The sequence below is a fragment of the Calonectris borealis genome, chromosome Z, assembly GCF_964195595.1.
Source record: "Calonectris borealis chromosome Z, bCalBor7.hap1.2, whole genome shotgun sequence".
NCBI lineage: Eukaryota > Metazoa > Chordata > Aves > Procellariiformes > Procellariidae > Calonectris > Calonectris borealis.
Window position 1 is genome coordinate 69,695,388 of NC_134352.1, and position 72,089 is coordinate 69,767,476.

A 72,089-nucleotide genomic window follows, 5' to 3' on the forward strand; every position below is an offset into this window, starting at 1 on the left:
CTTAAAAAATAGTGGTTTTCCTAGCCAATATACCACACCAGCTGTAAGTCCAGGAGACCTGTAACCATCAAGTCCTAGAGATCTACAAACAATCAAATCCTTTGATTGTTTACAGAAGTCCTAGGGGATAATGAACCCATTGCACAACAGCAATTTTTCATGCCACTCGTACTTGGAATCTAATTTCCAATGTAATGCCAATGTGTAAAAGCGCTCAAACATTTGCTTGCATCAAAATCACCATGTTCACACAGCTGTCTGCAGTCTTAGATGCTCACCTTGCAGACTGTCTGTGTGTTAGAGGGGACAACTCAAATTCTTCCCAAGCCAGGTCCAAACATGCCGTCTGTACAAAGGGCATGGTTTGCTCTCTCCTACAAGAAAGAGGAGTAATAAAACAGGTCAGCAGGGAATGCTTCTGACTTTTTCAGTGCACCCTGAGTAGCCTTTTCTTTCTACTCAGCTTTATCCTGGGGAATCAAAAAGAACCTGGCACAGGGCAGAAAAAGCTAGAAAAGAACAGTCAAGTGTAACACTTTTCCTGGGTTATCTCAGGTGAGCCACTTAGTGATTCACCGGAGTTAACATTACCCACAAGGCTGATGTGAGGACAAACACATTAAATGTTGTCAAGCATGAGAATAGGGTCCACATGGAGAGAACACATTTTCCTCTGACAGACTTGTTTCAAACACTGTGAGAAGTCAGTCAGAGGAATATACGCCATCTAAATAGTCAGAATGACCCAACATCCTCACAGTAGACTAATTTACATTTTTCTCTGGAACCTTATTTTCCAGTAAATAATTGTGCAACCCTTAACAATATGCTTTCTAAAGTCTTACTGATATCAGATGTAATTTATTATAGTATTATAGAATCATAGAATCATTAAGGTTGGAAAAGACCTCTAAGATCATCAAGTCCAACCGTCAACCCAACACCACTATACCCACTAAACCATGTCCCTAGGTGCCTCATCTACACGTCTTTTAAATACCTCCAGGGATGGTGACTCAACCACTTCCCTGGGCAGCCTGTTCCAAGGCCTGACCACTCTTTCAGTAAAGAAATTTTTCCTAATGTTCAATCTAAACCTCCCTTGGCGCAACTTCAGGCCATTTTCTCTTGTCCTATCGTTAGTTACTTGGCAGAAGAGACCAACACCCACCTCGCTACAACCTGCTTTCAGGTAGTTGTAGAGCGCAATGAGGTCTCCCCTCAGCCTCCTCTTCTCCAGGCTAAACAACCCCTGTTCCCTCAGCCGCTCCTCATAAGACTTGTGCTCCAGGCCCTTCACCAGCTTCGTTGCCCTCCTCTGGACGCGCTCCAGCACCTCCATGTCCTTCTTGTAGTGAGGGGCCCAAAACTGAACACAGGATTCGAGGTGCGGCCTCACCAGTGCCGAGTACAGGGGCACGATCACCTCCCTGCTCCTGCTGGCCACACTATTTCTGATACAGGCCAGGATGCCGTTGGCCTTCTTGGCCACCTGAGCACACTGCCGGCTCATGTTCAGCCGGCTGTCAACCAGCACCCCCAGGTCCTTTTCCTCCGGGCAGCTTTCCAGCCACTCTTCCCCAAGCCTGTAGCGTTGCCTGGGGTTGTTGTGGCCGAAGTGCAGGACCCGGCACTTGGCCTTGTTGAACCTCATACAGTTGGCCTCGGCCCATCGATCCAGCCTGTCCAGGTCCCTCTGCAGAGCCTTCCCACCCTCCAGCAGATCAACACTCCCGCCCAACTTGGTGTCGTCTGCAAACTCACTGAGGGAGCACTCGATCCCCTCGTCCAGATCATTGATGAAGATATTGAACAGGACCGGCCCCAAAACTGAGCCCTGGGGAACACCGCTCGTGACCGGCCGCCAACTGGATTTAACTCCGTTGACCACAACTCTCTGGGCTCGGCCGTCCAGCCAGTTTTTTACCCAGCGAAGAGTGCACCTGTCTAAGCCGTGAGTCGCCAGCTCCTCTAGGAGAATGCCATGGGAGACAGTGTCAAAGGCTTTACTGAAGTCCAGGCAGACCACATCCACAGCCTTTCCCTCATCCACGAGGCGGGTCACCTGGTCATAGAAGGAGATCAGGTTGGTCAAGCAAGACCTGCCTTCCATGAACCCGTGCTGGCTGGGCCTGATCCCCTGGTTGTCCCGGACATGGCTCGTGAGTGCCCTCAAAACGAACCGCTCCATGATCTTCCCCGGCACCGAGGTCAGGCTGACCAGCCTGTAGTTCCCCGGATCCTCCTTCCGGCCCTTCTTGTAGATGGGCGTCACATTGGCAGCCTCCAGTCGTCCGGGACCTCCCCAGTTAACCAGGACTGCTGGTAAATGATGGAGAGCGGCTCGGCAAGCTCCTCCGCCAGCTCCCTCAGTACCCTCGGGTGGATCCCATCCGGCCCCATAGACTTGTGAATGTTCAGGTGGCGTAGCAGGTCGTTAACTGCTTCCTCTTATGGGGAGTTCATCCTGCTCGCCGTCCCTGTCTTCCAGCTCAGGGGGCTGAGTACCCTGAAGATAACTGCTCTGACTATTGAAGACTGAGGCAAAGAAGGTGTTAAGTACCTCAGCCTTATCCTCGTCCTTGGTGGCAACATTCCCCCCCCCGCATCCAATAACGGATGGAGATTCTCCTTGGCTCTGCTTTTGTCATTAATATACTTGTAAAAGCATTTTTTGTTGTCTCTCATGACAGTGGCCAGGTTGAGTTCTAGCTGGGCTTTTGCCTTTCTAATTTCCCCTCTGCATGACCTAACGAGATCCCTGTACTCTTCTTGAGTTGCCTGCCCCTTCTTCCAAAGGTGGTAAACTCTCCTTTTTTTCCTGAGTCCCAGCCAGAGCTCCCCGTTCAGCCAGGCCGGTCGTCTTCCCCGCCCGTTCTTCTTACTGCACCTGGGGACAGCCCGCTCCGGCGCCTTTAAGACCTCCTTCTTGAAGAACGTCCAGCCTTCCTGGACCCCTTTGCCCTTCAGGACTGTCTCCCAAGGGACCCTCTCGACCAGTGTCCTGAGCAGGCCAAAGTCCACTCTCCGGAAGTCCATGGTAGCGGTTTTGCTGGCTCCCCTCCTTACTTCACCAAGTATTGAGTATTCTATCATTTCATGGTCGCTAAGCCCCAGACGGCCTCCGACCACCACATCTCCCACCAGCCCTTCTCTGTTTGTGAACAGCAGGTCAAGCGAGGCACCTCTCCTAGCAGGCTCGCTTACCAGCTGCGTCAGGAAGTTATCCTCCACACACTCCAGGAACCTCCTCGACTGTTTCCTCTCTGCCATGTGGTATTTCCAGCAGACGTCAGGAAAGTTGAAGTCCCCCACAAGAACAAGGGCTAGCCATTGTGAGACTTCTGCGAGCCTCTTGTAGAATATTTCGTCTGCCTCCTCGTCCTGGTTAGGTGGTCTATAACAGACTCCCAGCAGGATATCTGCCTTGTTGGCCTTCCCCCTCATCCTTACCTACAAGAACTCGACCTCATCATCACTATCATTGAGCTCTAGACAAAGTACTCCCTAACATACAGGGCTTATCTGAGTTATTTAAAAACCAGACAAAATTATTTTTTATTCTAAAAAGCTGTCTTAGCATTACTAATTCTAACTTGTGGCTGAATTAATGAAAATGCTATAATTAAAACAGACTAATTCTTATGCTATAAATTGAAATTCTACAATACAGTTTACTATTGGTTCCAATAACTCTCATAACCAACAGAAGGTGAAACAAGCTGCAGAGGAAGCTAGAACAATGAAGAATGAAAAGATCCTTTTTTTCTGGCATTTCTGAACTTTACAAAACCTGAAATAAATTTTATAGATCAGTTGATACCAATTATTGTTGAAAAAATTTAGGTTGCCTTTGTAGATTTTTCACTACTGATATGTTCTGCACATTCTTCTCTTCATGAGGAAACTTTTTTTTTTTTTTAATTGTTGTACTGAAAGCTAAAACTCAGTTAGGATAAGTTATCTTTGCATAATCCTCCCCCAGCTTACTGAGTGCAGAAATATTTGGAAATGTATTGACAATTGCTAAATCAGACCTAAAAGTAAAAACTACCTATTACCATTCTTTTTCACTTGAAATTCACATTCTACACACTAATATATTTTAGTCTTCTTTCCCTTAAAAATACATACGTATTTTTTCCCTGGAAATATTGATAACATTGTACAAGTTATAATATAACCCTGATGAATCCTTTGTGGAAATGCCTCGCAGAACAAATCTGCTGTTAAAAAGTCGCCTTCAGAAGTTCATCTTTGAACTCTTCTGGTATGACATAAGCTCAGCTGAAAAAGGCATTTTAACTCCGTTATTACCAGTGTCAAACAAAATCTATGTATTAATAGGACTAAAAAGATACATAAGATGACTGTTTTACAGCCCATTAGTTTCTCTCTCACAGATCCCACTGGACACTTCCAATGGGGCAGTTTACAGCTCTGGATGAAAATGCTTCCCATGCAGGAATAAAGTGCGAACCGCTTTAGGCGTCAGAGAAACAATAGGATTACGATGCATAGTCAGACTGTAAAAGTCAATCAGGGAAAATGGTTTTGTACAAATAAATATTCCACAAATTCTAGCCATGCAAAGCCTGACTCTTGATACTCTTTCTTACTGCAGACAATTTCTTTATCAGAGTTCTGGTGGCTTTCCCTCCTTTGTCTGAACTCTGTTTGCTACATGTCATTTCCACTTCTCCAGACAAAATATTTGCAGACTGGGAAACAATCAATTTCTGAAAGAAGCTCTTCCACATGCAAAGAACTAGAAATGTTTGCAGGCTGTTTTGTTTTAGAATGGTGTTTTCCTTCCCACCCAAAATAAAACATCCAAGACCACCTCACTCTGGACCAACATACTTTTTTTTTTGTTAAAGTACTGAGCTATTCAGTTCTGAGTATGCATCATTTCAGAGAGTATTTGAATAGTTCTGTACCTGTTACACAAATGTTAACATTTGTGAGAATTATCACTGTGGTAAACCTTGAAACTGAATTTTCTCTTTAACAGAAATGGTATGGTACAAGAAACATGAGTATATTCCTGTAGCGTGCAGATTCCAGGGTACATTTGCTTGTGCTGTCTTGGATGGCATGGTTCTGCCAACACGTATACGGGTTCTTAAGTTTTAGGAGAGTGAATATTCTCATTCACTCAGAGTCACTACTGTTAGGTATCCCAAAGCGTATGGACTGAGGTCTCTGCCTATGTGCTGATGAGGGCAGGGACATATCTTACCTGCTTTCTGCAAAGTTATGAAGTGATCAAATGACAGCATAGTTCTTCCCACTTCAGCTCTTCAGTTTCAGCTATGATGACTCTGCATTCAGTAGAAGTTCCGAAGATCTTATCACAACTTTTGCAATCCTTTTTCTTCTTTCTTTCTTTTTTCTTCTCCCTTCCATACAGTTCCCACTTCTGGAATTCTGTGATTTCAGTAAAAAACCTTAGCTTTCATTTAAGAGAGAGAAGAATTAAAAAGCAAAAGACTAATAAAAACTGTTTAAAACCTCCAGATTTTGAAATTACAAATAACGGGTTTTGTTACATAGCTTTCTCCACTTTTTTCCTGAAGCCCTCTTTTATCTTTCTAAAATAATACATGAAGACTAAAGGAAAAACAATGTTGAAAGTGAAAGGATGATATTAGAGGTAGAGTTTCTAAAGTTTCCTGAAGTTGACTAATAAATACATGGAGTGGTGTTTAACTTGAATGACTTCCCTCCACCAGGAATACAATGAATAAGGCTTAGGCCACTTTACTTGTTACTTATTTTACACTGTCTTATCTTCAGGTCTTATCTGCAGCATTACAAACATATTTCCAAATAAAAAAATATAAATTCAGAGAAACTCGATTTGTGTCAACTACCTGACAAAAACAAAACAAAACAAAACAAAACACAGCAGAGGAAAACCATAAAACAGGTCAGCTGAATGAGACAAAGTCTACGCTCTGTCACCACCACATCCGCAAAAAAAACGGAAAAGCATTATCTTGTGCATCACACGCATTACTTCTCCCAGAGCAGGAGCCCCACATAGCCCAATTTCAACGATGTAAGCAAGGCCTGTTTCACCGATGACTTAGTGCTCCCACTTACTGCTGCTAATAATTGAGCAAGTACAATAGCACAATGGAGGAGACTTTCCTGTATAGCTGATTGTATGTAAGGCCTCTCATGATTTTTTATCTTGCAACAAAAAAATAAACTATTTTTAAGAGTTTGAAAGGTTGGAAAATGGAGAATTCATGAAAAGAAAGACTTATAGAGGAGATCATCTTCTTCCTGATACTAAAGCGGTAGGTGAGACTGCGTGCCCTCAGCATAATTACAATTACCCAGAGTAATTTTCTCAAATTGTATTCAGATCAGAGGCTGGCTTATTTTTTCCAGGTACATTATTGTAATGAAAGATACTACTTCCCTCAAAATCTGGTCTTGCTTGAGACATTTAAAAACATTTTCTGCACAGTTTGAAGCAACAGCTTGCAAAACAAACCCTGTGATGGGGTGGCACGCATTGGTATCACAGTGAACTTTATTTCTACATTAAACTAACAGACTGTAGAAAATTCTTTAGATGTCTTGTGCATAAGGTTTCAATCTAAATTGTGTTTTAAACAAAATACTGTTTTTTAATTATATTTTCCATTTAAAAATGTCAATTTTGTTCAGGCTTCAGTGGGAGGGCTGCGGGACAGAAAGGCAAAAAGAGCCATTTGCCAAAAATCTTACTTGGCTGACGTTCTGGCTGCCAGTTCCTGATGACAGTATATTTGCAATGTGAACGAAGACTTTTCTGCACAGAGCCATACTGCATAATCTGCAACCTTGCACAAAATCAAACCCCACACAATAACAATTGATATTGTATCTTGTATGATCAGTATTGCCAATCTCAATAATTGGTACTGACAGCAGCCTAAGATTTTTAAGAAATATGTTTCTAAAGCCCTACAGCCCAAATTTTTGTTTCATCTACAGCTCAAATATTAGCAAGCGACATTAAACATTTGATAAAAATGGCAGAATTCTCAGTAGAGATTATATGCTTAATCTTGCAAATTGCCTCCGAGGAGGTAACAGGAGATACGGGGATTTACAGCCACTCAGCAGGATGCAGACATTGCAGAGTAGGCAATTGCAGAGTATGCAGATTGCATAATCTGGCCTGTAATTTTAAATCCAGCCAAGAGGTCAGTTTAGTTAAATCCTTCCAAGAGAGCAAGCAAAAGATAAATGTTTGGGGAAGACAATAAAATTCTGTTTTGTAGTCTTGTACTCGCATTCAATGTATTGCTTTGGCTTTCAGAAACACATGCATTCTGCATTGTTTTTTTATTTTATTACAACCTGACTGTTACTGTAGAATGGGGAATCCATATAGATGTTGCATAGCATCTACTCGGGCACATCTTCTTGATAGCAGTCCACAGATTAGTAACACATTATCTCCTGGCCTTGCAAAATTACCTCCTGGCCATGCTTGCCAAACTTATTTCTGAAGTAAATCTAAATTGTTTCTCCTATTTCCCACTGTTTATTTTCATGCTTTTCCAATTAAAAATTTCACACCCATGAACAAATGTCTCCTCATTAAAGTTCCTTGAACGTTAGAAAAATCTAGAGTCTAGTAAGGTCTTGATCATTCAGCTTCAGGTACTGAAAGCAACTAAGCACCATCCCTGAAATGTATCAGAACTGCCACCTCAAGAGATTTTCAGTTCCTTTTGACTGTTTCTCCCTTCTCCCTGTTCTTCTCAAATATGCTAGTTACCCTTCCACAATTTGAGTGGATTTTGTGAAAGCAAACCTCCAGCCAAGGAAATTGCTGGATCAGGTATGTCCTTTGGTTATTTTACTGTTTTAGTTATTAACAGAAATAAACGAATGCCAAAGACTGGGCTTTGAGAACATACACTTAGTGTTGGAGAAAAGGAGCTGTAAAAGTACAAACTATCGTCCAGATTTTTCTTCAGCCAATAATCAACATGTCACAGCAATTTTCAGAGCTTCATTTACTTTCTTTCTGCCATAAAGACTTTTGGAAAAGATCTTCCAGATGAATAAACCAGTAATTTTCCTGTATCAGAAGTTTTATTCAATGTAAAAGTTTTTCTATAAGCCAGAGTAAGGTTCAAAACATGAATCCTTATTCCAAAATGACCATCACATTTACCAAGTAATTACTATGTGAGAACAAGTCAGAGTTTCTCTCTGGAAGTAAGGGAAAAGGATTAGTTTGAAGGAGAAGAGGAAAATATGCTGGATGTTAATAGATAGAGCAGATTAGTCTTAGTATGTAAAGTTTAAATACAGATACTTTTCTGACATTCCTAATTACTCACCAGTCAGTGTTTCCAAATGCAAGCAAATATGATAGCTGATTTTTTTTAATAACTCCAGTATTCTGTTTTCTCATAGTTTGTGATCATTAATTTCTGAAATTTCTCACTCCTACACCTTCAATGATCTACCAAATCCAGCAGTAGTACGTGGGGAATAATCTAGTACTAGCATATTATTATGTAAGGCAAACTTTGGAGCACTGAAACCCTTAAAGGGCTGTTTGGTTCCTTTGCTCGATTAGTTCCTCTAAATTCTGCTTCCTCTAAATTCTGCTTCCTCTTTGCCTTTCCCCCTTTCATTGCTTTGTGGCTTCTATATCTCCTACCATCAGTCTAGGAAACAACAGCTCCCTCAGGCGTAGTTTAGTAATTGTTTTCTTCCCATTCAACATTAGATAAGTGCGGGGTGTACCATTAGCAGACGACAAGCCCTGAAGAAAAGTTGAGAAGGATTCATCATGTCTTGAGATTGCTTTGATGCTCTACCCAGGATGACTTGGTGGGAAAGACAGAAGCCAGTCCTATACAGGACATAAAGTCACTCAAAACAAATTGTCTCTGTCAGAATTTCCACTGAGCAAGAACTGATAAAGCTACAGCTAGGTCCTAGATCAGGCTGTCCTAGCAGCTCCATTCCTGCCAGCTGGCAGAGTTTAGCCACAGACGTTTACATAGACTTGCCCCACACTAACCCATCCACGTGATTTCCAGGTGGATAAAATCTGACTCACCAAAAGGCGGTGCATACCTAACTGCTAAATCAGATGAACATAAAGTTTTATTTTCACCTGTTCCAGTGAGAGCTAACTGGAACTACAAACCAGCCTCTTCATATCTTAAGGCAGTTGACATACCCTTTTTTTCCCCTCCCCCCCCCCCGCCCCCATCCCCCAAGATAAGTCTCTTCAGGCCTAACTGGTTCAGATAAAACAGCTTTCAAGCTCCAGACAATTTTTTTTCCCATCAAAAGCTGAAGATCTGCCATTCCTAAACAGCCTTATCTCAATTGGATTCTCTCTCTGAATCCCATCGCTCTGTGCAGTTGTAGCAGGCTGACAGATTAACTCCTTAGAGCACACTGGTACTGTCAGTCGATCAAACCACTCCACAGAACTACAGGTTGTAGTTAAATTTCAAAAGCAGTGGATTTACAGCTGTACAGACATCACTGTGTATTGACTACTCATATATATGACTCCCTACCTTTTGTACATGAGCTAAACAACCTTAGAGCTGGAGCACAGAAGGCTCCATCTGATTGCTCCAAGTATATGAAGGGTGTTCATTCTTTCAACAATAGAAAAGGCTCCTATCTATACATGGTCCCATTTAACCAGCAGGAATCCTGAGTCTTCCTGTGACATGCAGCAGGAGCTTAACGAATTAATCCTGTTCCCAGGCTTTTGCCATTATTACATTAATTGGGAGGTTTTATGATGGAAAATTTTAATGTGAAGGACACTGTATTGGTATTGGAGGACATGGATGGCAGCATGAACATGTGCAATGCTGGAAAATCAACACACAGGGCATTTGACTTATTCCTGCTCTCCATAAACTCCTACAGTTCCACCAGCATGGGAGAGCTAAGATGATGTAAAGGCTTAGCTGCAGTGACCTTTTGCATTATTGATACAAACCTTATACACGATTCAACTTTTGCATTAGCTGAAGTAACCATCTCTCGATAGGAAGGAAGAAGCAGCAAGTTCCCCATCCTGGAGACTCTCCTTCAGAGAATGCCACCCTGCCAGATTTTTATACTGCAAAACCCAAATTCAGTTATTTATCAAGTAACAAACAGAAATGCATCTATATTTTTATATATAAGTGGTTTTACTATATATGTACATATATATATGATTAAAACAGTCTAAGCAATTAAATTGTGATTTTAAAGGCACCAAGCAGTAGTCAAAGTCCTGAGATGTGTTTGTTGGAAATGGTGCTCCCCAGGCACTGCTGCCCAAGCCAGGAGATTTAGAAAGAGATGTGAAAAGCTGCAGCTCTCATACAGTATAACCCGGCTGCCCTGGAGCCACTGACCCTCAAAGCTGGGCTCTGCAGAAGATCACCAGCCAAAGGGCAGAGACAGGCTGCGCTCTGCCCTCGGCAGCCTTCTCTAGGCAAACCCTACCCGAGCCAGCTGCCTCAGAGGGTTGCTCCAGCCGAGCTGGTCCTGCAGCAACAGCCGCTTTTGCCCAAAAATAAGAGACGACCCAACCTCCCTACGTGCTCCGTCAGCTTCCAGCTAGCCCCAGCCAGGCTCCCAGCCGGACCAGCTGCGAAGGCCCCTCTCCAATTAGCCACCGGTGCTCACCCACGCCCTTCCTCCCGCCGCATAAAGCCCGGCGGGGCCGCGCAGGCGGCCCCTATGCCGGCAGTGACACGTCCTGGGCGTGAGGAGCATCGGTGGTGCCCGCAGCGGCTCACAGGCTGCCTTCTGCCGGCCGTTGCCCGACGTTTGCTCTCTTCGTGGATCTGGGGCTGCTTTGTTTTGGCTTTGATCCCTGTCGCAGCTGCAGCAGCCGCCTCTCTCCCACAGCCGCTCCGGCCCGCTTGAGGCTTCCTCAGCTGCCGCTGCCCGCGGGCGGTGCGGGGCCGAGGCAAGCCGAGCCAGCTGCCTGCGCGCCGCCGGGGGAAGCGGCAGTGGGAGTGCGGCGGCGGCTGGGGCACCATGCCTGCCGCCTTCTCCGGGAAGCGCCCGGGGCGGCGGCTGCTGCTGCTCTGCCTCAGCCTCAGCCTCTCGGTCGGCAGCCCCGCAGGTAAACGCTCCCGTCTCTCGCGGGCCGGGCCGGGCCGCGCGGCTGTCACGCCGCAGCCGCCCCGTCCGCCCTCAGCGTCGGGGTGGGCTGGGGCGAGGGGGGCCGGGGGCACCGCCTGGGAGCTGCGGCTGAGCAAAGGTCCTCCCTGCCCCGAAGCATCCCCTGGCTCTCCGGGGGGACGAAGCGGGGGCCCGGCAAGGCGGCTGTCTCTCGGCCTTGCCTGTTTGAACGACTGAGGCGTTCGTTTTGCTCCCCGGGGTCGGAACTCCCCAGCGCTGCTTTTTCCCCGGCACCCGGTACGGGGGCAGCTGCCGCCCCCGGCGCTCTTTCGTCTTTAGCTTCAAAAAAGTGTTTGGGTTTCTCGAGGCCTGCTGGAAAGTAGGGACCCCTCCTCTGCTGCCCTCTGATGAACGGTAACGTGGTCCTTAGCGCTGCCTCCCCGCGTGTGCGTGCCGGGGGGCAGCTGCCGTGTGCGGAACCGCATCCGGTGAAGTCCCGTCCTGCGGTCTGATGCCATCTCCCGCTTTCTGCCTCGCAAGCAGGAGGATCTGTTAGGTGCAGGTGCAGGACTTGGAGGTTGAGGCATAGTGTTTTATTGCTGCCCTATCCTTACCAAGTAAAGCAGCATTTTAGTCCTGAAAAAAACCAAATTGGCAAGTCGAATTACTAAAATATCAGTATGCCTAGCAGGTTGTGAGGAATGTTCCTTGGAGGATTTTATATTGTGTTTTTAAATGTAGCATTTAAAATCCATGAAGGAAGAGGGATTTGAGCCCTACTCTTCCTCTAGTAGTCTTCAGCAGTTCAGGAGCAGGCCAGCCACTTCTAAGGAAATACGAGATTATTTCTAAAACTAGTGGATTTCTGTTATTAATCCCTATTTTTGAAGCATCAGAGTAATACAGAATGAAATATCAGATTGCTGATGTTTGCTGTGCAAGACGTAATTGTTGGAGCATGTCTTGCCAAGGCTGAAAGTTCTGCCAATACATGTATGTGAACATTATTGCTGTGGATTTAATTAATCAAAGGTTTAGCTGCACTTCCAGTGTGTGATATGAAGGTAGTTACATGTTTGTTAGTGCCTCTCTTGGTCTTCCTAATACTGGGAGGAGCAGTACTGCTCCTTGTGTGATGATAACTTCTGTAAAATTCGTAGTAGTTTCTCGTAATGTGAAAGGACAGAAAATGTGTTTTGCAGTTCTTAAGGCTTGATTAAAATATATATATTTATGTACGCACACAGAGGAAAATCTGCTTTGTAGTTCTTAAAGCTTCTTTAAAAAATGTATGTGTATTAATGTACACACACATAAAACTTGAAGTATTTTCTAAAAATTTATTTCGTTGATCAAAAAGCTTTGTGACTGTAAATGTCTTGATATTTGTAGGAACATGTGACTCGCATTATGGCAAGTTAGCCACATGGTATTTATTTTTGGTGACTATTACTGCTAAAAAATGTACCTAATGGTGGTTGAAGCAATTCCAAGTTTATGTAAAGCCATCAGTGAAATTATATCCTCTTCTGAAAAAAAAACCCCAAACACCTAAAAAAAACCCCAACAAAACCCTGTTTGTGTTTCCAAAATTTCCACAAATCTACCATCTTCCTAAAGTGGTAGATATCATGTCTGGTTTTGAGCAGACATCAGAAATGAGTCACTTGCTTTAGTACCCTTTATCTGTATAAAGTGAGGCTGTTGTTTTTCAGACTCATATTAAAAGCTTTCGTATTTGTTTGAACTAGGTAGGAAGGCATCATACTGTGATTTCCATGCTCATTTATATCTGAGGAAGAGTATTTTGCTCTTCCATTGGTTATTAACCAAAAGTGCAAAAACCTAGTCAAGCACAGGGACTATCTGCACAGGTGCAGCAAAGGGAAGTTCATGCTCCCTTGGAGGGAGGAGAACTAAAACTGTCTTCTAGTGAAGTCCAGAAACGGTGTGCATTCTGCAGATGCGGGGGTTCAGCGGTCTTCTGTGGTCAAAATAAATGGTTGCAGTAAAAGCAAGAGTCCGTAATTGTTTAGTTAATTGTTTTGAAAAACTTAAACCATAACTTTTATTCTGTATTGAGTTGAGGGTAATTTCTCACTAAGAGTCATGACATTGTTCTTCAGAGTTTGCTGCTTCATTTGGTTGCCATTGTGGTTGCCTAATTTAGTTGCAGTATGTGCTGCCAGATTCCTGCAGGAAAAGCAAATGCACTACATCTCATCTCCCGGCTACTGCCCCTAAAGATACCAAGGAGTTATACAAGTAGAGGATACACCTCATTTCTTACAGACTTTGCTTCCAGGTTGGATTTTTCTGGTTTGCTCTGAGGAAAGAGCTTCCATCAGGGCATGTGAAAGTCCTTCATGTGGATCCTCTGGTGCGTCAGGAGAGCTCAGCCTTCAGCTTTTCCCTTTTCTAGGAGCACTGGGAGGTGCTGGTGGCAGTTTTTGGATGCTACTGAATGCTTGTGTGCTTGCACAGAGTATAAAATTAATATTAAATTAATTGACATTAAACATTAAAACAATGATGTTAAATTAAACCAAATTGTATCTCAACCTTTTCTTATTCAGCCACTTTTCTGGCTGAAAAAGAGAGCGAATAGATTTTAAAGCCTGAAATTGCTCTGGTGATGACAAGTATGGTACATCCACGCTTTATCCCCCAAATATTGGCTGCAGTAGGGAGCAGAGGTAAGGTAGAAAAATAAATTCGTGACCTTATACTCTCACCTACTCCTTTCTGCGTAAAGATCAAGGCAACAAGCACTCAGCAAGCTACCACACTATTGATTGAATCTAATGCAAATCAATTATAGGCTAAGGCATGCAGCCGTGACTCAATAGTTTGAGAAGTTATTCCATTTGACTTGCTTAAATCACTGCCTGGTTTGGTGACACTAGTCATGTGGTGCTGGGTCACCTTGATCTCTGACGCTATTCAGTGGGTGTATATGAGAGGATAAGAGCGGTGCAATGTTATCTGTGTGCTATGTAGTTTGACATATGGACAGATAAGAGCCAAGATGTGGAAGCAGTGGTGACTTGAAGTAACACTACTTGTCTGCTTTCACTTGGTATGTGAATCAAGGAAGAAAGCCAAGATGAGAACCATATTAGTATGCAAACCATGTTGCAGGTTATCTGGCTTCCTTGCAGAGAGATAACAGAGCTGCTGTACAGCTTGGCACTGACACCTTCTAAATTTATCATCTTTGGGGATTTTAATTATTGTGCAGGTGATGCATCTACTAAGTTGACGCAGTCAGGTGACCCATGACATGCTTAGAATGCCTCAAGATGCTGCAGATGTAAAAATTTATGGACCTTTCTTCAACCTTACCATGAATATCAGAAGCATAATAGCTCTCCCTTCTCTCAGCACCTCTGTCAAGCAGAGAGTAAGACTCAGTTGTCTTACTGGCTGGGTCATGAGCCAGCAAATACTCAGACAGAGGAGATTTCTTAAGTTATTTGCTTGGGTGAAGGGCTGGGAGAGAACACTTAGCTGTGGGACCAGTGAATTGGTATGAAAAAGTATGAAAAATTAAGAGCCTGTTGTCAAGACCCCCTAATGCTTAATTCTTTAATCATATCCTTTGACTACCTTGTTTTACTTTTGATCCAAACTGGTTGAAGTGTGATGGGCAGATTGAGAAGGCAGATGGTACATGCCGGGCATGACTGACGTAGTCTGGAGTAACTGTGTGCTGGAGGTGCCAGTGGGAGAGTTTGTAGGTTGTCTATGCCTGTAGTGCTGAAATGGGGTAGGAGTGTTAGTAGTGTTGTTCACTTGTAGGAACTGGCAGGGTGCTGACTTTATCTTCTGCTGAAGGCACATGGTTCTCAACAAGTTTGAACACACTTAGAGAATGATTTAGCTTTTCATTTTTCACCTATGCTTGCTGCTGTCTTGGATGTCTAGCAGAGCTTATTACTGTCCCAAATTTAATTACAACTGCAAAACATGTGTCCTTTTTTCCCTATGTAACTACTGGCCAAATCACTTAAAAGCTGCTAATGTGAGATCAGTCTTCCTCAGACTCAGAGCACATCCTGCTGCTATGGCAGTAGAAATGTCCTGGAATACCTAAGAATGTGAAGATATAGTGTTTATTTTATGCTAACTAGTTCTGTCACCCAAATGTGGGAACAGAAAGGAAGGAGCAAACATCTCCATTTTTATAAAACACCTAGGGTCCTTGAATTCTTAATAGAAGAGTGACACAGCAATATACTCAAACTAAGCAAGTCTTCTGCCTCTTCCCCTGCTCTTCCTTCTCCAGCCAAGAATATAAAGCAAAACCCTAGAGTCTTGCCTGGCTCATTAAAACTGTATTATAGGAGCAGAATCAGATTTGCAGTCATGTAAAGGAAAATGGGAATAGTCATTAGCATTACTTGGTGAAGTCCATGTTTGACACAGATGCGTTTTGTTTTGCTCACCAAGGTGATAATAGAAGGAAAGGAGGTTATTCACTGCATCTCTAAACAGGGTAGACATGTGAGGTAATGAGGTCCTTATTCTATTAGTGAATCGGCTAGTCTATGTTTAAAAATAATCAACTAGTGTCAGTGTTGTAAGCTATGGTGATCTAAGCCCAGAAACAAGACAGGATTTGAGTACAGGTTATAAAGTTTATTGGTCTGCTGGAATATTCTGAAGAATGGCTTTGCCCGACTATAGGCTAACTACAGAAAAAGATCTGTATGTAGAAATTAGAGGTCCAGTAAATACTGCCTCTGTTCTTTAATCTTTTCTTGCCTAAAGTAAGTTAAAGAACTAATGAAAAGTAATTCTTGCACATTTTGGCTGATATATGCCCAGAATTTGGGGAAAAAATGGAGGTAGTAGTCTGAGGTGAGGAGGTTCTGTTTGAATGCTTTTCATGAACTAGATATTTCTAACTCAGCTCAGCTGAGAGAGAATAAAGTTTCTTTAAACCCTTTTTTCTTTGTAGATCCAACTATGACACCACAAGATGCCAGTCAGTCTCAGGTGAACTCTTTGACTAAGATGCAAGGTGGACTTAATGAATCAACACCTGGTAATTCTTTTATTTCAATACACCTAAAGCTATAATACTTTTTCCTAGTGATCCTAAATTACCATGTAGAGTTTACATTTTCATACTAAATAAGTCTTTTGAAATAAGATTGTGACTCTTCAGAAGAAACAGAAGTAAATATATCATCTAGGCCTTTTAAAGCTGCTGCAAGAGCATAGGTGGTGTGGGCATCTCAAGGACTGTGGAAAAAGCTATCAAACTGCCAGCTGCGTGACCTGTTGCCCTTATGCATATATGCCATAAAAGAAGGCAATGATCCTGGAGGTGGGACAATTCCCAAACTAGAACCATTGTGGCAGGTTCTGTTCTGTGTACTTATACCTGATAATCTTTCACGTGAGGACTCCTCCTTATGCTCTTGTATTAGTGAGAGGGACAATAATGCCCTTGCATCACTGTGCCTGCTAGCTTCATCTGTCTTTTTTTTTTAATTATGGATGTGTCAAAACCTTCTTTTGTCCCCACACTGTATTCACCATATTCTGGACCTTAATTGTGGTTTTGATAGGGAGCAGAGTATAAGCTTCAGGCAGGAGAAGAAACCAATGGTTGTTGATTCCCACCCCTCCTTTCTCCATAAAGATCAGAGCAGCAGGAATTCAGCAGTGTACCAAAGCTCATGTTGATTAATGCAAATCAAACATGGGCTAAGTTATATTTATACATGAACTCAAGCAAGTTCTGACAAGTTATTCCATCTACAGTTTTGTCATGGAGATGATAATGCTATTTACCTGGTGTTCATCTTCAGAGCTTTTTAGCACAATGTGTGTTGAGAACTAGGAGTGCAATAGCTAATAAATTCAATAACTCTTTCCATACATAAACACACATATACATATGAGCTAAAATACACAAAGTATTTTGTATAATATGACCTCACCTGGCTATTTTCATTTGATATGTGGATTGAGGAATAAAGTCAGTATGAGGATCCTATTAGTGTGCAAGACATCTTAAACGTCGTCTAGTTTTTTGTGGATAGATAACTACCATATGAACTGGCACTGGTGCCTTCTGAATCTGTCATCATGAGGGATTTCAGAAACAAACCAGGTGATGCATGTACTAGACTGACATAAACTCAGGTGATCCATGACAACCTTGGCATGCCGTCAAGGTGTTTGCCCAGACAGACAGAGGAAGATTCCCCAGAACACTTCCAGCCTTCATGTGTTATTTCAGGGGTAAACGCTTGGACTAATTTGTCTCTCCAGGCAGAGATCAAGGCTTGCTTGTGCTCTTGTCCAGAGGAACAGGACTTAGTGTCTAGAGCTAGGGGACAGCTTCGTAATTTTTTTGCTTAAAAAGCCATTTTGGACTATTAGTTGAGACTGACAACAGTCTACTGTCAACAACCACCAAATGAACTAGCCTGAAGCTCTGTTCTTCCGCATCGTCCACCTTAATATACAGGTTTATTGTTACTTAACTGGTTGAAGCATATTAAACTGGTTGAAGCATGAGGGAAAGTATGAAGGTGCAGATGGAACAAGCCAGGCAAAAGGCTGAATGCCTGTGGCATAGCATTCCTTGTGTTGTGAGCTGACATGTTGATAAAGAAAAACACTGCTTTATGGAACGGGCCAGCAACTTGGAAGGCATGTGGTACCTCTGCTTATGCTTGCTCAGAGACCTTCAGATGCAATCCACTAGCAGGGACCTCCTTCACCACAGCCAGATTCTCTCAACGGTAGCTGAGAGGCATTTGTTTAAGAACCTTACCTCAAAGTTCAGTATTTTATGCAGGAAAAGAGGAGCAGTAATTCTGAGAAGATGTAGGCTTTCAGAGACACTATTTCTACTGCACAGTGATCAACTCTGCCACCCAGTGCTTCTCTCAGTGAGAAGACTGAAGCTGTAGCCCAGTTTTCTTATTTTCCCAACTGTGAATGGGAACCTTTTCAATCCATGGACAGGAGAGATAATGAAGCCCCTTTCCTTCTACAAAAACTAGAATAATTTTCTCGTATAATGCTGTATGATTAGGCAGATTCAATCAGTAACTACTGTTTATATATTCCTGAAATGCATTATAAAATAACTGACAATAAAGTTACTTTGCAAGCATGTAAAACATGTGGCTTAAAACATTTAGTCTATTTTATCTACCATGGGGCGGGGGAATCTCTATTTCTTTTGTTTCATCACTAAATTGAAAGAAAATTCATTTTTTGTAACTGGTTTGTTTCACCTTTCAGAGCCCACGACAACTACACGAACTGCCAACTGGCAAACTCAGGGGAGCCCTTCAGATCATTTGACACTTGGACATAATGTATCTATACCTGGTAAAAGCAATCAGATGTTGTCTTCTACCTAAATTTTTAAATTTCAGTTACCCTAAGGTTCTACCTTGATATTTTTTAATCAAGTGGTTATGGAGGATTTATATTAGTTGATAATTACCAAGGCAAAGAGTTTGATGTTTAAAGCTGTATAGAAAGTAACTGTGGAAACTGAAAAAAATGAAAATTGCTATAACTGTATTGAATTGACTTTTCCTTGAAGCATAATTTTTTGTCTTCTCCCACAGTGTACTTCAGTTTACTAGGAACTTGTATGCCGATAGTACAGTACTAATGAAACAATTATGTGTGTAGATGTGGAAGGGTGATGCTTCCTTAGCTGGGCTACACCTGTAGTTAAAGCTGTAGCTTATTAATTTGCTTGCTTGCTCTGTTCTTGAAAGGCACAGAGCATGAGAACAAGTATAGTGGTGGGAACAGACTGTTTATGCTTACAGTTGCCTGCCTGATAGCTGTGTCAAGCTTTGCAGAGCTTTATAAAGGTAGTCTCTGAATAGTATGCTCTCCATAGCCCTACAGAAAGAGATTTTGCTGGCCATATTAAACTTCATAAATGTAGTTTTCTCTCAGAGAAGGAAAAGAGTATTTTAGTCAGGCAAATGATGGTCAATATTGATATTCTTTGTGTGTGGAAGGAAGTTCCCTGCAGTATAACATGAGTTTTGTGGAGCAGTGAGGGACTCCGACCGTGTTCCAGTGGAGCACAGGATGTCCTTGCCCCGCATTCATTAGAGCTGTATCTAGATTAGATAGTCTACCTCTGGCGTTCTGGCTGTGTTGTTAAATTGTAGTGGCTTTGAGAATGGCAGTGTTCTGTCCTTCTGTTTCTTCTTTTTTATTTTTCTAAAGCTTACTACTTTTCCAAGCTGTACTTAAACACTGATGTAGTCCTATACAGGTCTAGGACACACCTGTAAGCTTTAGGAAAAGCCACGTGTATAGGTAACTCTTTGCATCAGGCTGTGAAATAGATAGTTATGACCTGTTTAGAGTATTGACATTCACAATTACAACATTGTATTAAAGCTAGAAACCATCTTCTAAAATGGCATAATTACTGTAACAGTGGCCACACAACACTGCTACTTTAAGGTTCTGGCTGTGAACACACAAGGTGTATGAAAGGATCTCCATAGTAGCCTTTGGCAAAGTCCTTTTTTCCCCCAAGATTACTATAAGAGACAATTGCAATACCATATTGACATTCTGCTGAATCATTACCTTTACAGGATCATAACATATCACTTTGTTTCCCTCACAACCTTGTTACGTCCAGATCTTACCACACAAGAATTCAAGCAGGCAGCCAAAGAGAATGTGTCTAATGTCACTTTTGTGGAGTATGAGGTACTCCTACCTGGTGAGTGTGTTATTTTCTCTTCCAGTTATGTTATATTGAATGCCTATGGTTACACACAATCTTCTGTATGAGTTGTAGAAGTATCTAGGATAGCATCTTCTTGATAAAGTTAAGATGTTCGCAGTGAGCAAGTGATGAGCTCAGTAAAAGAAAAGATGAATAAGTTTGTTGCACTATTCAGTTTTGTGTTCTAATAACTATTTTGCAGCAGAGAATGATTCTTTTTTATTAAAACTACAAGTAAAAACAACTTGTAGCTATCTGTTCCCCCAAATCAATTCAAGTGACAATTTCTTTGCACAAGTGAATCTGCTTGGAAAAACCACGTAAGCTAGGGTACTTGTTAACCAGCAGGTTTTAGTCAGCTCTGCAGCATTACAAGAGTTAAAGCATGGAGAAAAGGCAGGGTAAGCCTCTTCCTAAAGTAGATGTGAAGTTCCCAGTTGCCAAATAAGCATTTATAACTAATTTCGTGGACAACTGGAAAAACTGATATAATTGAAATCTCTCTCGATTGGAGGATATAAGTTAGAACTCCTTTGCAAAGTACTGGTATGATACTTTAAGGACATAATTGCACAGCATTTGTGCTGTATTTTCTTCTAGTGGAAAACTTAATGTAGTGTCTATTTCTTGTTCTGGTACATACGCTCTCAGTACAGAGATGCCCTAGATAGCAGTCTGGCTAGCGGTTAATCTTCAACAGCATAGAGTTTTCATGTTCCATTCATTTAAAGTGTGGATTTATTTTTAGAATAGTCTCAAAAGGTATGGATTCTATTTTTAGCTGGTGTAATTAATCTGACTGTAAAACTTTTGCTACTATGAAACCAATTCCATTTGCAAAACTACTTTGATCATAAACGACCTCAACAAGGTAAGTTACGCTTGGCTCATTTATTGAGCATAATGGGTCTAATAAATGAGTTGCAGTAACTGACTTTGTTCTGCTGTAAAAGACCGAGGTGTTGCACCTCTAAGTTTAACTCCAGTTCAACAGATCTGTAATATTTTGGCTGGGACTTGGAGTTCTGGGCGTGCTGTTCTGCAGCCTGTAAATGTCTCTGCCAGACCCAGTAAAGTTCAAATATTCTATGGGAGTATCTGACAGTGAAGCCAGACTTCACTGCTTCTCAGGTATGACTCGCATTACTAAGTCAGTGAGCTGTACCTTAAAACTTCCTTTTCCCTCAGAAAGAATTTGAGCTGTGAAATACAAGTGCACTTTTTTTGACCACCATCAAGTACTACAGGGTAGGTCTGGGATTGAGGTGAGGCATGAAATAAATTTTTGTGGAGTATTCAGATGGACTAACCACAGTTCTATCTAGAAGGCGTGAAAGAAAAGGCCAATTACAAAATAAAATGTCAGTGCTGACAGGCACAAAGTCAGAGGTGGTTTTTTTTATAAGAGGCTGCTTGTACGGATCGGAGAAGATACCTGCTGTTGAAACCTGCCTTTTGGATACACTTGTTTTATGCTCATGGAGCTTGTTAAAAGCAAAAAAGTGTCAGGTTTTTCTACTGTATTGGAATGTTTTCATATTATAATTCTACTGGCTTGCCACTAGGAAGGCAAAGGCAGCCATAAATGGGTTTGAAGATGATTTGGTTTCGAGTAGCTGTAGCATGAAAGGCCAGATCCAACCATGTTACGCTTGTGGATTTTATCAACTTCACTAGCAGCAGGACATTAGCTGTAATCTCACAGTATCTGCAACTGGCTAAAACCTGGATGCTTATTGATATTTACAAGTCTAACTCTTTTAGATATTATTAATAGAACTTTTTATATATTTACTAATATTTTTAATCAGATAAATCCTGCTTTTTTAATACCAAATGTGAAGTCAAAAAGGAAGTTTAGACTGAGAGCAGACATTGTTCCCCTTGGTGAGAGCTAAGTACTTAATATATTTTGGTTTGGATTAAATTATGTAGACGCATAGGTCTGTCTTGTTTTCAGTGAAATGGATATCTATGTTTCTATATTAGAGCCCTCTAGGAAGTTTACCTACAGAATGGAGTGACTGTGTCATTTTTGTAATGGATGTGTATCATAACTCAGTTATGGCTTAAGAAAATTACTGTCAAGCACTGATTGTCTGATTTTGCAGTTTTTTACCCTGGAAAGTATAACAGCAACACACTGTATCCGCCTGTAATCCAGCATATGTAAAACACAATCTTTGAATCTCTTTTCCCCCAGAATGAAGTAATATGTTTTTCATAAACAATTTTTTAAACTTTTTAGGTGTTTCTGGTACTTCCGTGGAAAAAAATATCACTTTGGACAGTGCAGCTGGAATTGAACTTTCATGCAGGTTGGACAACAAATATTCTCATTTGAAAAGTCTTCAAGTGACTTGGAAGAGGGGAAATGAAACAATCAGACACATCAATAAAACTGAAAACAGCTGGAGCATCCAGTAAGTAGCATTCTTTACAGGTTGACTTGCAGGTTCTGAGGAGTTATTATCACATGCATATACACTGCCCAATACTAGTCATGTTTATATTAGAAAAGGGCCAAATGCAGTGATTAATACATGCTCCTAATCAACATATTAAAGCTGGAGGAAAGGGAAACGGTTGCAGTTAACCTCGAGCCTGGAGGAGGAGTTCCTGTTCTTCCTCTAGTGCTGGGAGAACAAGGTTTCTTCAAGACAAGAATATACAATAAGGACACAGTTCTTTGAGGTCCAGTAATTCTGTTCAGTAAGTGAAGTGTAATCTCAGTCTGAGATTGCTAAAATACCTCAATTTCTTTTACACTCCCCCATTTTCCACATTCTCTTTTCTACCTCAGTGCTGCTTTGCAGAAGTCTGAAAGGCGTCAATGGCCAGTTTTTTTTCCTTCATAGTTAGCAAAAGAGAGAGAAGAAATTAGCTTTGCAATAAAGATGTTTTTGATTTTTTTTAAAGGTTTTCTTAACTCTTTCAAACCTCTACAGAGACTCAAGAAATGTTGTAGAAATTTTTCTTCAATTGATATAATTTACTGTTGGCCTTTAAAAATCTGTAAATGGGCTGTTTTTAACCAGGCAGTCTCCAGTTGATATCTGCATTGCTTTGGTTTCTTAACATCAATAATATTTATATAAAATTTCTATGACAGAAAGTGTGATAAGAATGTACTGTCACTTTTCTTCTACTCCATTTACACACACAACCACGTAAGTCTTTTTCAAAGTGCCTGTGAAATGCGTAGTTTACCAACAGAGAAGATGCTGCACTTCATTGGATGACAGCCCTTTAAAACTGTTCTGTTGGAGCTATGCTTGCTGTTGACTGACTGGCTTTAGAAAGAACAAACCGTTTAAATAATCTGTTCTGAAGTCATACATAGCATATGCTATATACTTCACATGGTGAACCCATGTCTAATTTGGTAACCTGTAGATCATACTGTTTAAAGATGTTTGGCCTTCTGTGAGCAACAAGGGTGAAAATTATATTTATGTTCCCAGGTCTGCTTGTGCTCTTCTGTTTTCTTAAAAATGTCATGCTGTTTCTACACTGCACTAAACCTGAATCCTTGTGTTTTGGCGATGTATGTTCTCTGCTCCACTACTAATCTCTGCTGGTTTCTTTAGAATTAATTAGCAGTCACTGATAGTTGTAGGACAAAAGAAAATACAAGCAAAAAAGGAATTGGTGAAACTTTTTTTTTGAAGATTGTGGATCTTGGATAACAGTAAGCTGGGAAGTTACAGTTGTACTCTGAAAGGTGAAGAAGAAATCAGCGCTGTGTTCCTCTTACAAGGCAAGTTATTTTAAATTTTGCTTCACTTGACTATTGAAATCCTGTATTAATATGGTATGTGGATAGTATGGAAATTGCAACTTAATTTGATAAGCAGTGACTAATACAGTCAAGCTAATTGAGAATCACTATCGAAGTCATTTCTGTAGCATGGAGGGAAGAAGAATTTTGAAGCAAAAACTAAAAGCCTTTTTAACAAAATTTGCTAACAACCAAAAGAACATACAAGCCTACTTTTTTCCTAAATGAGTAACTGATTTCCTCTTCCCTCTCCACCCCTACAGCAGGAGTGAATACTCATCACTTTCTAGGGGATGGGAGGAAAGGATGGTGTCTCAGATAAATTCTTCAAAAAGCAGAGCTAATGACTTGAAAGTTTGGCCTGAGATTCGGTGTTACAAAAGGAGCAATGATTGGCAGAATCAAGGCAGGTTTTTGAACAAATTCAGATGTATTTCTGAAACACCAAGTTACTGCTTTAGTGCATCTTTCATTCTATATAATGTAAGAATAGCTCTTGTATTAAAAGTTAGTGTGCTTCATTGGGCAGTATGAGTGCCCTTTCTTCTGTTCTGTATTCTCTTCTCCAATAATGTTGCCCTTGACAGTAGTAGGCAAAATCCAGGAGAATGGAAGACATGTGGAAATGAAACAAATACAAGCTGCTGAGAACCTTCATCTCTAGTGAGAGCTATTCCCTTCTCTATTCCCACCATCCAGATTTTGCAAAGAGCAAGGCGAGCACTTGATCTGTGAAAGCTCTACAGACTGTGATATATAAGAAAGATTCTTCCTGAACACAGGTTCCTAAAACCCCTAACTCTTCAAATAACTACCCTGACCTCAGCTGAACTAAGCATCAGGGCTTTGTAATTCTCAGTGCTGCAGGCTGGCTTTGTTCAGTGGGATATCTGGTTATATGACTTGAGGAAACTGTCATCTGTGTTTAAGTCTTGAATAGTAATATTGATACCTTCTTTCAAACCTTCAGACAGAGAAGACTAGACTGAAGAAAGACAAAATTGTAGTTTATTCAGACCTTTTAATCTCTAAAAATGATTATATATTTTTCTTGTCAACATGTGGGTAAGGTTTAGTTGAATGGCTACCCAAGTCTTTTTAGATTTAGAGAAGTCAAAGGAGACCTTATTCTTTTCAAAGTATACAATAACTATTTCATAAGGGCAGGGATGACTCAATAGGGAAGTCATCTTTTCCAGAACAGTACTTAGGACTGGTTGATTTATTACTCGAAGATGGGAGAATTGCTTCACAATGGTTGAATGCTGCCACTTCTGATGCCATAAAAAGTACTGACTTGAGACTTTTCAAGATTAATGCAAGAGTGAAGGAAATAGGAAAAAGTCCTTGAATCTTCCAGTCAATAATGCAGAGAGAACAATTCTCAAACTGAAGGATGAGTAATGTGTCGATACAGTCTAAAGTGGGTAAAGTAATCACTGCTGTAACTAACTGCAATAGCTTTTCCTCTAGGCAGTTAGGCATTATTGGATGTTGCTTCTCCTCCCCTTCCCCCCTATCCTGGCTTGGCATAACCCTGCAGATTTTGAGGAGTTGAGCTTTTACCCAGGTCTGCAGAAAACCATAACATTTTAAGACGCTTGTAGAAAGTTCAAATTATTAAACATGGAGACCATTCATGGGTATTTTAAAATGTTGTGAAGTGTTGTAATAGCTATATTAAAGGGTAGAATAGATTAATTTGTGTTCGCCCTTTGTTGAGGGATCCTTAAGTAGCTGTCCAGGTACATGTGCTATGAAACAACTGTGGTCTTAAACCAGTGTGGAAATCTGACTGGTATAAATGCTGGTGCAGTCACCTGTCTGTTCATGTCTTCAACAGTTTGTTTTTTCTGTGCAGCAGCAGCGTTTTGACACCAAATTCTGGGTGATCTACTTGCAAAAATACCTGGTACAAAGCATGTTATTTCCTTGCACACGTTCAGTGATTAACTAATCTGTTACAGAGCTAGATCTCAGAACTCATGATGGATAGCCATGTGGTAAAGATATTGCTTTGCCACAGATCAGCATGGCTAAATCTTTTTGACTGCCACATAAAAATGTTGTGCTGCTTACAAGGGCTTTTTATTTGTTTTCACATGTTCTTTTTTTTCCCAACCTGCTTTTGTTTTTTTCTGTTCTATAAATTGCAGAGGAAGTGGCAGCAGTTATTAGTAAAGTTGTCCCTTTTACTGACAGTGGTGAAGATACTCTGCCACTAGTCTTTAGAAGAATAGTGTTTAGTGATTACAACAAATACATATGGAGTGAGAAGACTTCACTAGTAATGAGGCTGGACTGATGTCTGGTGCAGAAAATTCTGAGGTTGTAAGCAGTGTGGTTTTTATTAACAAATTGGTTTCATATGTATTTCTGGAATGGAAATTTTTTTTTAAGTCTGAATACTCAAGAGAAGTGAACTCTTCGGGACAATTAATTTGTGCTCAGCCAGTCAACAAGGGGAGGGAACAAGAACAATCTTAGTTTGTACCAAATTGATCCATCATAACTGCTGAAAGCAAGCTCTTGACCTGTTTAGTCTTGTGTGACCAATATAATTTAAGAGATGTACTGGATCTGTACTTACAAGATACTTCAAGTTTCATTGCTCTAAAATTTAAAATAAATGGATCTGAGGAAAACATGCTGGTAAACATCCTAATAAAGAGGGAAGGAAGAAGGAAGGGGAACTACATACTCTATCATGATATGTTTGCTCAGCTCTAATTATATCTGTGGGATGCCTCAGTATATTCAACAGCTTTTTTTGGTCTTTTGCTCTTGGAAGGCTGCGGGGCATCTGCAGTTATAATGGCTGGGACAAATGGCTCTAATTTATAATCTGATGTCTTGTTTCTTGTGGCCATGTTCTGTCCTTAGCAAGATTGGACCAAAAGTCCTCTTTACTGGCATGCACCCACAAGTCATTACTTCACCTTAGAAAATGTTTGTAACTACAAAGCTCCCTCAATCTGCAGTTTTGTCTTAATCACAAAAAAAAGTTCTCCGAATGCACAACTTGCCAGATAACATTACATGGTAGCATTACGGATGGAATAGATTTCTATCAGTTTTTGCAGATTGAATGAAATTGCAGAAAAATCAGTATCTTTGTTTCAAGTGTATTAGAACTGAAGCATGTAGCTCACAGTTGTCAAGGAAGGGAAAGAGGAAATGGACAAGGGTAGAAATCAGTCTGATTATCACTTGGTTTTCAGTATTAGTTGGCAACTTTTAAGATCACACAGCAACCGAGAGCTGGATTCCTGTAGTCTTCTGCACAAATTCTGTATATGGAATATCAGCCTGAAATGACTCTTCATTTAGATCATGTCATGAATTATAGAATCATCTGTGTTTATGGGAAAAGGAAATGAATGGACTACTAAAAATACATATCTAAACATATTTTACCTTTTTGTAATACTGTAATTAACACCTGTAGGTCTCACTTGATGAACGTTTTCCTATTTGTTCTTAGTACCGAAAATTGAAGGAAGGGAAAAACCCATAATCAGTTATGAAGGAGATACAGCTGTCATGATTTGTAAAAGTTTTGGCTATACTCCCATTGCTTGGACTTGGTATATGACCAATGGAAGTGAACAGGTAAGGTTTCCATCTGTTGGCCAAGCAAAACAATGTGGCAAAAAACAAGTACAGACACTTTGTAAAGTATAATGACTTTTCACTGTAGGCTCTACAAACTGCTTTTCCATTAAAGTTAATGTAAATATCTGCAGATGGGGAAAAAAAAATCTGATATTTAGAAGTATTCATTATTACAAGGATGTAGTTTTTGTTCTGGTTCGTATGAAGTTTGTTTTCCAAAAGTCCCTGCCATACTCTTACAGCCTAGATAAGAGTAAAACAAATCAGATAACTCTTGAGATACTTGTCTTTACTGTATTAATGATGCTCGAATTTTACTACTTGATACCACAAAAAAAATCTTACCATAACAGGACACTCTTTTAAGAGACACGTAAGGTATTGGAGGCTTGAGGGAGAACAGGAGCATGTCCCTTCTCTTCCTCCTCCAGGTACAAGTACTTCTGTATTTCCCAGCCTGTATGACCTCTCTGAGGCACTGGACCTGAAGGAGGTTATCCTGTGGTGGAGGATAACCTTCTGTGGTGGAAGTAACGCTGTGCCACTTGATTCTGAAGGAGCTGAAATATCTTCTCACTTCAGCTTCTGCCTTAAAGGCTGTGAGGAAGAATCTCACGCAGCAGTTTTCCTCCTTCACACACTCACCTTTCAGGATCCCCCTTAGCCTTGGAAGCATAGCCACTTTGTTCTAGCCCTTTTCTGGGGTAAGCACTGTCAACGGAGAGGAGGTAAATAGATCAGTCTCTGCTGTACTACGGGAGAGTAGCGTTGACTTTAAGACGTATCAACACATTTCCCAGTGAAGCAGTGTTCCCAGCTCAACTTTCTTGACAGTGTATGCTTTGTGCTGTGGTGAAACCTGGACATTAGATCCTGACACCTGAAGCTGCCTTTGTCAGTGGAGAGTCAATAGAGTCAAGGGTACCTTTCATCTGATCTCAAATAGACTAAAACGGGTCAGTCAACTTGCTCACCAAAAGTGCGTATTTTCCATCATTGAATGTAAAGAGAACCACGGTGGCCAGCTGAGATAAATCCTTTCCTTGGAGGTGGACTAAACAGACTTCACAAATACCACTTGTTCTTAACTCATTTTACATCTCTCTATATACAACTATCTGTTGATAATATAAATAATTTGATTAAACACTTTCTCATTGCATTAATAAGACTTGTTATGTATTTTTTATTTTCAGATTGCCATTAATGACTCTTTGCTGGCAGACAAGTATGTAATTAATAGAATATCTGCCAGTGTAACCCATCTGAAGATATTGAAGCTCACCAAGGAAGATGATGGTGTATATTGGTGTGAAGCTGCTTTTGAACTAGGGAAAAGTAAAGGAAAGCTGCAGCTTAAAGTTCTATCCCTCATGGTGCCTCTCAAACCCTTTCTAGCAATTGTGGCAGAAGTTGTTATTTTAGTAACTATTGTTTTCCTTTATGAGATCTATTCGAAAAAGAAAGAGAAACGTGCAGGTAAGTCTTTTTTTTTGTCTTTTCTAGCTTTCCATTGAAATTGCAGCCAAAGGTAGAAAAGTAGGATCCATAGCGCTTCATATATAAATTTCAGTGTGATTTTCATATCTGTATTTTTTCTGATAAAATACTTTTTTCTACAACATTGCATTATTTTAGATTTTTAAATTTCTTCTATGAGTCTAGAATTCAGGTACAAAGTGCTTTCAAAAAAACAATACTTTGTATACAAAGAGTTTGATATAGTCTGTATTTTTTTCCTGACAAGACAAAGGAATTTAGAGGCTATACTTCTTTGGGGAATGCTTAGGAATGGAAGCAACTGTTAGTAGACTTGATGGCAGAAACTTCTGTCAAGAAATTGAGTAAGAAGGAAAAATGCATTAAAACAGAATGCACTAATGTTGGTTGCTGAACCTAAGGCACACACAGATGAGCTGAACTAGATGTGCAAGATGAAACAAAAGTGACGTATATATAAAATCTATGTATATGTGTCTATGTATTATACATATGTGGTATTATACATATATGGATACATGCATTTGTCTATTTTACACATATATGTATATATTATATATAATATATAACATGTATTAAAATCAGATTAATAATACTTGAGCAAGGTAAGTTTTTTGACAAATTTGCAGGTAATTCCATTGAATAGAGGAACAAGATAACTTGAATTAGAAATTTAAGGAAACTAATAAAATGAAAAAATAAGACTTTGTTTTGCTTATACATGGGGTAAATAATATAATTAAACATAACTTTTCTACTGTTTGTTAAATTGAGACCTTACATAATCCTTTTTCTGTTTTGCAGGAGATGAAAAAGAATTTGACCAAGTTGAGCAACTGTAAGTACTGTAGTTAAATATTTGCTCTTTCACATATTACAGTGTGTTGTATAAAATGATACCTTATTGTTCACCCCATTGGTGAGGGTTGATGGTGAATGTGAAAGTACAGTTTATTCCTTTCCTTAAGACTTCCTAATTCCAGAGTGTGCAGAGTGCTGTTTTCTGCTTGGCATTTCATTTTGGTGTTTGGAAGATACTTCACTTTTTTGTGAGAGCACCATGTGTCCTCATTATAAGCTCGTTCTAAAAGGCTGTAACTATGAGGAAAATAACTTTCAGGTGGAAATTTTACAGATGAGGCTTTGAAATTTTTTTCATATGTATTTTTTTGTCCATATTAACATACATTTCTCTCACTTGCATGTGGTCAAAGCCCTAACTGTCCTAGGTAAGCCTGTAGTTGCTGGGGTGTTGGGAGCTGGTGTTGGCTGTTTTGGTGGTAACTCCAACCTCTCTGGGTGGCCTCTTGCTGTGCTGAAGGCTGGGGCTCCCTGGGCACAGGAACGGCTGTGCTACTGGAGCCAAAGGAGCAGGTGTAGGCACTTCTGTTGCGGTTCTGCTGCTTGAGGAGTGGTGCTCCCATGCTGGCTCCCCCCTCCTTAGGGTGATGCATTTCTAAAGGCTTGCTTGCTCAAATAAGCTATATTTCTTTCCCTCTGCCCATCACTTTGAAGCCCGGTCACTTCATTTGGCCTGTTAATTCTCCTTTTGTTTTAAGATGCAGCCTAGCAGTTCCTCTTGTTATATGTGTCCAGTCTACTCCAGTTTTCTTTCCCCGCAGTCCCTTCTCTCCTCCTATGTTTATCTCCCTTTCTTGTCCCTCTGAGTAGCACTGTCTTTCCCTTTTTGAATTTCTTGCTGCAGTGACCTTTGTTTCCCTGTGTTGTATTCACTTTCCCATTCCTTTTTCCAGTGCTAGCTGAAAACATATTTTAGTGCTTTTCCCCTTATCTAAACACCTCTAAAGCTGTAATTCAATTATACTGTGAAGTGGGGGTATGCCTTGGGAATATAGTATGCTATTACATTGCTGAGTGTTTGGGGATATGTCTTGGGTTGAAAATTGAATAATTGCCCTTGTTGCACAGCCCTGCTTCTTATAAACATGCTGAAACTATTTTACAATAGGATTGTAACACAGTATAGTGCACTAAAATAATGTCATGCTTGATGAGATGTGGGATGTGGTTTTGATCAGCTGCTTGATCTTTACTTTGGAGTTCTCTCTTAGATAAACACATATGAGGAAAATCTATCAAATCATGTACTACTTGCCTGATTTTGTTAACTGAAAGTTGTTTCAACTACTGGCTGTTCAGAAGGTAGATTTGTGGACCAGAGAGAATGGCTCCAAAGGAACTTTTCTGGTCTGTTATGTGAAGTGATGACTAACATATATACAGTTGAACTTGGTTGATGAGTCTGTGATTACACAGTCATATCCAACAATGTATTAGGTGGGAGGCTAGTGATTCAGAAACAGATTTTTTTTTTTTTAGCAAGAGAATTGTTAATTCAAGTCTTGATTGTGACCAACACCATATAGCTAGTTATAGATGATCCAGAAGGAGCAGCCATGTGACTGTTTCAGCCCATGTTCTGAGGATGTTGAGCTGTATATTGCTTGTATGTTACTTGAGCATTCACTTTATATACAAATTCTATACACGGAATGAAATGATAGTACAGCAATCATTTCTGGGAATACTACCAATGTTAACTTCTGCCCAGAACTTTGTGGGATTTTTGAGGGGGATTGAGTTAAGCCTTTTTTACTTGGCTGAAACACTTCAAGAGTCAGTATTTTGGTTGCTTAAATTTTGTTTAATGTTTTTTCTTATAACTTCACATGCTAAAAGAGAGAAAATCAAATACGTTTTAAGATGTACCCTGTGGTTGAATTGTGGGACTGGAATGACTGTGCTCATCCTATACTTAAAAGTTGAGTTTTGGAATTTAACGTCTCTTTCTTATAGTAAATCAGAAGAAAGCAATGGTCTGGAAAACAGTAGTGCTAGGCACAGAAGAGTTTAATCTGATTCCTAAAAAGGTAAGAGATGAAAGGGAGACCAGAGTTTACTTTTCTCTTGAGCAGCCTAATACAAGGACAAAGAAATCCACTGTGCCATCCCAGTCTGGTTTTTTTTTTTTATGTGGGAAAAACATAGTAATAGAACCATTGTTTAGATAAACCAATATGTAGTCATTTATGATGTAATATCAGCAAGAAAGTGAGTCCAAACCCTTTTAATTCAATGCTATCATCATCATTCTGGTTTAATACTTTGGTTCACCCATGAAGTCCTTAAAATAGGACCCAGATTAACCTGCTTAATCGCTTGGTTCCTGATCATGAAACATCTCTGTGAATGCCAGGTTAGGTGCTGAGATGCATACGAATTGCTGATGTATCCAAAATCCTGCTCTTTCAGGCTGTATTTTGTGTGTCGAGTGAGTTTATGGAGGAAGGATGCAAGTGTAATAGCAAGTGGGGAATGTGAAAGTACCAGAGATATGAAACAAAGGATTATAGGAGTTTAGGGAAGAAGACAGAGCTTAATAGGTGGTGACTGAAGGGATTAGTGGTAGAAGGAGGAAGCAGAGGATATGTAGCCCTGTGGAAGCTACATAATGAACTTCCCTGATTCTCTGCCCTCTTTACAGTCTAATTACAGGCTGCTTCTACTTATGCCAACTGGAAATGCTTGTCAGAGGATGGTCTGTCAGTTGAGGACCAATCCTACACACTGTAGCTATTTCCCCTTGTTATTTCCCCTCTGCATCTGGCACCCCAATCTCTCATGTCAGGATGAGAGGTGTGAGTGATTTTGCATTCATGTCATTGCTGATACTGTTTTTCTTCATCACGAGCCATCTACCTGAAGGAAGATTGTTTCTATACCCTTTGTTTTAAAGAACAGAAACAAAAATGTCAGGTAAAGTTTGTATAAAGAGAGTAACAAAACAGAAAACAATCAAGAACAAATACTTTCCAAGAGTATATTTTCTCCTCTGTTTGCCGCACGTTATTGTACTTGTTTTGATTGCTGTGACTTAGGTTCCCAAGGATTTATCCCATATTGGATCTAAGGTCCATTCTTGTAAAGTCCCTTTGGCACATGACACTCAGTGAATCAGATTCAGATTTGCAGATTGGACCATTCAAAAAAATTGTAAAATATAAACTGGAATTAAGTTTATTTTTGAACAAATATGGGAAAATATTAAGCAGAAAATAATAGAACTAATGTTTTAAGAAAATGTGTTTATTCTTTTTTAATTCAGGAGATTTAACCCAAGAGAAGTGGAAGTCATCGCAAAGCTACAGAAAATGTGTGCGGCTATGCATTTTAAACATCCACTATGCTTCTAAGTAAACTCCTCTACACTTATGAGAAATAAGATGCTTTTAAAATAGCTGTGAAACTGCTCATTTTATACAGACAATAATGTATTCTGCATTTAGACCTTTGCTGTCTGTAACATTGTCATTTTACTGCTAAAGGGCGGTTTTTACATGATCAGACTTCCTGTTTTATGACTGATCTGTTTGATTTTATGTCTTAAGTTAATGTCCTGAACTAACCTTGCATTCACTGAATGAACAGGTAATATAGAATGGGCCTATTATCTAAGTATGACAAAGCTGGACTTGTAAGACCAAAAAAGTATTTCCACCAAAGAAAATGCCTTTTACTAGCAGATGAAGCAAATGTGACAAAGCCATTTTTACCAAAGAAATGGTCAAAGGGAAATCTTTATCATGATTTGAATGAAACATTAATAGTTTTGCAATTTGCTCTGAATGTCTTCATTTTAAGTTTTCTTAGCTTCATTTAAATGAGGAAGAAATGTAGGTACGTTCTGAATACTTAAGATATGAATTTTCTTAAGATGTCCTGCCATATGTCTGTGCTACTATACTGTAATTCTAAATCGGCTAAACACTTAAATATTGTACAGATCAGATATTTCAGCAGTATTTCAGAGTAGGTGAAAGAAGCAAAGGGGATACAGAACCATATAAGAATACAACTGAAATAATTCCTTATGCGTGCACAAATTACTGCAGGCTGTGAAGGCTGCAAAACCAGTTTTGTGATTATACAGAACATAGAAATTTCACAAATATACCTGTATGGTTCTTATCATGCATCCTGTCTGGTTGGTACTTCTTGCAGCATACTGCATTGTTCCTTAAAATCCTCTCAGCGCACAGAGAAGGTCTTGAGCAGCTAAAATTTTCAGGGTACTAGAATAAAGCAACACTTTATTCTATACCACTTGTTCTCTTATATATAAAATTGTGACACTGCCGTTATGACTTACGATACTGCTTTAGAAGAGCTAGTTGCCATAATTTTAAACATACCATTTAGTTACATTACGCATTCAGCAATTGAAATGTTCAGCTAATAGAAAAGCAGTTGATTGCATTTGTTGCCTTTGCTTGCTAATCCAAAAGAAAAATAAGAAAAACTTCCATTTTAAGAACGGGAAAAGTAAAGTCTTCAGAAGAATTTCTTCTCTTGACGAAAATGTAAGGAAGAAACAGGCAGCATTTGCAAACTCCCTAGGGAAGCGAAAGGAAAAAACATCTAAGTAGAATTTCTTCAAACTGGTCATTTCTCTTTAAATAGATAAAGGAATACAGAAAAATAGAAGATAAAATAGATTTAATTCCCTTCCTTTATTTTTTCTATTTTACTGTTCTTATGGGTTTGAAAATATCAGAAAGCCTAGCATTGGCTGTTTTGTTGGAGATGGGGGACAAAATCCAGTCTGATCTATGGTTTTTTGGTTTTCATAGTTTATTTTGCAGCTTTAACAACTGCAAGTTAAACTCCAAATAACAAACAATGGGAAGTATATAAGCATTAAGTGATTGACTGGAGGGGCTGAACTCTGATAAAGATTTCCATTGCTAAGATACTGTGTTTATTGTATTTTGCCTTGGAGTTTCTATGCACTATAAAAACCAGAATGCATTTACAGGTTTTTATATGAATTTATTCTTGATATAACAGCATTTTTGTTATAGCAAGTAAATGTTTGCATTTTAAAAAGATTTACTTCTGTATATTAATTGTTTGAAACATACGATCTTATTTTTTGTAGAAAATAGATTTTTTTGTAGGAAATTCAGTAGTAAAAATGCAGTAGCTTATAGATCTAAGAATTGGGTTCTGAGTAAAGCAGAATTAGTATCTTTTGCAACAAAAAGGATGCTAGGTACTATCTGGAAAAAAGCCCACCTTTTAATCAGAAATGGTAACAACTTATTTCTGCCTTCACTGAGCATTCCTACCTGATCTTGAAATTGTGGTATGAAGTCTTGGCCAACATAGGCAAGTTACATGAATAGATACCTTTTTTTGGTGTTAGCAAACAAGGGCTGCACTGTAGGCAGGAGGAACTGGAAAACCTGGATTAAGCATGGATTTACATCTATGATGTGTTCCTCCTATCAGGACCATATTAGAGTTTGGTCAAACTGGCTGCTGTAACTGTGGTTTTGTCTTGACCTGCCTGTAGCATATTCTGCTTGCCATGTCTGCAGGGGGTTTGGTGTTTATTTTCAGGTTAGCAAGTAGTTTTTTCACCTTGGTAAGTGGTTTTATTCCTCATATGTCTGCCTATTAGTCCCCTCTTGGATTCTCCTACAGAGGGGACTAATAAATAATACTAAATGATAAATATTAAATAATTGGGATACTTAATGGGCATAACTTCAAAGGCATAAACCCTACTTTTTTAGTCCAGATACCACATAGGAAGCTCTGGAAATCTAGAAATATATATTTTATGAGAAATACGTGTTGTATGTGTTCAAAACATTCCTACAGCAGTTGCTTTGTATACCTGTTTCATTATGCAAACATAGCCTTCAATACAACAAAAATTTGGCAACCTTAAAAACCCAAAACTCTAGGCAATGATTTTTTTTTTACCTCATTCAAGCGAGGAGATACCAAATGAGAGCCAAAACACTCCTTAAGATATTTCCTTCAAACAGCAGTTAGAGCTAAGTGTAAGGATCCACAAAATTAGTTTTAATAACAAACATTAATCTGTCATAGTTGACTTCTATGGGTAGGCTGAGCCTAACCATTACACTTGTTTGGCAAATCTTGACTTCCAAGATGAAATCCTTGTTTTCTTGCAAAAGGTGGTATGTTATTGGTTTCTATACCAACAAAAGCCTTATCCATTTCTTAGAGGAAAAGATTAAAGTCTGCAGAAGAATTCTGAAGGGCTGTTTTCTAATGCTTCAAACTGGTCACTGCAAATTCCCCCTTTCCATGGGTCCAAAGTAGACACTGTGACAAAGTAGGCAGCTGTGAGACTGCCAAGTGAAGCTTGAGAAATATTAGAACAGTTTCCAAACTGTGAGCGCAGATAGAACTGTGAATATTTCCTTAGGATGGAGACTAAGAATTACCCAATAGTGAGCCAGGATAATTAAGTGATTAGCTGTAGGTCATTTGACACATATAATCGTGAGGAAGAGAGGAAAAACCCATCAGTACTGATGTTGATACTGAAATCAGCATCCATGTGCCTCTAACTGTTTTTCAGCCAAAGAAAATGAGGTTTATATTCTGCCTTTAAATTCACTCTTGAAACTTTTCAACGCTAACTGCTGAGCAGTTAAAATTAGGAAGAAACTGATTGGTATCTTCAGTGTAGGGGGATTTTTTCAGTTGAGTGGTCCTCTACATGTTGAGCTACCCAGCACATGCAGGCTGACCACAATGGCCACATGTTGCCATTCTATCTGGGAGCTCCCTAAAAATAGGAAGGGGCAAGGAATGAGGAAGAAACCAGTTGAGAATGTAGGGACATGGGAAGGACCTGCAGGTATTCCATAGGGGCCCTGAGGGACAGACAGCAGAAGTTGAGATGACTTGCAATTAGATGCATACAGGCAAGATAGAGTGCAAATTTGTAGGAGAAACAATGATTTTTTTTAGCTGTGCCATTCAGAGTGTTTGTGTAGGAAGTTCTGTACAGTGACTGAAAACAATCTGCCATTGCTAAGCACTCACAGAGGTGAAAACACAAAGCCAAGTGATACGTTTCAGAAGAGAATCGGAAGTTACATCCTTCGAAAACTTTTCTCCACTGGTTTTAAATAGTTTTGCAGACATGTTACTTTCTTATGCTAGAACATGCATTTATAATTCATTAGACAGTTCTTTGTAAAAAAAACCAAAAAAACAAACAAAAACCCAAGTTCCAAACTTCACCACTTGTTGCTAAAACTCTTTGAATTGTCTAAATTTGATAACAGAGTTCATTTTTGTAGTTAAATTTTGTAAGACTTCAAACTTGTAAGTTTGTTCCGTCTTAGCCAAAATGATGATTAAATTTCTGTGTAGAAGAAAAACAATCTGGTTTGTTTTTCCATTCAGCCTTTTATTTAACCAAATAAAGATTTTTGTTCTTATCCATTATTAGGGTAATATTTCTATCAATTAACTTCCTGAATTATTTTCAAATTGACGTTAAAAGTTATGTAACAGTGCCTTGAAGGAAGGAATTTGTTTACTGTAGTTAAGTTCATTTTTCTCTTTTGCAATATGTTCGTTAAAAGTTTAAAAGGAAAGTTGACAGTAAAATCTATTTTTCTAGTGAAAGACTACTGAGCCTAATGCTTTTATCACGCTTGCCTTATTTTACATTCTGATTTATACTCTGTGCTCACTCAACTGTTTTATTGTTTTGCTTGAACAGTAAGATGTATACAGAAAATGGAATAGCCTCTGTATGTTTGATGCATATGCAATAACAAGGAGACTAGTTATGAGTAGTGTGAATTGATAATATTGTACTTACAAATAATTCCAATAAATTTAACCATGACGAATCCATAAAGTGGAGAGTGAACTTATGCCTGGCATCTTAGAGAAACAAAATCAGACTCTCTCATTTCTTTTTATTTGTCCATACCCACAGTTCTTATTTTAGAGCTTAAACTGCTCATGTGCTTTAGTACCAAACTGTCTTTTCTCAGATCTATAACCTTCTAGGTAGAAACTGCCAAAGATAAAGTGATGTCCAAGCAATTGCTTTCTAAATGCACATATTGCATCTGGCCTAGATTTATCCCTTCTAATTTGGACATCTAAGTTAGGAACCTATCCCCTCTGTTTCCTCTGTTAATGGCGAGGGACGATTATCTTCCAGTAGAAAATAACAACCTAAATGGAATCTGGAGTTAAGCAGGGTAAATCTCAGCTTCTGAGACAGTGTTAATTTTTTATAAAGCACAAGTTGTCAAAACATACTTAAAATGGTATTAGTCTTCCCATGAAGACAAATCTCTGCACTTGGCTTGTAAATTGAAATATATCCTAGTTTCTCTTCTCAGTTATCGTTTTAAAGGAGACATAGGGGTGTTTCATTAGGTTGCCTTCTACTATGATCACAAACAGACGTAAGAAGACATTTTCTCAGCACATACTAATGCTGTCTCTGTGTTCAGTAACGCATCTCATCCTTGCTGATTGCTCTATTTGCCTGAAGAGTTCAAATGAGATTAAATAATTAAAATAAACTGCACAGCAGCAAGTGTACATTCAGTCTCCCTTTTGGCAGTTTTGAATGTTTGTGAGCATCTGTTTCCCCCTAGCAGAGGATACTAAGGCAGGCGGACCTTTGGAAGAGGATAGAGTACCATTAGCTCTATTTCTGCCACTTGGAATTTCTTGTGCAGAAGTACCAGTCTAGGCAAAAATATCAAAGACTAAAGCTAACTGCTACCGATACATAGTCACATCTTAAGCAGGTATAGGATGTGGAGCCAAGATACTTGGAGGACGACTTACTGCCATAGAATAAGAGAGTGAAGCCATATGTTTGTAATACCAAATACTTCTATATTGTCTTTTTAAAAAATCTGCCATAGAAATTTAAAAGGCAATATGTAGAAAAGAGAGAGAGTAATAGCAGAGGGAGGCAAAGTTTGTTGTTCTTCCAAAAGAGAGGAGTAGGAGGATTTATATCCTGTGCTGTTGATGGTCATAGTCTTCTAAATGCATGCATACTTCTGAAAACCATAAAGGAAAATATATAGAAAAATAGTGTTTGGAAAAAAGTTGACAGCTCAAACACATAATAATTTAATTGTTGTTTAATCCCTTTAATTCTACTGTTTGTGTAGATAAAAAGCTGATAACCATGTCCAACATTTTAAAATACATTAGCCTTTAGATTACTTGATAGATGGGCACCTACACTGTTATCCCCAGCTCCTGCTAAGACCATCAGAAGGAATGAGATCATGCAGGTACTCTTTGAAACTTGGGAATTACTTTGTTTTTATGGTGAAGTGGTTCTCTTGATGAGCTAATCTCAATTTGCTGCATAGCTTAGCCATTACATGCAATTACACAATCAGGACTTGGGATCATTCTAGGTTCTGGTGCAGTGGTTCTGCTCAGCAAGTGTCCATGCAAATCTCTACGACCATTAACTTTTATGACGCAGAAATGAAGGAAAGAACTGATAAGAAAGAATCAGGAAAATGCTTTGAAGAAAGAAATCCCAGGAGATATAACCACCAATTGAGAAAAGTAGCGTGTATATGAAAATTCTTACTGGCCTCTTTCCATTGAAATATGTATAGGTATTACTTAGAAAATATGATGCAATTTGACACAGTCTGCTTTTGGAGAAGTAAATAAAAGCATTTCTGTCAGATCACTTAAGTTGGGGAAACTAGCTTCCTGATCGGTGTTTGTTGTGTCAGGCTAGACAGAAGGAACCGCAAGTGTCTATAGCACCCTCAAATGCCATAATGAGGAAATAAGATACTATGGTTGAAAGCAGTTCAGGTGATTTTCACTTCTACCAAGGCTCGGTTAGTGACAGTGCAGGCATAGGAAATAATGCATATTCTGAGTTGCTTCCTGTAACTGTTTGGACTTGCACACCTTTGGAAGAGTTTTACATTGCTTGGCTGTTTTCTGGCATTGGTAGTAAGTCACAAAAGTGTGTGCAGAGAAGGGAGGGCAAGCTTTCTCCTAACTCACATTTTAGAAAGAATGACATCAGCTGCTATTTCAGCTTGTATTGATAATGGGGTACATCCGACCTAGTAAAGGATGACGTGCTCATTGTTCATTCAACAGGACCATAGGTGTTATGTCAAGTTATCTGTGGACTACTTTAGGACACTATATCTTACTGCATACAAAGGAAAGCCTGCATACAAAGGAAAAGGTCCTAGCAAATGGGGGGGTAAGGGGAAGAGTTGTGGCTTTATAGAGAGGAAAAGTTTGCTTTTACTGCAGAAGATGTGACAGTTTACTACTTGATAAAATAGATACCAAACTTAGACAATGAGGCTAATAATTTTTCCGCCACACCCTACATACACAGTTACACCATACATTCGGTGACGGTTACAATAGTACATTAAGAAAAGCTATCTTTGTGCATCTTAATGTCCTTTTCTAAGATCATGGTTGTAGTATGTATGTTGAGTGACAGAAAATCAAACAAAACAACAGTGGATCATTTGACTTTTCCTTTGAATCCAGAGAGATTTTATGTATGCTTTTGCAAGATCACAGATGTCCTCTACAAAATCTGAATGATGTGCCTTTGATCTGGTCCTGCTAGTGACCTTTCTCCCAAAAAACGTGTGTGGAAAATACACTCTATGATGATCCATCACAGCATGGGTAAACCATGCTACAACTGAACCATACTGCTGGCCATTGGCTCAGCAGATAGGTAAGGCAAACAAGAGAGCATAACCTGCAGGAAAAGAGAGGAAAATGAATGCGGACCTTAGGACATCGTTAAGTGGGGAAAGGGGCAGAAGTGACAAGAAGGAGAGCCTGAGAGAACAGGCGTGGGCAAAGATGTGTGCAAAAGAAATGGAAGGTGTTTGATAAATTTCTAGGGAGATGAATGGCAAAAGCTGACATTGGCGGTGAATTCAAGCACACTCCCTTTAGAAAAGTTCTCCTTCCTGGTACCAGACAAGCTCAGGAATGCAAAGAGTAAACCAGGTAAGACATCTGGGCAGTGCATCTGTCTCTGAGAGACACATAAGAGGCAGATAGAGGAAAACCTGTCCTCCAGATCAGAGCCTGCCCTGTTCATTATTAATTAAAGTTTGGAAAGCATCTGGAAAGAAATCTTTCAGGTGATAGACAGGTCTTCATGTGTTAAATTGGTTGTTACGTCAGTAAAGAATAAAATCAGCAGACAAGAATATAAATGATACAATGAGGAAGAGTCAGCATAGGAGTAGCGTCACCACACAAATCTGTAGGAGTTACTTGAAGGAATCAATGAACTTGTGGAAAGAGTGAAATAGTGTACTTCGACTTTCAAAACATTTTTTACAAGGTCCTGTACTAGCAATGTCTGAAAAGACTAGGGGAAAAAGCAACAGACCTATTATAGACCAACAGTTTCTTGCTTTAACAAGAAACAAACAAACATGAATAACGTTTGGCTTTCACAGTGTAAGGAGGGATCAATGCTAAGATCCATGTTGTTCAACATATTAATAAAAGCAAAAAGGGTGCTTAGTGAGATGAGAAAGTTTGCTGGTAGTTCCTAAGCATGAATCTGAAAATGAGTTCTCAGAATTTAGAAGAATAACATTTTAAAGAAGGTTAAGTGGCAGATAACAGAAGCTGATAAAAGCAAAACAATAGCTAGTTTATGTACATATTGTTAGGTTGTAATTTTCCCATGAGATGTCATTAAACTGAGAACTAACTGCTGCAGCTTATTGTGAATATCAAAGTTTAGACAAGCTTAAAAAGTAATTACATAAATTCACAAATGAAAAGTCTGCCAGTATCAAGTACTGATTAGAGTCTTTGTCTCAAGGACAGTTTAATCCAAGGATGGTTCAAATCGTGGCAGATATCCCTGTAGCGTATCATGTGCCTGCCATGCTCTCATACCTTTTCCTGGTGATCTGCTAAGGGCTATTAGCAGAAACACGCTGAATTTTTGGTGGTTCTCTTTCTTATGAGTTAATACTGCAATAAGTATAGAAGAACTGCATAATACTGATCTGTTTGTTTCAAGATTGTGTTTGTCACCACATTGGTCTAAAAGACTCCTGAGATCAAGAGAAACTAAGGTGCCCATTTTTTAATTTTTCCCAATGAAAAATACCATCCAGCAATCATTTATATACTTTATCAAGCCACCGGTGTTCTTACTAATGTAAATATGACTCTCCACCCGTATTCGCTTTACACTTTTAGTGGTTTTTCATATGAAGATAAGTGTTACACTAAATATTTCAGAAGAGACAGTTAAAATACTATCAACTTTCTTTTCTTCAATTATCTTTCCTATGTTAGAAGGGCTGTAGTAGGGGTACATGCCCCAAAAGTCTACACTTTTCATGTTGGTAGGTAGCCAGCTGTGGGGGTGGTTTGACCGTACCCACACAGCTGCCCACTCACTCCACTCTCCTGTGAGACAGGGAGGATATAGAAGGAAGGCAAAAAAACTCCGACATCCAGACAGTGACACTTGAATAGGGAAAGCAAAGGCTGGGCATGCAAGCAAAGCAAGTAGGGGAATTCATTCACTACCTGCCATTGGCAGCAGATGTCCAAACGCTTCCTGGGAAGCAGGGCCTCAGCGTGTGTAACAGCTGCTTGGGAAGACAAACGACATAACCACCAATGTCCCCGCTTCCTCCTCCTTTCTCTGAGCTTTTATTGGTGAGAAGGATGCTATATGGTTCCTTTGGTCAGTTTGGGTCAGCTGTCCTGGCTAGGTACCCTCCTAAATAGCTTGCTCACCCCGAGTTTACTCACTGGGGGGGCAGTGGGAAAGAGAAACCCTTGATGCTGTGCAAGCACTGTTCAGCAATGGCCAAAATACTGCTGTGTTATCAACACTGTTTTAGCCACAGTTTTGAAGCACAGCACTATATGGGCTGCTATGATGGACGTTAACTCCGTCCCAGCCAGAGCCAGTACACCAACATCTCACAAGGCTGAGCCTCCTTTCCAACAGTGGCCCTGAAACAGGCCACAAAATCTCTTTATTCCTATGTAATGCTCCTAAACCTATCAAGCTTCTTGCCGCCTAAGTTAATTGACAGTAAATTTCCAGCAGCAGTCAAAACCCCAGAGGTCTAAGTAACGAGAACAAGTATTTAAGAAATACAATGAATATTCCTCCCCCTCCCCCTGAAAACACTGAATGTAAAATGTATTATTCTTTAAAGCATAAGTCATTCAATATTTGGCAATAGGAAAGGCAAACATGCTTCTTTTTGGATTTTACAGTTTTTCAAATAATCTCTATTTGCCGCTGGTATTTTTCAAGATTTGGGGGATTTCTAGAACTAAACGCTTTTTATCCAAGATGAAGCAGCAATATAGCAGATTTAAACCTGTTACTTGCTTTTTCATCTCTCTTCCACAAACCTTAGCAGAAGATTAAATATAATCTTCTACTTTAAGTTTAAGGCCCAGCTGGGAGATTGATCTACGGTCCATCTTGTAATGTATTTCCTAACTACCTTCCTGTCAGTCAGTCTGCACAGAAAAGAGCTAAATTGCTATCTATGTATGTGGGATGGAATCAAGCAAAATAAACTTCTCATAATTTTGTGCTCCACAGATGGGAATTCAAGATTATAATTTCCTTTAATAAAATTATGCATAAAAGCAAATTACCTGATGTTGCACAGTGCTTTGAAGATGTACGTTGTAAGTGGGTTTTCCTATCTGATTATAATTAAAACACAGAAAAGGCACCTGAGGCAGTGGTGCAACATGTGTTTGGTCATCTGTTGCTTATGGATCTTGGACAACAAAAGATAAATTCAGGCTTGGAGCTGGGTAGTGTAACTCTATTGATTCGTCAATCCAATGATTTCATTGGCTAATGAACCCTATGTTAAAATTTATTTATCCAGAAAAAAAAATGATGTTCTTGTTCTGGAAAAATTGGAGAACTATTTCTGCAATAGTCAAAAAGACACAAAAATTCACTTGTAAAGAGAGCCAGGTCTTCTCATGCCTTGCAGCTGCTAGCCATGATTCTGAATAACAGGTGACTCCCAACCTGAGAAAAGAAAATTCCCATAGCACAGTGCTGAACGCTGCAAAAGGGTACACGGCAAACTGTGTGCCCCCAAACTGCAGGGACCAAGTGAGCCAGCTGAGAAGTTACTTTGACAGGGTGAAGCCAGTCAGGAAACATGATATGACACTTAATGTGAATTTCTCAGGAAATTGTTTAAACTGTTGGACAATTAAAAGTACCAATGAAGGAAATCCTACATCCTGTTTATCAAAACTTGGTAACTGAAGTAAAAATACTGCTTCCTTGTTTCCACTGTAACAGTAATGATGGTGGAGAAATTTCACTTGCCCACATGCTGTGTGTGCAGTTTCTTACTGAAACCATCCAATATCACTTAAAGACTTACTCATCATCATCATCATCACTGAATGGAAGGAATCACAGAAATACCATCCAAAGGCAAAAATGCAGCCTAGGATGAGATGTGGTGCAGTGGTTTTACTGGAAGAGAGCAGATAGAGATTATTGCTGAGAAGAATATAGTAGAAGAGATTTCTGGAAGCAGTCGATATTAACATAGCATTTGGGAAAAAACCTGTAAGCAGAAGTGAGATTTCCACACAGTGGTTTAGTGAATAATTGAAGATCCCCAAGAGAAAAGGTATATAAGGTACACCTTGCTGAAATTAAGGGCAATGGCAAACTAGGAGCATGATCAAGATCTGTTAATTTGGTTATAAATATCCTGCTAAAATTGATTGGTTTTCTTTTTCTTTTGGGAGGATTTTTTTTTAATCACTGACATCCCCAAACACCCTACTTGTGAAAGAGTGAGGTGCCAGTCTATTTAATTTCCCCCCTTTCTGTTGTCACATCAGGTCAAGTACTCTAAAGAAAATCACCAATTTGACTGAGTTATTAAGTGCCAGGCCATCTTTAAGAGAGTAGTATTTTTCCATTACAGTGTTTCATAAAGTCTCAGTTGATCTAAAGGTACAGAACTGAGTCTAAAGGTACATCAGCTGAGTCAACCAACAAAAACTCCTGTTACTTGATTCGCTGTTCTCTCACTATCAATTCTATTCATCAATGTCTATACTGATAGGTAACATTTCAATCAAGAAAATCTTATAGTGACTTTCTAAAGACTTCCAGGAAATTCAGTAGGTAGAAAGAAGAATATAAAGTTTATCTGAACTAGATTATCCTGGCACACTTCAGACACTCAGCAGCCGAGCCTGTCCATCCATTTTCACACAGTGAAAGAAATTGGGTGTTGATTTTTGCCATCTGTGTCATAATCTATGAAACCCCACATTGCATGAGAAGTGCAGGCTGTGTCACGTTGAGCACTTACTTGCTTATCACATAGCATTAGGACAAGGTAATGAAGATACCATTGCTATACATCACTAGAGATATGTTATTGTCTCCGTACCCTTAGGTAATGAATATTCATTAGGAGTTGGGGTTTTTTTAGAACAAAAATGGTTGAAAAAATTGGTTTTCACTTTTCAAGGGTTCATTTATTTAGTTCAGCCTAATTCTAAAATATCGATGGCCAGATACCGACAGTAGAACAGTAAGATTGCCAGCATTAGGAGGTTCAATGATATCCGCGGAAAGCAATTAGGTATCAATATTTTAAAAGCAAACGGAGGCTGCAGGAGCGACAATAATTAGTCCCTCGCCATCCCTACACCAACGGAGCTAGAGGTTTGGGGGTTGTGCAAATCTCTCCTTTGGCCGGAAGGTGTCACTTTCCCACCGCTGTTCGCAGCCCTTCAGGTTAGGGACCAGCCGGTGTGGGTCTGCGGGGCCCAGCAGCGCTTAGAACCAGCGACCCGAGAGCGGCAGCCGTTCCGGGTGCCGGAGCCGGAGCATGGTGCCCTGAGCACCTCCCCTCAGGGTGCCCTGAGCACAGGGGTGCCCTGAGCACCAGGGTACCATGAGCACCAGGGTGCCCTGAGCACAGGGATGCCCTGAGCCCCGGGGTGCCCTGAGCACAGGGATGCCCTGAGCCCCGGGGTGCCCTGAGCACAGGGATGCCCTGAGCCCCGGGGTGCCATGATCACAGGGCTGCCCTGAGCACAGGGATGCCCTGAGCCACTAGGGCTGCAGCCACCTGCCTGCCACACACAGCCGGGGCTCCCGACAGTAAAGTTGAAACGGCATGCACACTGGAAGTGCACCCATTGGTCTCATTTCTGATACTTTTAAGGGATGTTACCATTTTCTGATCTGAGAATTATGTAATACCCCCAATTTCTATACCCATTTTAGTACTCAGTTTTCGTTGTGCAAGCATTCAGAGATTGCTAATGACTTTGCATGCGTGCACACACACATACATACACACACATACACATCACAGGAGATATAGGACTGCTTTCTGTACAAAGAATTCAATTACTTAAGTTTCTGAATCATTTTATTTTGTTGTAAACTACAAGGGATAGTGTTGCTTTTGACAACTAACAGATCGCAGGGCAGTGTGTGACCAAAGACAGCAATGTCACTGAGAAGCGAGCGGGATGTTAGAGAAGTACAACAGCAGCAGTGGATTCTCATACTGGAAGTTTTCTTTCCTAAATTTGCGCACTTAACTCAGCCTTCCAGCTGAGACATCTATTTACCTTACGCCCTCTGCATTTCATGGAAAGACAGAGAGAGATGCTTCCAGTTGCAATTCAGATTTAAAATAGCCTTAAAGTTGCTCTCTGCCTATAGAGCAGCCTGAGCTAAAGGATTTCTTCCAGCTCAGCATCACAGTAAGATGCCGGAAGTTAGCACTGGGATGAAATGAAAGGACTGTCTTTTCTTCACTGGCCTTTTTAAACAAGGAAGGACAAGGATGAAAGGCTTGAAACATCAACTTATATCAGTCATAAAAGGTGTAGATCTCTTTTTCCCTGACAAGGCTCCACTTGCTTCCACAACTGTTTTCCAGCATCACAGATTTTATTCGAAAGGAACACGGGTACTCAGCAGGAAACTGCATGCACCAGATCTGTGCAAACTCCCTTGCAAATGTTCTGGGGAGTAGCAGGTTTTAGGTAATCACCTTCTGCCTTCGCACACTCTTCCTGTCAGATCCAATTAGAATCACTGTGTAAAACACTATTGTGTTATTCCAACATTATAACCCATGGTCACTAGCCATGCTAGTTCATGACATGCTGCGCTAATAGAAAAGACATGACCTTCCAGAATGGAGTTAACAAAGCATTAGGCAAACAGACTTACTTTATAAAAGCAGATTTATGTAGCATATACCATACAATACATGCAGAAAAACTGCTACTTGGTATGTTTTAGCTCTTTATGATAAATAACAACAAAATGGCTCCCTATATCTCAATTTAGGAAGAACAACAAAGTTCATTGAGTATGTTTGCTCCTTTCTAATGTGATACAGAAAGTGGCAAATTCTTTCTCTAGCTTATACTTATATTAAGAGAATATCAGAGAGCTCTTGTAATTCACTATTTGTCTTAAATAATGCTTTATGGAAATGTTAAAGGTGTGGAAAAAAATACAAGGAAAGCATTGCCCTTATGCAATATATTAAATATTAGGTTCTCATGACTTTTCAAGAGAGAATCATGTAATACCTCAAGCTTGGTTGAGTATCTAAGGGTATCTATTTCTTAAAGTACAATAGGTCAAATCTGAAAAATATGAGCATAATTAAAATGTATTTTGACCCCACAGCATTCCACCAAGGAGGCTGTAAAATGAAAGCCACACACCCCTGAGGAACTCTCAGGACCTTCTTCCTTTCTGAGAAAGATAGCAGTTCCAAGCGGCTGCTAAAACGTGGCCGCTTTGCAGCTGTCTGTAAGCTCACTGGAAAATGGACTGTGTTACTGTATATACAGTGCCTGGCATAATTTGCTGACAACTAGTGTAGCGCCATTATACCAATGTATATGATGTGAACTATATAAATTTTCTAGTTCATTGGATAAGAATGTGTTATTTGAAACAATCATTATGCCAATCTATATTGCATGAACAATATAGATTTGCCCCTGTACTCGGCACTGGTGAGGCTGCACCTCGAATACTGTGTTCAGTTTTGGGCCCCTCACTACAAGAAGGACATGGAGGTGCTGGAGCGTGTCCAGAGAAGGGCAACGAAGCTGGTGAAGGGCCTGGAGCACAAGTCTTATGAGGAGCGGCTGAGGGAACTGGGGTTGTTTAGCCTGGAGAAGAGGAGGCTGAGGGGAGACCTCATCGCGCTCTACAACTACCTGAAAGGAGGTTGTAGCGAGGTGGGTGTTGGTCTCTTCTGCCAAGTAACTAGCGATAGGACAAGACGAAATGACCTCAAGTTGCATCAAGGGAGGTTTAGATTGGACATTAGGAGAAATTTCTTTAGTGAAAGAGTGGTCAGGCCTTGGAACAGGCTGCCCAGGGAAGTGGTGGAGTCACCATCCCTGGAGGTATTTAAAAGACGTGTAGATGAGGCACCTAGGGACATGGTTTAGTGGGCATGGTGGTGTTGGGTTGACAGTTTGACTCGATGATCTTAAAGGTCTTTTCCAACCTTAATGATTCTATGATTCTATAATATATATGGGACCTGCGCTGTTTAACATCTTAGTCAGCGACATGGACAGTGGGATTGAGTGCACCCTCAGCAAGTTTGCCAACAACACCAAGCTGTGTGGTGCGGTCAACACGCTGGAGGGAAGGGATGCCATCCAGAGGGACCTGGACAGGCTTGAGAGGTGGGCCAGTGTGAACCTCATGAAGTTCAAGAAGGCCAAGTGCAAGGTCCTGCACATGGGTCAGGGCAATCCAAGCACAAATACAGGCTGGGCAGAGAATGGATTGAGAACAGCCCTGAGGAGAAGGAGCTGGGAGTGTTGATTGGTGAGAAGCTCAACATGACCCAGCAATGTGCGCTCGCAGCCCAGAAAGCCAATGGTATCCTGGGCTGCATCAAAACAAGCACGGCCAGCAGGTCGAGGGAGGTGATTCTCTCCCTCTACACCGCTCTGGTGAGATTCCACCTGGAGTACTGCGTTCGGCTCTGGGGCTCCCAACATAAGAAGGACATGGACCTGCTGGAGCGAGACCAGAGGAGGGCCATGAAGATGATCAGAAGGCTGGAGCACCTCTCCTATGAAGACAGGCTGAGAGAGTTGGGGTTGTTCAGCCTGGAGAAGAGAAGGCTCTGGGGAGACCTTATTGCGGCCTTCCAGTACCTGAAGGGGGCCTACAAGAAAGATGGAGAGGGACTTTTTACAAGGGCATGTAGTGATAGGACAAGGGGTAATGGGTTTAAACTGAAAGAGGGTAGATTTAGATCAGATATAAGGAAGAAATTCTTCACTATGAGGGTAGTGAGGCCCTGGAACAGGTTGCCCACAGATGCCCCATCCCTGGAAGTGGTCAAGCCCAGGTTGGATGGGGCTTTGAGCAACCTGGTCTAGAGGAAGGTGTCCCTGACTGTGGCAGGGGGGTTACAGAACTAGATGATCTTTAAAGTCCCTTCCAACCCAAACCATTCTATGATTCTATGATTCTATGATATTTTCTACTGTATTGACTAAGCATGTGTTATTATTTGAAATAAATATTGATTATTTTAGCCTTATTCAAGCTTTTCTTTAGTCTGCAATATCTTTAGTTCTAAAATGTTTGTGGATTTTTTTTTAAAGTTTGCTTTATGTGTTTTCTTCTCAGTCCCTTGAGAGAAAGACAATTCCTTTCCTATCTGAAGAAATCTAACACCAAGTTTAAGTTTCTGAAAGAAATGAAGGCACAACGTGGTGCTTTTTTGAACACAGGTTTTGACTCAGTTTGTGCCAAGCATCCTGGCTAAAGGTCAAAATATACTCTCTTCTGGCAAAGAATCTAAAGTCTCTGCTCTTTTTCCTCTCTTCCCTTCCATTACAAACTCTCTTTTAGCAATATAAATGGTAAAAAAAAAAAAAAAAAATTGAGACAACAAAAGTTGTTGTCTTAACAATTTAGATAATTTAGATGTCTATCATTTTAGATAAAGAGAATTTTTCTTTATGGCTAATATTGATGGACAATGGAAAATTGAAAGAAAGCAAGTTAAATGCATATGAAATCTGTGTTTTAAAAGAAGAAATGCATGTTATAAAGTGAATATCATAGGACCATATTTTGTTCTTAGGTATGGAATATATTCATATTGTGCTTCCTTTAACTACACTAAAAAACAGGTTTGCTCTGCTGAAGTCTTATCTAGCTAAATATGTTGTTCGCAGAGTAAGCTCACTTACCTTCTGTTGGTCTCCCAGATATAATCAGATATTACTGCCTTTGATCATATGTCTACACTGGGATTTTGTTTTTCACTGATGATTAGGCCAGGCGGAGGTTAATGAGGAACACAGTATGCACAGAATGTGACCTTGCAAAGCTGTTTTATCCCCTAGTAACTCACGGAAAACAGTCCTTTCTAGTTTGCAGTGACTCATTAATTTTAGCTGACAGACCTGAAGGCAGCGTAGATATTAGCGTGCAGCCTGCAAGCCACCTCTCTCTGCTGACTTAACCAATGAAATCACTCTAATTTCTACTGTCTTCTCCAATTTACCACCAGCTCAGAAAAACTTCTCACATCCACAGAGATGCCTTTTCAAAATGACCTGAATCTTACAGCAGCATGTTTGTAAGGGACTCTCAGCTGTCCAGCCCAATATGCAGGAACAGTAATTAATATTTTATATGATGCATCAGCAATTAAAGAGGGAAATATCAAATTGGTAATAATTTATTGAAGAGAAGCTGAAGTTACTCATAGCCTTGAGGGTTTTTTTTGTACTGTTGTTTCTCCATGAGGAAACACAAACTGGACAATGATTAAAGGATTTCAACCATCATTCTGTGGTATACACCACTCTCACTTATTAGTCCTGATGTCTTATATTCTCTTCCTCAGTGTCCCACCAGGTATCATATTATTTGTTCAAAAGCTTTAATCAAATTACAACATTAATATGCATGAGACTCACTTTGGATAGTGCAGACAGCTGCATACATTGATTAAGCTGCATGATTGATAGCTTTCTCAATCCAAACAAATGAATCTGGAAAGGACAAACTGAGAGAGGAAGTTGAACTATCAGAACAAGGACATTGTTTTCTGACTGCAGAACTGAAGAAGCAAGATCAGTTGACAAAGATAATTTCATGAAAAAGGGTTCAGATAGAAAATTTCTAAGTTTACGGATCAAATTGTCTGTCTGTTTTTAAGATGTTTGTACTTCCATTTTGCCATTATCTTTTCCAGTCCCTCAAAACTGGATTTTTGTCTCCATGGGAAAGTTTATATTATTTCAGTGTAGATAGGGCAGTAAGAACAGATATGTCTTGTTACAGGTCAGGAAGCAGAATTAGACTGTGGACAGTGTCAATTCCCAAAGGCAGAGGTTCCTTTTTCCTAATTTGCTTCTGCCCAAATTAAACGATTACCTTAGTTTATATGGACGTCTGAGTTCATCTCACTGACAGTTCTTGCAGTTATGCATTTTGAATATGGTAGCAGCGCGTTTCTAAGTATCACTGTCTTCAGTATTTCCTAGGGGGTGCAGGTGGTTCCTAACTCAACATGATTAATTTTTCTGTAAATTTCTTTGAGGCATGTAATGTCAATGCTAAAAAGCAGACATTGCAACATCCAGTGCCGTGTGTACAAAGCCTTCCCGTAGGTCTAAGCTTCTAGGTGGGCTCAAACTACTGACTGCACCTTTGTAACAAAGCCAGCAGAAGTAGTGACACCTAGAAGAGCTATTGTGTACGTGATAGCAGAGGTATGCTGAGGCATGATAAAAGTGCAACTATGAGGAGAAGCCCTGTCCTGCTCATTAGCTTGCAATGTCTCTGTTCCTGATCACTATGGCTAGGTAGAAGGCTCATAAAACTCTAGGGAGAAGGAAAAGAGTTGTTCTGGCTTGAATGACGATATATAGAGCTGCCTGCTTCTCTATACAGGAAGACACAAGCAAAGAAGATAGAAACAAGTCAGAGGAGTCTCCGTATACTCTAGCCCTATAATGAGGAATGACATTCTTAACCTTTACCTTGATAGGAAAAGTTAATTTTATGCTTTTAAATCTTGTCTGTAATACACAGCTTTGTTTCTTAGGGAGCTCAGAACATAAATATATACTGCATCATTCTCAATGCAAATCCCAGTTTTTCCCAGGAAACCGCCCAAAAATCTGCGGTACATGTTTCTGCCAAGGTTCAGGGACTAAGGCTGCAATACCGCAACACAGGGTGCCATACTTGGGGATTTAAATTTGTTCTGAGAAGGGTTAACTAGAGCCAATTTGCAAATGAGAAGAAAATGGGAAGAGAGCCTAAAACTGTGGGCTGACATAGTTCCTGCAGTTGGATAGTGTGCAGGCTGATGCTCTGGCTCTGATGACCTAGCTGCCACAAATGGGATGGTCACACCTCCCTGCTTCTGACGTGACCCTTCCTATCCCACTGGTGCTTCTGTGAGCTCTCAGTGACCCGTTCAGAGAGTTCATCCAGCAACAAAAATCAATTACTTTGTTTTGCAGGGTTAGTTTTCTAGAAGTGTGTGTCTGTGAACTGACTTACAACGGCAGTGGACTCCAAAGTGAGATACATGCACAGGAAAGCCCACTGAGGTTTGGGAAGAAAATATTTTTTGTTAATAAAAATACTGTTAATAAAAAAGATTTTAAAAATTTATTTTAAGACAAGTGTTTATTTCCTCTTAATCTCATCCTTTTTAATCTCTATTTTTGTGCATGCTTTATAGTACATAACATATTAGTACAATAGTAAATGTATATAATTTATTAAAAAATAAATATATATATATCAGGGGGGTGTGCAGCAAAAAAGTTTGGAGACCACTGCATTAGGAAGCCAGACAGTTGATGAAAATCAGGGGAATGAGGATGCAGCCCACACGGCAGGGTTGACACCCCTCTTGACAGTAGCTGGCTAGATGGTCAGCTTAGTTGCACTGTCAAATCAGTCCTCAGTCGTGATAGTCACCCACCACTTCCTTTTCTCATTAGTGAGGTTAACAGAATGACAAAAAAAAAAAGTGACATCCATTCCCTTGACTTTTTAAACGACAGCCATCTCAGAGGCAGTAACCTGTAGCAGAATAGCTTGAGAGACATGTGGGAATCGCAGTCTCTTAAACTGTTCTAGCATAAGTGGCTATAACAGGTAAGTCAAAGATTTTAATAGTATTTATGTAAATAAGTTTTTAAATGCACCCTTATTTTTAAAAAAATGATGTTTGTTTTGCTTCAAGCTTTCAGACATTGGATCGCATGTGCCAATTTGGACATTATCATCCTCTCCTTTCTGGCCTGGATCTACTACACTCAGAGTGCAAACTATAGTTACAGGATCAGATATCGAATTCAAAATGGACAATGAAACAATGCTTAACAATGTTAGCCTCCTGAGTTATGTTCAATACCTGCACTGGAGGTATCACCATACAAATTCCAGTTTTAAGAAGACATAATACGTCAAAATCTACTTGATGGCTTCACAGTATTTTACGAATGTTATTTTCTATCTCAACCACACAGCTGGAATTGAAAATATTAGGCAAATAATTTTGTAGAAGGATAAAGCTGAAAAAAGACTCAAACTTACATTATTATCTAGTAAGATAGAATACAATTAGGTGTGTAAAAATAAAAGGGATTTTTCTGTATATCGAGAAACCAGCATCTGTATTTGGATTTGTACACGTTCTAGTTCTTGCTAGACCTATAGAGAAGTTAAAATGCATCCCATTAATTTTAAAATCCTGGAAGAAATAATCATTAACAGCAAGCTGTATTTGAGCTGTATTTGCCAGATGACAGTTTCTAGTGTGGAAAATTTTCATTATAAGAAACAGCAATGTTTGCTGCAGTAATTCCGAAGGGCAGTTTTGTTTCAAAGATATTACTGTCAGCATCCATGCTTCACAGGCAAGCGACCTGACAGAGAGAGTTACTCGTGTTGCTAAAGGGATTTTTCAGTTAAAAGACCTCAAATTAACTGTGCTGGCAGCTCCCACATCAGCTAGAAGAGTATGCCCACTTTATGGGTCAACAGACCAAAACAATTCTGCAATCTTTAGAAGGCAATCGTCATCCTAGATGTCACTGATAAAATACTATGATGCTAATCTAAGTTTTCATGTTTTCTTAATTTTGGCAAAAGCTTACAGAAAGTAAAGCCAGAAGAAACTAAAATGGTGCCAAACTAAAATAATGAGAGTGCTGATCCAAAGGGCTGCATAGATCGGAGGTCCATCTAACCCATTATACATGCTCTAATAGCTGACTGTAGTGGACACCTAAGGAGGAAAATTAGAACAGAGTGAGCGTACAGTACTTTTTCCAAATGCTCGTGTAACCTTCAAAACCACACAGGTCTAGGGCTTAGTGACCGAATGCAATGTCTCTGTATTCATAGCTTGCAAGGGATTTTCTCGCCATTGCTTTGTTCACAAGCTTTTTGAATCCATGCAAACTTTCACTGTCCACAGCAGCTTGTGGCAGTAAAATCCCATAGTTTAACTGAACATTATACAAAAGACCACCTCCTTTGGTTTATTTTCAGCCTTTCCAAAAAAGCTTCATTCAGTGTTTCCTAGCATATAGATTGGAAAATAAAATGTACAGTCATTCCTTATTCACTCTCTCTCATGATTTCACAAACCCACGCTCTCTATAGGCTGGAGAGTTTTAGCCTACTTAGTTCTCTGTGGTATACCCATTCCTGGATTTCTAACAGTAGAAAGTATTTACACTAAAGTTCTTCAGTCCTATTAGAAGGATTTGCTGGAGGCCTGTATGAGAAACTTGAATCCTGAGTGGCACAAAGAAGGCAAATACAGAACAACTATTTGTAGTCTTTTCCAGTATCAAAATTAGGGTCATTGTATAATTGTAGTTCAGCTTTCAAACTTCTTGATGCAAGATGCTCTACATGCTAAAAATGTCTGCAGAATCTGTAACAGCTGAACAAATATTTGTTCAAGAAAAATGCATCAAGATACTATACCTGAATCAGACAGACCTTTAGTTATGAAACATTGGGAGTGTGTCCTGGGGAATTGCTACCCAGTCTTCAACCTGTTCCTTCTTTGCTCCCTTCGGCATTTGCTTCTGAGCTGGGATTTACTGTTTTCTCAGAGAAAAAAAAAAGATTAAGGCAAAAAGCTCTACATGTTGTATCTTCTCTGGTTATTTGTCTGTCTGGTTCTCTCAAACAGTTATTTCTTTTGAGAAAGAAATACCTTTCGATAACCTGTCTTACAGGGTTATAGGCTCTTTGGGGCCTCAAATAATTTTGAGTGACTCATATGAGTTTACCAAATAGTGATTTATTTTGACTGTTTTTCTCTTGCTTTCCTAAACTAAAATATGCTAAACCAAGGCAAGCATGGAGTAAAAGTACCAATAACATTATCAACAGCAAGGAAAGGACAGGGCCTAATGCATCATAATTTTCTTCATCATTTGTGGGAATGGTGGGCAAAACAATAGTAAATAAGTTGAAAACTGTCTTCTATCTATGGTATATGTTGTCTCTTATCAAGTTTATCTCAACAGGAGGGAGGTCTTTCCTCCCTAGAAGGGGTTATGTCAGAGCTCTTTCTTTATGTATGCCTACTGAGCCATTAGGAGACCACGTAGTTCTTGCACTGATTGAAAGTTAGTAGAGGAGGTATACAATAAGCAATCTAAACATAATCCTTTAGTCTTCTTTTTAATCTTGTTTTTCAATTTTTTTAAAAAAAATCATTTTAATATGAAGGTTAGCATAATGTGCTTTACGGGAGAGACAATACTTTGATGCTCTTTGCAGAAACAAAAAACCCCACAAGTTAATTTTCAAATTCTCTCTCCTCACAGTTCTGCAACTAGGACGGTAAATTGTTTAGATGTTTATATTCTTTCTGTATCTCTTTTAGAACTTCTGTGTGACTCAAGCTCAAAAGCAGAAGCAACTACTTCAAATCAAAGACCTATTTAAAACCTGATGAGCTATAGAAACTCAGTCATATTTTCTGTCTGGTTTCTGAGAAGCAGCTAGAATGTACTAGGAACACGTCTGGTAGTTCTGTAGAACCAAATTTTTTAAGAGGACTCTCCTGTTACACACTCTTTCATTACGAAGTGTAAGACGATGAGATAAGAAATCTTGGAAGAAGCTTACTGATGGTTAAATGTCCTTGCAAAGATACTTGAACTATAATCTTACCATGAACAAATGAAATGAGGGGGCCACTTCAGAAGGAAGTTTAGCTAAATCATAAGCAAATAAATTGTTTCATAACAGGTAAAGAATTTCCCTTCCATAGTTTCTCAATGATAAACAATAGATAAAGTCTAGGTGTGAGCAGTGCATTTATTTATTCCGAGACTGTATCATGTAATGCAATTCATATTGAAAGGGATTGTCTGATAGAAGACAAGATACAATTACTTTGCAATTAATCACATTAATCACATTAATAGGTAAAAAGAACATGATGTACACTGGATAGGTTAATGCTCAAATGTAAACAGGTTGAACAGCAATACAGGCTAAAAGCAGCAATACTGAAATAGACTGTAAAGGTGGAAGATCTGTCTGGAAAGATAGCATAACTACAAATATTTCTGAAATACAGGAGAACTGGGTGATCTTTAGAAATGGAGTAACATAAATGTTATTATATAAAGTGTGAGGGTGTGCACATAGGAACTAAAAGAACTGGGATCTTGGAAGTAAGAAAGAGGAGGAAAGATTTCAGATCATGTGACAACAAAGCTGTAGACAAGTCAAAGATCAACTCTGAATAAACCAGGTTAGATACACTCAAGAGAAATAAGGAATTATGACTGTGTTTAAAAAAAAAAGCCTCACATATTCTTATGAGTATTCTGTGATATTCACCTAATACTAAGAGAGCCTGGTAAAAAATTCACATAATTTCTAGATGATATTTCTCTTTATCCCACAATCATGTTTACTAAAGATACTAATATTTTAAAATCCTTTTAAAGTAAGTAAAAAAGTCTCCCAAAACGATGCTAAAAAATATTATATATTGTAACAAGCAATTGGTACTGGTGGCAAACTCGGTAAGAGAAGCATTATTGTGAACATAAGTGTGCTAAAGAAAAAAATGATCAAGACAAAATCATGTATTTCATAAGCACACAAACTCTCTTACAGGTACATTGATTTGTTATGTTCCTAATTGCCTTTTTTTAGCTGATTAATCTCTTTGTTTACACACAAAGGACAGACTTGTATATAATTAAATCTATCTATATATTCTGTTCTGTATCACTGGAATAAGACTATTAATCCACTCAGCCATCTTGCTGAGGATAAGGTTGTCTTCTAAACCATTTCAACAAAACGTCAGTAGATTATGTAATTCTGACTTCAAGATTGCTTAACATCTCAAACCAATTGCCAAAAACCAGAGAATAAATTTGAACTTTTGCATGTACAAGTATTGGAAACTTCACATGTGAGTGCACACACATACACACACACACAAATCACCAGCAGATCTCTCGTTCAGTGAGCAAAACTATGGTTATTTACTCTCTCTATCTAGTCTGATGAATGCAAAATGTAAAAATCCATTGCCTCTATACAGAGGACAAAAAAAAAGCATACCGTTTGCACTGGGCATTTTCCAAATTCCTGGTGGGAAGATAGGGAGGATAAATGACTCAATTTAATTTGTCTTAATGACTTAATGACTTAAATGCCTATTCCTAATGCCTGCTTAGAAGTGCAATATCCTGAAGGTATATGATATACAGATATGTGAAGAAAAACAAGGAGTGGGCGACTGCCTTTGTCTTCCAATGCAGTTCCTTCTGTACAATATACAGCAGAGTAACAGCAGCATTTGTGAGAGATCTCAAATCTTTCTGCAAGCATGCTATCATATTTCCAGTGTCTGTAATGAATCACGGAAAGAGCTGTCACTGATCCCTAATATCATTCTACAATTAAATTCCCTGTATACCACAGCACTCACAAAATGTAAAAGCAACCGAAGTGGAGAGCCCATTGGGGAGTAAGCATGGGTGAAAGCCAGCTGACATGCTGTCAGAAGATCCCTTCACTGTCTTTCAACCATAGAAACTGTCACTGACTCCTGTGAGGCTATCCAAGGATCGTTGATCTGCCATTCCCCACCAGCCTCCAGATGGACAGAACGTACTGTCTTTAACAAACCGCGTTCCAAATGGCTGCTCCTGTGCATAACCAGCACATGTCTGTCTGCATTATCTTAAGCAATGCTGGAATTCTTAGAAGAAAGCCCATTTGGCAATGTTATTCACCTAGTAAGGCAAGATTGCTAGACATAAACATGGGGTTTTACTTTTTTTACTAAAAAGTGTGACAACACTTGTGACTACCTACTAGGGACTAGGTTTTTTGTTTTCAGCGCAACTTCCCCACATTTAAATGATGGTAGAATTTAGCTCTTGTATGCAAGTTTTGTATGTGCACTCAGGCATACATCAGACTTCAGATTATGTTTACTTAAACAACTCCTGGGAACACTTGGAAGGTGATGGAATAACAAATCCTGGAAGCCATTTCCAGGCACATGAAGAACAAGAAGCTGCCCAGGACTAGTCAGCATGGATTCACAAAGAAGTCATGCTTGACCAAGCTGATAACCTACGATGACTGGCTTGGTAGATATGTGGAGAGCAGTGGGTATTGCCCACTTGACTACCTAGACTTCATTAAATCTTTTAATGCTGTCTCCTGTAAGATCCTCACAGAGAAGATGCTGAAGTATGGGGTAGGTGAGCAGACAGCAAGGTGGATTGAACACTGTCTGAATGGATGGGCCCAGGGGATTGTAATCAGTGGCATGAAGTCTAGCTGGAGGCCAGTAACCAGCATTGTACCCCAGGGGTCAACACTGGGTCCAATGCTGTTCAACATCTTCATTAATAATCTGGATGATGGTGCAGAGTGTACCCTCAGCAATTTGCGGATGATACAAAACTGGGAGAAGTGGCTGATATACCAGAGAGTTGTGGTGCCATCCAGAGGCACCTCGACAGGTTGGAGAAATGGACTGACAGGAACCTCAAGAAATTCAACAAAAGGTAGTGCAGAATCCTACACCTGAGGAGGAACAACCCCAGGCACCAGTATATGCTAGGGGCCTAACAGCTGGAAAGCAGCTTTGCAAAAAAGTACCTGGGGATCCTGGTGGACACAAAGTTGAACATAAGCCAGCAATGTGCTCTTGCCTCAAAGAAGGCCAGCAGTATCCTGGGCTGCATTAGGAGGAGTCTTAACCACACATCAAGGGAGGTGATCCTTCCCCTCGCCTCAACAGTGGTGAGGCCACCTCTGGAGCAGCATGTCCAGTTCTGGGATCCCCGATACATGAGAGAGATGGAGCTACTGGAGAGAGAAGGGCCACTAAGATGATGAAGGGACTGAAGCACCTCCCATAGGAGGAAAGGCTGAGAGAGCTGTGACTGTTCAGCCTAGAGAGAAGGTGGCTCAGGGTAGAGCTCATCAAGCTGTACAAATATCTGAAGGGAGGGTGCAAAGACAACTGAGCCAAATTTTTTCCAGTGGTGTCCACTGACATGGCAGGAGGTAATGGGCACAAACTGAAACACAGGAGCGTCCTCCTGAACATCAGGATACCCTTTTTCCCTGTGAGGGTGAATGAGCACGGGAACAGGTTGCCCAGGGAGGTTGTGGAGTCTCCATCCTTGGAGATCCTCAAAAGGTGTCTGGACATGGTCCTGGGCAAGTGGCTCTAGGTGGCCCAGCTGGAGCAGGGGGGTTGGTCGAGATGACCTCCAGAGGTCTCTTCCAACCTCAATCATTCTGTGACTCTGTGAACTTCATAGAAGGAACTTGTATAATCTTTTGGATTCTATTTTTAATGCTAGAGTTTTAATTTTGTGCACTTAAAAAGAGCTACAGAAGTTCTAAATTGGATGATGAAAGCAGAAAAGTGCTGGCAAATAAAAGCATCAGAGCTCTAATACTGTATTTAGTCAATATAGAGTTTCTTTTTGTTTATCTCATTTTAAAAATTTAAAGGTAGGGATTTATCCTCTACTAACCTTACTTTGCCTTCACTTTTCTCATCTAGTATTAAATATGTATGTATCATTTCTTATTTAGATTTAGAGATACTAAGGAATAAAATCTTCAGTATAGACCTATAGTACCTTTCATCCCAGGGAAATTGCAAATTAGCCCTATACAGGATAGATTTAAGGATTCTTTAAGTGGAAATACTTCTAGAATGAATATAGCACTGCTTTTGTGGAAGATCTCTTAATAGTCTAGTTAAAGAATTAACTAAGATTACATACCCATTTGAAACTGCCAATAAATTGCTAAATAGAACGTAAACACTCCATGTGTAATTCGGTCAGGTCACTATGACAAATACTATAAATTTTGCAGGCAGGATCATCGTCAGAGTAACATATTCTTGTAGGTTAGGAAACATGATTTAATAGTTACCCAACATTAAAATATCTCAATCTTTAGTGACCACAAGTGTCAAAGGGCATGGATTAATCTATCATCCCAAAACCAGCAAATTATGTACGGCTACCTGTCTTGTGTTGGTGAATGTATTAGGTATACCTCAAGGGAAGAATGCTACCTAATATATCACAGCTTCCTGCGAAACTATGCCTTTCCATTCAAGTCCTGGGCCAGTTGGGCTATCTTGCAAGCATCACAAAGAGCTTTTCCAAAAGTAATCTGGAATAGCATTACTCATGTATGCTTCTGTTATCTTAAATAAAATACATGTATGTTTATTTAAGAAAATCCTATACTGCTCTGATGGCCTTTTATCAAGATGGGACTGGCAGGGACCCTCGACACCTCACAGCACAAGTCTCTGTTACTTGAGTAATTAGTGGGGTCTATGAGCATGAGCACAGGCAAAGGCACTTCAGTTTACTGACCTGTAAGATACCATACAAGGTGGGAGAGACTGCTGGCACACTGGGTATACACATCTGGTATACAACAGATGTGCCTCCAGATGATAGTGGAAGGGTCCCAAGGTAGTGAAGGGCAGCTGCCATTAAAATCTACCTTTTCACAAACATTCCAGAGAGCACAGGATCCCAGAATGCAGAATAAGGAACATAAAGCACTAATTCTTCAGTGGTTCCACTGTATAAATAGTTCCCATTACTCCTCTAGCCTCTAAAGAATCAAATGGGAATACCTTCTTTTCCAAGTTTTGCCTTTTGTTTTGTTATGGTTCTTCTGGGGATGTAAATCATGCTTCCTTCATTGTTGTTTTCGTGTTTCACTCTGTTTCTTCTCTGACAATTACACCCAGTTTTGTTCTCTGTGTGACTATAAGTAAGCTGGGTAAGATCTGATTTGATTTGTTCAAAAGCATGAGCTGTATGCAGATTATATGTTCAAAATTTGCCCATTCCCAATTAAAACAGAAATAAACTCTTTCTTGAGAAAAAATCAGCTTAGGTATTTGGTGAGTGCCTAAGACATGATCTTAATTATTTCTAACTCTTGCAATGATACTGTCCATCCTAAAACAAAGTGAAAGTCTTTGGATACCTAAGATAAAAGCCTAGAATCTGATTTCTTTGACCGAAAAAGGAAGATATTCCTTTGAGGGATATTGCTGCCTCCTAATCAAATGAATCCTCATACAGACACCTGGGGGCAGTAAGTCTTCACTATCTGTCTTTCTAATTTATGCTTCTTATTCTCTCAAAGCAAGACAAATAAAAAAACTCAAAAAGGAAACTACTATGTTATCCATAGTCATTTTGCATACAGGATATAGAGTGCTGCGGGCTTTACAGTGTTGCTGAATCATGCACAGCAGTCTCATTATTTGTATTAACTCTACTGAAGGTAGATATAAAATGTTTATGCATTTTTTTTATTGCCATTGAAATGGTTTCAAGTGGTTCAAATATATTAGGGCCTATCATAAGATCCAGAAGACATTACTTGATGTTCCTTTAAATGTTACATGACCTATTTTTAATTTTAACCTTCCTGATAGATATATGTGCTCCGCTGTGCTTTAATCATCAGCTTTCCTCTTAAGTGCACTGTCTTCCACGTAAAAAATGGGGTGACGTGTCAGTGTAGCCCATATGCTGATTTGAAGACACTTACCATTACTAGAGGATTGCCTCCTTTGAAAGATTTTGTAGTTCTTTCTATTACAACCTCCATAAACCAGTCTGCCTTGTACCACTATTCCAGACATACAATGAATAAGTGGAAATCCTTTAATATGTTGGAGGTGTCTTTAGAAATTAACATTAATAGTTTTTCTACAAATGTCTTCTTTTAGATCCATTACTTTCAGAATGCAGTAGGTCTAGAAACAACTGTATGGATCTTAAATATGTTACTTCCTGTATTTAATCCCAGCAATCATACAATATAATTTATAAATGGAGGAAATCCCAATGGCATAGGCACTTAGGTGCAGTCAAAAGAAGCTTAAAGTATTCTTAAGAAATGGAAAAGGTGAAGCAAAAATAAGCTTTGCGAGTTAATATTAGTTACTATAGCATTAGAGTTTGTTGTCCTGTATCAGTTCCTTCACCTTCTGAGTCTATACACAAGAAGCAACAATGACAGACAAATTCCTGGAGAATTTGTGCTCTAAAGAGAGTGTCCCATTTGAGTATGATCTAATATTAAAGAGTTATTCATTCATCAGCACAGATTCTCATTGAATTCTAGGCATTGTGATGTTTGGGTTTTTTGTATGTTTGGTTGTTTTGTTTTGTTGGTCTTGTTTCTGTTTAAAATAACGGACAATTGCTCAGGCAATTTAAAGAATGATGTGAGAAAATTCCCAAGCTCTGAAACAACATATTTGTTTTTGAAGTCTGCACTTTATGTTTTGTCTAAACTTTGATTCTCACACTTCCGATATTTTGATCAAGTCTGTACAGTCTCTGATTAAATTATTGTTAGCCTTGAGAAAATGCAATTAATAACCTGAGAAAATGCAATTTCAAATCCTTGCCATTAATTAAGAGATAACTACATACAAATAATTAGATAATTAACATTACTCATCAATATGAATTTATAGCCATTCTTAGTTGTAGCAATTACACAGAATGGTAGAGAAATAATAGAATCATAGAATCGTAGAATAGTTTGTGTTGGAAGGGACCTTTAAAGGTCATCTAGTCCAACCCCCCTGTCATGGGCAGGGACATCTTCAACTAGATCAGGTTGCTCAGAGACCCATCCAACCTGGCCTTGAATGTTTCCAGGGATGGGGCATCTACCACCTCTCTGGGCAACCTCTTCCAATATTTCACTGCACCCATTGTAAAAAATTTCTTCCTTATATCTAGCATAAATCTACCCTTTTTTAGTTTAAACCATTATCCTTTGTCCTATTGCAACAGGCCCTACTAAAAAGTTTGTCCCCATCTTTCTTGTAAGTCCCCTTTAAGTATTGAAAGGCTGCAATAAGATGTCCCCAAAACCTTCTTTTCTCCAGACTGATGTCGTGGTTTAACCTGGCAGGCAGCCAAATACCACGCAGCCGCTCACTCACTCCCCCCACCCCCAGCGGGACGGGGAGAGAATTGGAAGGGTAAGAGAGAGAAAAACTCGTGGGTTGAGATAAAGACAGTTTAATAGAACAGGAAAAAAAAGGGAAAATAATAATGATAATGATAAAATATACAAAATGAGTGATGCACAATGCAATTGCTCACCACCCGCGCTGACCGATAACCAAGTAGCGATTGGTACTTCCTGGGTCACGCCTACCCTTCATATACTGAGCATGACGTCACATGGTGTGGAATACCCCATTGGCCAGCTGGGCTGGCTGTCCTGATTATGTTCCCTCCCATCTTGTGTACCTAGCTCAGTCAGTAGGCACGGGAGCTGTCCTTGGACTAGGAGGGCACTTAGCAACAACTGAAAACATCGGTGTGTTATCAACATTCTCCTCATACTAAAACCAAAACACAGCACTAGGAAGAAATTTAACCCTGCCACTTCAATCTTAGCAGCCTGGTCCACCTGCTGGTTGTTTTGATGTTCTTCAGTGGCCCGACTCTTGGGCACGTGAGCATCTACGTGACGTACTTTTACAGTCAGGTTCTCTACTCGGGCAGCAATATCTTGTCACAATGCGGCAGCCCAGATGGGTTTACCTCTGCGCTGCCAGTTGTTCTGCTTCCACTGCTGCAGCCACCCCCACAGGGCATTTGCCACCATCCATGAGTCAGTATAGAGATAGAGTACTGGCCATTTTTCTCGTTCAGCAATGTCCAAGGCCAGCTGGATGGCTTTTACCTCTGCAAACTGGCTCTATTCACCTTCTCCTTCAGCAGTTTCTGCAACTTGTTGTGTAGGACTCCATACAGCAGCTTTCCACCTCCGATGCTTTCCCACAAGGCGACAGGACCCATCAGTGAACAGGGCATATTGCTTCTCGTTTTCTGGTAGTTTATTATACAGTGGGGCTTCTTCAGCACGTGTCACCTCCTCCTCTGGGGATATTCCAAAATCTTTGCTTTCTGGCCAGTTCGTGATCACCTCCAAGATTCCCGGGCAACTGGGGTTTCCTATTCAGGCCCGTTGTGTGATCAGTGCGACCCACTTACTCCACGTAGCATCGGTTGCATGATGTGTAGAGGGGACCCTCCCTTTGAACATCCAGCCCAGCACCGGCAGTCGGGGTGCCAGGAGGAGTTGTGCTTCAGTACCAACCACTTCCGAAGCAGCTTGAACCCCTTCATATGCTGCCAATATCTCCTTCTCAGTTGGAGTGTAGCGGGCCTCGGATCCTCTGTATCCCCGACTCCAGAACCCTAAGGGTCGACCTCGAGTCTCCCCTGGTGCTTTCTGCCAGAGGCTCCAGGTAGGGCCATTCTCCCCGGCTGCGGTGTAGAGCACATTCTTCACATCTTGTCCTGCCCGGACTGGCCCAAGGGCTACTGCATGAACTATCTCCTGTTTAATTTGTTCAAAGGCTTGTTGTTGCTCAGGGCCCCATCTGAAGTCGTTCTTCTTCCTGGTCACTTGATAGAGAGGGCTTACAATCAGGCTGTAATCTGGAATATGCATTCTCCAAAAGCCCACAACGCCTAAGAAAGCTTGTGTTTCTCTTTTGCTAGTTGGTGGGGACATGGCTGTTATTTTGTTGATCACATCCATTGGGATCTGACGACGTCCGTCTTGCCATTTTATTCCTAAAAACTGGATCTCCTGTGCAGGTCCCTTGACCTTACTTTGTTTTATGGCAAAACCAGCTTTCAGAAGGATTTGAATTATTCTCTCCCCTTTCTCAAAAAATTCTTCTGCTGTGTTGCCCCACACGATGATGTCATCAATGTATTGCAGATGTTCTGGAGCCTCACCCTGTTCCAGTGCAGTGTGGATCAGTCCATGGCAAATGGTAGGGCTGTGTTTCCCAGCCCTGGGGCAGTCGGTTCCAGGTGCACTGGACGCCCCTCCAAGTGAAAGCAAACTGTGGCCTGCACTCTGCTGCCAAAGGGATGGAGAAGAAGGCATTAGCAATGTCAATTGTGGCGTACCACTTGGCTGCCTTTGACTCCAGTTCGTATTGAAGTTCTAGCATGTCCGGCACGGCAGCACTCAGTGGCTGCGTGACTTCGTTCAGGCCACGATAGTCTACTGTTAGTCTCCACTCTCCATTAGACTTTCTCACTGGCCATATGGGACTGTTGAAGGGTGAGCGAGTCTTGCTGATCACTCCTTGGCTCTCCAGTCGACGAATCAGCTCATGGATGGGGATGAGGGAATCTCGGTTGGTGCGGTATTGCCGCCGATGCACTGTTGTGGTAGCGATTGGTACTTGTTGTTCTTCAACCCTCAACAACCCCACAACAGAAGGGTCCTCTGAGAGACCAGGCAAGGTGGACAGCTGTTTAATTTCCTCCGTCTCCAGGGCAGCTATACCAAAAGCCCACCGATACCCTTTTGGGTCCTTAAAATACCCTCTCCTGAGGTAGTCTATGCCAAGGATGCACGGAGCCTCTGGGCCAGTCACAATGGGGTGCTTCTGCCACTCGTTCCCGGTTAGGCTCACTTCGGCCTCCAATGCAGTTAACTCTTGGGATCCCCCTGTCACTCCAGAAATACAGATGGGTTCTGCCCCTTTATAGCCTGATGGCATCAGGGTACACTGTGCACCAGTGTCTACGAGAGCCTTATACTCCTGTGGCTCTGATGTGCCAGGCCATCAAATCCACACAGTCCAGTAAACCCGGTTGTCCCTTTCCTCCACCTGGCCGGAGGCAGGGCCCCTCTAGTTCTGGTCATAGTATCCGCTTCTCACTTCTTGCAAACGTGAGTCAAGAATTCCTTCATTACAGTCCAAAGTAAGATCAGCCCTTCTACTCTGTCTGGGGAACTGTTCACTGCAAACTGGACCGTTGTGAGACAGGGTTTTCCTGAAAACTGGAGCAGCATTTTTCCTGAGAGAACCCCCTTGTGTGATTGTTTTTCCTTGCAACTCACGTACACGTGCCTCTAGGGTCAAGGTAGGTTTTCCATCCCACTGCCTCATGTCCTCTCCGTGGTCACGCAGGTAAAACCACAGGGTGCCCCGTGGTGTGTACTTTCGATATCCTCTCTCTTGAGGAGAAAAACGCTGACTCCTAATGGCTGAGATACTGGTCCGTACAGGTGGAGAATAGGACATATCCTCTTTGAGTTGCTGGACCTCCCGGGACAGTTTCTCCACAGCCGAGACAAGGGAGGAGGAGATAGTTTCTTCAAAATCGCAAAGTCTGCTAACCACCTCATCCACCGTTGGTGCTTCTTCCTCTTTCCAGCACAGTACTGCCAACGAACTGGCATACGATGCTGGTGCGCTCCGTACCAACTTCCGCCACATGGGTCACGTGCACTGGACGTCATCTGGATCTTTGGGTGTTCGGGCGTCATCCAGGTCACTATAAACCACCTCCAGCACGCCTAGTTCTCTCAGGTACTGGATACCTCTCTCCATAGTGGTCCATTTGCCTAGGCGATATATAACATCTTCCTTGAAGGGATACCTTTCCTTTACGCCTGACAGCAGTCGCCTCCAGGGGCTGAGGACCTGTGTCCCTTTTCCGATTGCTTTGTCAATACCCGCTTCCCTAGCAAGGGATCCCAGCTGTTTGGCCTCCTTCCCCTCTAATTCCAGGCTACTGGCCCCATTATCCCAGCATCGGAGCAGCCAGGTAACACTATGCTTGCCTGGACGACGGCTGAAATCTTTCCGCATATCTCGCAGCTCACTCAGGGATAGGGATCGGGTGGTTTCCGTCTCGTTTATGAGTTCTTCCTCTTCCTCCTCCTCTCCTCGTGATGTCCCTGCTCTTTCATCATCCCTTTCTAAACGACCTGATCTCCGCTTCCAAGATTTCCTCTTCTGTACAGGGGCAACGGATACCAGCAAGGTTTGGTTCTCTGGTTCAGCTGTAGTGCCTGTTGCTGGGGTTTGGGTAGCTGCTGTGGCTGTCGTGGGGGTTGGAGTATTTGTAGTGACTGTTGCCGGGGTTTGAGTGGCTGCAGTGCCTGTCGCACTGGTTGGAGTAACTGCAGTGACTGTTGGCGGAGTTTGAGTAGCTGCAGTGCCTGTTGCGGGGGTTGGAGTAACTGTAGTGACTGTTGCCGGGGTCTGAGTAGCCATAGTGGTTGTTGTGGGGGTTGAAGTAGCCACAGTGGTTGTCGTGCGGGTTGAAGTAGCTACAGTGCCTGTCGTGGGGGTTTGAGTAGTCACTGTATCTGTTGCTGGGGTTGATCTCTGGACAGTATTCCTGAATAGTTGTTTAACTCTAAACAAGGCCTGAACCACATTCAGGAGACATAGCAATATGATCATGCTTGTTTGAACATCCCAAGGATATTCAAAATTCTCAGGGAATATTGTGGACGTCTTCATGAAGAGGATAGAAGAAAAAGGAGTTTCTGAAGATATGGAGGGGAAGGTGAACAAGTGGGAGAAAGTGTCCCATCCTATCTCCCCACTAAATTCATCCTCTGAGGTGAAGACGTAAGAAGTGTAATTATTAATAGTTTCCAAAAGATAACTCCCAAAGAACAGGAATGATGGCAGTGCTGAATACAGGCTCGTGACCAATAATTTTATCATAACATAAAGCCAGGTCACACAGTATAGCAAAGCAATGACCTTAATCCATTTCCGAGAGATGACCAACCCCACATACAAACTGGTAATCAGCAGTATAGACAGCCAGTAAGGTGCTACATACCAAAACTGCAAGAACAGATCCAAAAAATCTGAGAGCAAATAAATCAACATTGTGAACATCGAGTACTAAACTAATATAATGAATGCTTATAACAAATTTGTTTTAACCCGTTCGGGTCAGATGTGTCATTATCTCAACCCTTCGAGCCCCATGTTGGGCGCCAAAAAGGACTGTCGTGGTTTAACCTGGCAGGCAGCCAAATACCACGCAGCCGCTCACTCACTCCCCCCACCCCCAGCGGGACGGGGAGAGAATTGGAAGGGTAAGAGTGAGAAAAACTCTTGGGTTGAGATAAAGACAGTTTAATAGAACAGGGAAAAAAAGGGAAAATAATAATGATAATGATAAAATATACAAAATGAGTGATGCACAATGCAATTGCTCACCACCCGCGCTGACCGATAACCAAGTAGCAATTGGTACTTCCTGGATCACGCCTACCCTTCATATACTGAGCATGACGTCACATGGTGTGGAATACCCCATTGGCCAGCTGGGCTGGCTGTCCTGATTATGTTCCCTCCCATCTTGTGTACCTAGCTCAGTCAGTAGGCACGGGAGCTGTCCTTGGACTAGGAGGGCACTTAGCAACAACTGAAAACATCAGTGTGTTATCAACATTCTCCTCGTACTAAATCCAAAACACAGCACTAGGAAGAAATTTAACCCTATCCCAGCCGAAACCAGGACAACTAAATAACCCCAGCTCTCTCAGCCTTTCTTCATAGGAGAGGTGTTCCACCCCCCTGATCATTTTTGTGGCCCTTCTCTGGACCCGCTCCAACAGGTCCATATCTTTCCTGTGCTGAGGGTTCCAGAGCTGGACGCAGTACTGTAGGTGGGGTCTCAGCAGAGCAGAGTACAGGGCAGAATCACCTCCCTCAAAATGCTGTCCATGCTTCTTTTGATGCAGTGCAGGACAGATAAAGGAAACTTAGAAAAAAAGAGAGAAGAAAGATTAAGGACAGTCCGTTATTGGAGACAGTCAAAACTCAGCTGAACAAGGCCCTGAGGAACATAGTAAGATGCAGAAGTAAGCCTTGCTTTAAGAAGGGTTGGACTAGATGACTATGAAAGATCCCTTCCTATATCAGTTATCCTATCATTATAATTTAAAGGTGCTATCATAGCTTATACAGAACCCGTAAAAAATGTTAACATCTGAAGGTTATTCTGGTCCAAGCTTTATAAAAAGACATTGTTGAGAAGACTGCCAAGTCTTGAAATAACTCCTCAAACACTTCAACAACATAAACTTATTCTCTGTACAAGGCACTGGATACTGCCTGCCTGGGCAGCAGCTCTGCAAAAAAGTTCCAAGGGCTCTGGGGACAGTGAGCGTCACAGGAGCCACCCTGAGGCTGGCAGCAGTAAGGGCCAGCAGCATCCAGAGCTGTAGGAGTATGAGCACAGCCAGGATGAGGAGGGACATGATGATCCCCCTCAATTCCATGCATCTTAGACCACACCTAGATACTGTGTCCTCTGGTTTGGGATCCTCAGTCCAGGAAAGACAGTGCCAGGCTGACAGAGCCCAGCAGAGGCCCACCAGGATGCTGAGGGAACTGGAGCACCTGCTCTGCGAGGAGAGCCTGAGGGGTGGGGTTGGTTCTGCCTGGAGAAGGGAAGGCTTTGGGGGAACTTCAGAGCAGCCTTCTCCTACCTATGACCTTGCACGTTGGGAAGACAGAGCCAGGCTCTCAACACAAAAGACAGTGGGCATACATTGAAACATAGGTTCAGATTGGCTATAAAGGGAAAGTTTTTTCCTCATGGGGACAGTCCAGAGTGGAGCGGATTGCCCAGAGAGGCTGTGCAGCCTGCCTCCTTGGAGATTTTCAAGACCAGGCTTGAGAAATCCCTGAGCCAGTGATGCTACTTTGAGCAGACAGTTGCACTGGGGACCTCCTGGTGTCCTTTCCAATCTGAATTTTCCTATGATTACCCTTCTCTTCCCATACTGCTTCCTCTTCCATCCACCTAGGCCCATCCCATTCCTCCCACCTTTGGGCCTTCCCCAAGACGTCCTGGGATGAGCGTCACATATTTCCACAAGCCCCTGAACAACATCCCCTCATAACATTTGTGCAACCCCAAATGTTCTTGCCCTGCATCCTGCAAAGTCTCCCCCAGCCCTGGAGGCAGCGACCCCTGTCAGCCTGCAATACTCCTGCACAGCATTTCAGTGGGTGACCCATCTCGGCTCTAAAAAAAGAGGATCTGGGGATCCTGGTGGGCACAGGGTTGAACTGCCCCGGCACATTTTGGTCGAGGCTCCTGTGGTGCACAGGCACAGTGAGCACACTCGAGCAGGTCCGTGGGCTTGGACTTCAGTCTCAGCTTTGAGGAGAGCAGCAGCTCTGGACAGTGAGCTAAGGCCCCTTCCCGTGCTCCTCTCCCCACTGCCCGGCTGTGGTGTGCTGGGGGTCCCACACAGTGGCTGTCCCAGGGCTGAAGACTGCCAGCCAGTTCCTCTGTCTTCCCTGAGCACCTCCTTCTTCAGGTACCCCCTGCTAGCTCAAGCCGTGTTGGTCATCTGGGAGCTGGGGCAGGGGACTGGGACTGACGGGCAGCATGCCTGGGGGGAGCCGCGGGGGCAGGTGTGGAAGGCAGCCCATGGGGCTGGCTGCCCCACAGGGCTATTGCTGCGGCTGCTTTCCAGCCCTCAAGGGAACCCTTTGGGAGACCTCCCCTCTTCCACCGCTTGCTTGGGTTTTCTCCACTTTTCTCTTTCCCTAGCGCGAGGAAAGCTCAGGCACGTTGCATGTCTGTCTTTGCAGGACATGATGTCGGATGCTGAGGAAGCTCCGGAGGAGAGCGGCTCTGCTGTGACAGCCAGCAGGAGCCAGCTGCAGCAGGCAGGGCAGCTGGAGGCATCAGAAGACAACCCATGCCCCATCTGCCTGGGGGAAATCAACAATGCAGCCTGCGTGGCCTTGTGCTTCCATCGCTTCTGCTTTGGCTGCATCCAGCGCTGGGCCGCAATGAGAGCTGTGTGCCCACTCTGCAGGAGGCCTTTCGATCGTGTCCTGCGGGTGCTGCCGGCAGATGACGAGGAGGAAGAGGACGGAGTTGGCTCTCCTGCCTGCCGCCAGAGGAACTTGGCCAGGGAGAGGTCCCGGAGCAGGTCCCCGCGGCGGCGCTACGCCCTGGCCAGATATGCCATGACCCATGAGCCCCCAGCTCGGAGGAGGAGGCCCGTGGGGAGTGACCGAGTGTTGAGGGGTGACAGAGCTCCAGCGACCCCAAACACCACCTCCCAGCAGGCTCCTGTACCCAGTGCTTCCTGGGTGCGAACCCCACCGAGGACAGGGGAGCGCATGGTCAGCCACGGGGATGGAGCCTACGTCCACATTGGCACGCTGGCACTGCCACCCCTGCATGGACAGCTCTCCTTTCAGAGGGCCCAATAAACATCCAGTTGCTTTTCACAGGTTGTTTTTTCAAAACCAAAGAACAACCCATTGCAGGCAATACTTTTCCAACATTGTCTCAACAACAAGAGAATTTCCTGGAGCACGCAGTCATGTTATTTAACGTAAGTGCTGCAAGACAGCAGGCATCTCTCCTACTCTCTCAGCCTCCCCACCCACGCACCAGGGCTGGGGTGCTCAAGCCCTTTGAGCAGCAGCCAGGCCTTGAAGACCTGCTAATCCAGGAGCTGTGACCATTGTCCAGCTGACAGCCCTGTCCCTCCTGCATCCTCCTCCAACCCAAACAGCCCTTGTCTTCCTCCAGTCACACCAGCCTGAGCCTTTCTGTGACACCTCTCTACGATAGCAGCCCCAAGTCCTCCAACCCCAAACCCAAAAACCAGCCCAGGGGAACGAGGCCCTTTCGTTGAGCCCCTTGCCTTGGCTTGATCCCTGCCAGGGAAGCAAAGCTCCAGATCCCGAGCATCCTGGATTTCAGTAGCAATCCATGAGAAGGCTGCTATTTTTCACAGGCCTAATGTGTGGAGGAATTGGGTTTGAGAAGCAGCCCTCATGAGTCTGTGTTTTGCACCGGGAGGGACCAGTCTGTTATGATCCCAGTAAGAAAGTAAATGACTCTGAAATGTGTCATTTAAAAGTTTATCCATTAAAGCTACTGCTATGAAGGAAAAGAATGGTAGTGATGATCTTCAGTCCTTCAGTTAGACAGAACTAACACTGGACATTCAGTGGACAGTTT

General features: G+C 41.1%; 1 protein-coding gene and 1 long non-coding RNA gene across 2 annotated transcripts; one reads left to right on the top strand and one right to left on the bottom strand.

The window, feature by feature from the left end:
• Nucleotides 1-290: 290 nt before the first annotated feature.
• Nucleotides 291-10,119, bottom strand: LOC142075545 (uncharacterized). The gene is made up of 3 exons (XR_012670911.1): nt 9,998-10,119; nt 5,243-5,430; nt 291-374 (listed from the first exon to the last, which is right to left on the bottom strand). It is a non-coding gene; the product is annotated as an uncharacterized LOC142075545 (long non-coding RNA).
• An 832-nt stretch (nt 10,120-10,951) lies between these two features.
• On the top strand, nt 10,952-34,208 carry EMB (embigin). Its single transcript, XM_075136580.1, has 11 exons — nt 10,952-11,122; nt 16,085-16,171; nt 18,394-18,483; nt 19,763-19,861; nt 22,116-22,290; nt 23,539-23,627; nt 27,133-27,260; nt 28,460-28,742; nt 29,568-29,601; nt 31,581-31,654; nt 32,890-34,208. Exons 1-10 carry the CDS (start codon nt 11,035-11,037, stop codon nt 31,636-31,638), a joined length of 1,131 nt encoding a protein of 376 aa, XP_074992681.1. The 5' UTR covers nt 10,952-11,034; the 3' UTR covers nt 31,639-31,654; nt 32,890-34,208.
• Nucleotides 34,209-72,089: the final 37,881 nt, after the last annotated feature.

What these genes read in the sequence shown, in the direction of transcription:
- EMB (XM_075136580.1), top strand. Translation starts at nt 11,035, where the DNA reads ATGCCTGCCGCCTTCTCCGGGAAGCGCCCGGGGCGGCGGCTGCTGCTG. An exon ending in CTCGGTCGGCAGCCCCGCAG is followed by an intron (nt 11,123 to 16,084) that starts GTAAACGCTCCC and finishes TTTTCTTTGTAG; the next exon opens with ATCCAACTATGACACCACAA. An exon ending in CGCTGTGTTCCTCTTACAAG is followed by an intron (nt 23,628 to 27,132) that starts GCAAGTTATTTT and finishes ATTTGTTCTTAG; the next exon opens with TACCGAAAATTGAAGGAAGG.